Genomic DNA, 72,089 nt, shown 5'->3' on the forward strand with positions numbered 1-72,089 from the left:
GGTCAAACTCAGCCTAATATTGCCCCCTACTCTCGGGCGGGTAAGGCCATACCCCCTCCCAACCGACCACGACATAGTGGGAGACGCGGCCTCCTGGTATTCGGCACTCCGGCGCTCATGTATCCACTTGATTTCGACGTTGGGGCGTCCTCTGGTACCAAGAGGGTTTAGAGATTTTCACCCAGGGACATCTATAGCGCCCGTATGCTAGAACCAATATTTTCGGTGTCCCATCTGGCCATCCACGATATACCTGTGGAGGCTACGGCCCTGATGTCGCTAGGGCACACAATGCAAGATGCATGAGTCATACAATCTAGTTATGCATAAATCCTGCGCATATCGTGCGCTCATGTGAGATAACCTCCGCCTATCAGGGAGTCTCATAACAACCTATCCAATGGCATATGCAATAGTTAACCCCATCTCATAACAAACATGCAAATGATGCATATGTGCATGATCATGATGCTATGTAGTCACATACTCATAATCAGCATCAATATCCGGCATTGACAATCAATCACAACAATGTGGACATTTAACCAACATTGTCCCCCAAGGAATGGTGGACCCATGGCCTCACATAAGGGCCAAATATACAACACCATGGGTCCCACTCAATAGTGTAATACACACCACGATGGGCCTTTCACATGGGCCTAACATACATCACAATGAGCTCCTTCGCCTGGCCCCCAAATGCATCACAATGGGCCTCATCACCTAGGCCTCAATATACATCACATTGGGTCTTAAATATAAGCTGGATATACCTCATATTGAGCCTCAAACAGAAGTCACATGTACATCATATTGGGCCTCCAACACAGGTTCCATATACATCATAATGGGCCTCAAACATAAGCCGCATATACATCATATGACTCTCGACCATCGGCCTCGACAAACGTAATCGACCTCGACAATCGGAATCAATCAATAATCGACCTCCATGATCGGAATCGGCAATCGGCTAGGACAATCGAAATTGACAATCGGTCACGATAATCGGCTAGGATCGCTAATCGGCAATCATTCACGACAATCAGGATCGATCGATAAACGGAATCGGCAATCGACCACAACAATCGGCTTGTAAACAAGGTGGGATCTATAGATGGACGGCCGATCAACCATAATATCAAGATCGGCCCACAGCAGTGGTTATATCAAATCTGATGGCACGGGGCCATCCGTCTATGGTGAATGGGGCCCACTTATTTGGGTTAATATATATAGAGAATGGTACGAATGGGCCTAACAAGGCCTAAGGAAAGGTCATAAGGTGGACATTCAACCATCATTGCCCATCAATGTGGACATTCAACCAACACTACTCCCAAGTAGTGGTCCAAATAAAGTCAAACATAAGGTGGGCCTAAATATCCAACAAGTGGCCTCAAATAGTCATCACAGGTGGGCCTTACACATGCAACATGTGGGCCTACACATCACGGTGGGTCGATACATTGGGCCGCACCATTAGCCTAATATGCACATCACGGTGGGTCGTATCATTGGGCCGCATCAATGGGCGTCAATCCAACAAGTGGGCCGCATCAATGAGCCGCACTAATGGGCCTTATACACATCAAGTCGGGCCTCGATAACTGGGCTGAAAACATGTCACAATGGGACACGACATACGGGCTGGAAATACGTCGCAATGGGCCTCGACCCATGAGCCGAAAATACATCTCTGTGGGCCTTACCAAATGGGCCATAAACACATCCTAATGGGCCTCAAACAAATCATAACGACCATAACCATGGGCCTCAATATACATCGCAATGGCCCGCAACCCATGGGCCTCACATACATCATGTGAGCTGCAATACACGGGCCTCAGATACATCCCAATGGGCCCCAACACCTGGACCGGGTATACATCATATCGGGCCTCGAACATGGGCCATATATACATCGTAATGGGCCTCGTTGTCTGGGCCTTAAATACGTACATCACGTGGGCTCAAAATACATCATATCGGGTCTTATCAAGTGGACCCCAAATATATCAAATCGGCCTCATCAAATGAGCCCCTATAAGTATCAAGGTGGGCCTCCTCAAATGGGCCTTATAAATATCAAGGTGGGCCTCAACAAACGGCCACACAAATGGGCCCTAGGTATAACAAATGGGCCACACCCAAATTATAAGTGGTGATAATGATTTCTACCATTAAAATTCCCAAGGCCCACGATAACATTTATTTCTCATCCAATCTAATCATAAGGTCACAATGACCTGTAAGGGATTTTATGGTGGACGGTCAAATCTACTGATTTCTATAATGTGGTCCACCTAATCCTAAATCTAGATCTGTCTCATTTTTAGTCTCAAGCCTAAAATAAGCTTTCAAAATGGTTGGATGGTTTGGATGCAACACATGCATCATGGTGGGTCCCACCGTCCAGTAGTGTGGACAGTGTAGATAAAACAAATATATCAAGTGGGTCCCACGCTGCACGGATGCAGCTGACGTACAGGGGGCAGGTGCGGATGAAACGCATCCCTCATGGTTAAGCCCATCGTCCAGCTATCTATACGGTGAGGGTCAGCCATAAACATCAAGGTGCAGTCCCACATGGGGCCCACCATAATGTTTATTTACCGTCCAATCAGTTGGTAGGGCCACACGGACCCAGATGCAGAGGAAAAACAAATTTCATATCAATCCAAGGCTTCTGTTACAACCCAAAAGGGTTTCAATGGTAGACATTCATCCACACTATTCCCTGTGATGTGGGCCACCTAAGATGCAGATGAGGCTGATTTTTGGTGTGGGTCCCCCTACCCCAAGGGACCAGCAAACGCACGGTGTTGATGTGCGACATACTTCGTGGTGGGGCCTGTGGTGAGGCCCACCATTCCACCTTTAAACCAGCAACGAGGATGCTGCTTACTGCAGCGTCCAGAGGATGCTAACAGCAGCAGGACGTCCATGTGTATGTGTTTATTTTATTATTATTATTATTAATCTACGGATTCTTATATGTGGGGCCTGCATTAGACAAATCCACACCGACCACTCGTCTCCCCGGCTCGTAATAGAACTAAAGAGTCCAATATGCAATATTTTTAGCATATGGAAACATCACAGCAGGCCTTAACCATTTAAATCACCTAAATTCACTGTTTCCTGCATTATGGCCCGCCAGAGGTTTAGATCGGCTTCACATTTTGGCTCAACGGCTAAAGTGAGGTGGGAAAAAGGGTGGACGGCGTGGATTAAATCCATACATCAAGGTGGGGCCTGTATAAGCGGCCCACCCAAAAATCAAGAAAACTAACTGACATTTTATTTAAATATTATTTTTATTTATTTTTGATAGCTTGGTAGTACACACCCATGTCAGTACATGAACTCCATGTTAGCCAGCTTCACGTCCAGCGTCCAGGGACGCTGGACGGCATGGATAAACACAGTATCATGGTGGGTCCCACATATATGTGGCCCACGCTTTATCAAGGTGGGTCCCACATGAACATGGCCCACCTAATGGGTCTATTACTGTTTTCTCATCATTCATAAGGTAGGGTCCACATGACTTGGATGGTTTGGATAAGACATATATCAAGGTGGGGTCCATCCAAGTGGGCCACACATCACACAAAAATGAAAAAGAGAGAGAGAGAGAAGCATTCACCTTAGATCTTAGATTTCTTCTTCCACCAATGTGATTTAGAGCTCCAAGGGAACAAGATTCAATGGTTGGGATTGATTTTGGAGGGTTGAATTTAGGGGTGGAGAGCTTGCAAAAGGGTTGAAAATGGAGAGCTCTAATGGACGTTGGCAGCTCTCTCTTGCTAGGAAATAAGAAAGAAAGAGGGAGGGAGAGAGATAAGAGAGAGAAAAAGATGTAATAAATGCATGTCATAATGAATGTAAGGGAGGGGCTAGGGGTCTAAACTAGCTATAAGTGGCTAGGGGTCTAAACTAGCCATAGGTGGCTAGAGAATTATGAAGATGATGATGTCATGCACGCATAGGGTAGCGTGTTATGCCATAGGTGGGTCCCACAAATGCGATCAAGGTCCAAATAAAGCGCGGCCTACATCTTTTGATGTACAACTCGGATTGTCATACGAGATGTGGCGTTGGAACCGCAGTGACGATGCGGTCGCAATGACATAGGTCTTACGTCAAGCCGAGTTAAATGTCTACATTGTTGTGATTGATTGTCGATGCTGGATATTGATGCCGATTATGAGTATGTGACTGCATAGTAACATGATCATGCACATATGCATCATTTGCATGTTTGTTATGAGATGTGGTTGACCATTGTATATGCCATTGGGAAAATTGTTATGAGACTCCCTGATAGGCGGAGGTTATCTCACATGAGCGCACGATATGCATAGGATTTATGCATGACTGGATTGTATGACTCTTACATCTTGCATTGTGTGCCCTAGCGACATCAGGGCCGTAGCCTCCACAGGCATATCGTGGATGGCCAGATGGGACACCGAAAATGTTGGTTCTAGCATACGGGCGTCATAGATGTCCCTGAGTGAAAATCCTTAAACCCTCTTAGTACCAGAGGATGCCCCAACGTCGAAACTGAGTAGATACATAAGCGCCCGAGTGCCGAATACCAGAAGGCCGCGTCTCCCACTGTATCGTGGTCGGTTGGGATGGGGTATGGCCTTACCCACCCGAGAGTAAGGGGCAATATTAGGCTGAGTTTGACCAGCTCGTGAATGGGTCCTCTATCGACATGCCGGATAGGTATTGACAAACTATTGGCTAGGCGGATAGTGAGGTTTCTTACACTCACTTGGACTGTGCGGCTGGGAGAGCGGCACTGCCATTTGGAGTGTACTAAACTCCGATGATGATCCTAGAGATGAATTGTACTGATATGTGGATTTAGTGAGTAGGAGTTGCATACTCATTCATGCATTCATTCATTCACTATCCACACGGGTTGGTGGTACGCAACTATTTGTTACGTGTGCCTTCGCAATGACCAGGATTTCGGTTGGGGCGCGCGACTAACCTGAGATCAGGAGTTTACCACATTGAGTCTAACTATCCAAATTTAGGTATGAGACTGGTTTAGATAGAAGTCCTTTGTGATGGACCCCATAACCTGCGATACTATGTACTATCATCCCGACTTCACACTCCAGTATGGTCATTCATTCGCACTGCATAGTGCATGACATTCGCGGCATATGACATTTTAGGTTACTGCATTTATATGGTCTAGATACGGCTGACGCTATTCGTGAACTCATCAGGAATTGTATATTGCATCGCATCCTCGGCATCTGATATTTGGCTTTTTATGACTCCTTATTTGCATATCTGTTCTATATTGCTTACTCTGATATCTTATGATTTATGATCTTGTCAGTATTTCTGCTTACTCTGATAATTCATGATCTTGTCAGTCTTTCTGCTTATTACGATTTATGGATTACCAGTACTTCCGGTATTGTATGATGATGACATTATATTGAAAACTTGACACTTACCTTGTGCACACACCTACACCACCCTCTAAGCTTTCTATAAGCTTATGCACGATAGATGCGTGCAGATGATGATAGGTTGCAGTAGTGTTGAGCTTGGAGCGTGCAGCGATCTTCTGGAGCTTGACTTTTGAATATGTATTTTCCTTTCAGTATTGTATTCAAATATTTATATTAGTGGATATGTGATGATAATGTTGTCTTTGTAATTTGGGTATACTTGTGATTATGCTTATTACGAGTTAAATGAACATTGGCAAAAAAAAAAATCCTCCTTATAGGTGGTTAGGGGTCTAGACTAGCCATACGTGGCTAGAGAATTATGAAGATGATGATGTCATGCACGCATAGGGTGGCGTGTCATGCCATAAGTGGGTCCCACAAATGTGATCAAGGTCCAAATAAAGCGCGGCCTACATCTTTTGATGTACAACTCGGATTGTTATACGAGACGCGGCATTGGAACCGCAGCGACAATACGGTCGCAATGACATAGGTCTTACGTCAAGCCGACTTGGAATTACAGGATGACACTCAAGGTTGCGCGCAATGCTATCTACACGTCGCAGGTCACCGGAATTCGACCGGGAGAACCGTGGGAGCTTATGGAATGGTACGGGCTAGGATACGAGTCTCACAATAAATGCTCCATCACGAGCTCGGTCCAAACACAATCCGACCTAATTCCGATCTACTCCTCGACCGCCATAGGTCGGCACAAGGAGTAGGGGGCTTACTATTAGGGGAAAAATATGACAAGTTGATAAGTCAGCTTATGAAATAGACCAACTCTACTGACATGACCTGGACTCACTAGGCGACAAGCCTGACCGAGGCCCACATGTCCTGAGCCAAGAGGCGAGGTCTCCAAGGAGACCGAAACATCCTCAAGGATACTCAAAAAGCCCCTTAGTGGCCATACAATGCCGACCTAATCATGAGTCGGCCATAACTTGTATATGACCCGAGCATATTATGACCCAGCCCCAATCCGGCCTATACTTTGGGTCGGCCACAGGGTCATTGCTGGTCAGCCAATAGGTCGATTACGGATCAATAAATAGCCAATTAAGGATCGGCCATCATCAGTTGGCCATGATGGAGTTGACGCATGAACCGGCCAGTACAAGCCGTCCAGACAAGAGGATACCAATAAATTGGTCGATCATGACCAAGCATTGCATCCGATCCAGGGCCGAATCAAGGAGACGTCTCGAGATGAAAGATTGCCTTCCCGAGATCCTCGGAAGATAACATTCAATCCTGAAAATCTAGGAGATTGAAGATCTCGGGATCGGCTTGGGTAAGAAATTTAAATCTCCTGCAAATTAGAGAAATATTTCAAATTCACGAGATTACACCTCCTCTATAAATAGAGATGCCGAAAGGTGAAAGGTACATACACATTCTTACCCCTAAATCCCTATCACGTCATTAGGCCCAGAATCCAAGTCTAACTTAGGCATCGGATGGTCCCCTGTACAAGTCAAGGTCTCCCTTATCCTCTTCCTGTACAGGTATCCGAGTAGCAGAAAGGGAGTGAGCAGAGAACAACGTCAACAATATACGATCGTCGTTGAAACCCAGTGGAGAGCTTGTGAATATAGAACTGATTTCTACCACTGGTTCAGGTAAGAAAATGAGTTTCCAGTACGGGTGGATGGATTGGACCTACGATCATACCTCAAAGTAGGCCCCATAGTTAGGGGTCCCGCCCATATCAATGGTGTTTCTTCATTTAATTAAGGTTACCTTTTTATTAATAGGTGCTTGAGGACCAAATGTCCTAAAATTCACTTCAAATGCATTTTGCTTATCATGGCAAATGATGGTTCGGGCACATGTCTGGTTTTTGACGACTTAAACAACGTCTGATCCAAACACATGTCATTGCAGCAGCCGGTTCTAGCAAAACACCCGAAACACTTGATTTGATGGGGTCTTCCATGTAATACAGTACAGTAAAAGCCAAACCATTGACCCAAACACGCCCTTACCACATTCGGCGTTAGGTATCAAACTAGATGATGAAAGCTTAAAAAAAAATCCAAATATTTTGGTGAAAATCATGATTAAGCACTTTAAAAGTATTTATCAAATAATTTGAATAACGAAATATCATTGAAAATAGGCTACTTTAGTGATAAGTGCTTAAATAAAGTTTTACCAAATAGACCCTTAAACTGACCCAGCAAAATGGATGGATTAAGTACTTAAACATGCCCTTTCCCCTTCGAGTTAACCGCCTGATCAGGTTTTCCCACCCTTCCAAATAAATAACTGATAAAACTAATTCTTATGCTTTTACAAAAATTTATTAAAAAAAGAAGACTAATTGTTATTGAAGTGTGACTTGAAAATCACTCATTGTATGCATATGTCCTCCTCTACCCAGGGGCAAACCAGTAGGTCTAAGCCCGGTCAAGAGTAATTCAAGGCCGGGGCAAACTAGTGCGTCCGACAGGCTACCCGGCTTATTGCCATCCTTATTCGTCCGTATGATCTAGAGTTGGTACACGGCCTCGAATGTTGGGATTGAACCATGTTGCAACACGCTCTGCCGGGCAATAACTATTTTTTTTCTCTATTCTCAAGAAGGGCCTTTGCAGCCAAATCAGGTATGAATGCGGAGCCTCTCAAATGGCACGTGTTAGATTTCCGTTGGCTCCCTTTATCATTGGTTGGTTCAAAGGGACATGACTGCCCGGGAGGACTTTCGGTTTCAAAATTTCGTGGGAATAGGGAAAAGAGGGACCCTTCCTTTTGCTCTTCCCTCGCGATGCCTCATGCCGTACATCTTCAATTTACCAAAAAAATCCCTAAAAATGACTGTAATACCTTCTATATCCTTCCCATTGGAGAAGGAAACTCGCGTTTAGTATGGACTGGCGTGAATGCACATGTCGTCCAGCGAATGGACGCGAATATCCTGCGCCCACTCGCATGGAAGTGGGCCCTTAGGCAGAAGCTATTTGGGACTCACCAGGATCTCTCCGAGAAATCCACTACGTCCATCAATTTATATCCGAAACTCTTAAAGTAGGCCACACGACCGGATCCAACGGGGCTGTAAATGGCCACCGTTGAAACCTACCTGGGGCCCACCGGGATGTTTATATGCCATCAAAACCGTTCATAAGTTTACACCCACTGGGATGAATTGCGAACAAAAATCTTAGGCCGATTCAAGGCTTCTGTGGCCCTAAGAAGTTTTCAACGGCAGGTGTTCAATCCCTGCGTTTCTTGTGGCGTATATCATAACATGGAAACGGACTGGCTACTCCCCTGCCACCAGCCTAGTGGTCGGTGCTATGAGGCCCACCATAATGTATATGTTTATCCATGCTGCCTATTTATTTTTTATTTTTATCATGTGAGACCAAAAATAAGGTTTTTCCGAATCTCAAGCGTACCACGTTACAGGAAACAGTGTTCATGAACATGACTATTAAAAACATTTTTGGCATAAAAGTTTTGGATCAAGCTGATCTTTGATCTTTCCCTTCATCTAGGTTTGCATGACATAATCAACAATATGTATATCAAATAAATGGCACATACATCATGGTGGGGTGCACAGCACCAACCAACAGCCTAAGGATAAGCCAATCTGTTTCATCCGTTTCCCACCGCAGGAAAATGATAGTGATTCAATATCCATCATTAAAATCATCATAAAGCCCACTGTATTGTTTATTTGATATCCAATCCATTGATTAGGTCATGCAAACTCAAATGAAGTGAAGAAACAAAGACCAACATGATCCAAAATTTTTATGGCCCCTAAAAAGTTTTAATAAACGACCTTCATTCAATACTATTTCTTGTAATGTTGTCCACTTGAGATTGAGAAATACTTCATTTTTTATATCACGCCATAAAATGATCTATAAAAAATAGACAGACGGCATGAATGAAACACATACATTATGGTGGGCCCCACATAGCATTAACCGCCAGCCATTAGCTAATGGCAGGTGAGTAGCCAATCCGTTCCCGCATAACATGAGCCAACGAGACCGATGACAAACGCAAATTTCCAAATTTCTTCCCATGAAGTTCCTCCGCAAGTATGTTGGGTGAGCCAATCGAAATGTTTTTGAGAAATCCACCTTGTATATATGTTTTATTAGCTCATTTTAAAATGTGTAGTAGAAATTAGGTGTATCCGGCACTCAAGTAGGTCACAGAGAAAAAATTGGAGAAAAAAAATTCACACTGTTGAAATTTTCTTAGGCTCCACCTCATGTTTATATGTTATCTAAATTAATTATAATGCCATTCTGGTGGGATGAAGTGAAAACACTAAAAAGATAAATTGATACAAAACTTTCATGGCCATGAAAATGTTTCAACGATGCTCATTGAATGCCCACTGTTTCCTCTTATGTGGCCCACTTGAGTGTTGGGTACACCTAATTTTTAGTATAACATCATAAAATGATTAAAAAAAAAAATGAACCAGAAGGATGGATTTCTATAAAACATGTCGATGGGGCCACCTAACGTACTTGCACAGGAACTTTCTAAAAGGCTTTAGCAGTGAATCCGCGTCCGGTGGACGGTGTGGAAGTCGGACGGACACGGATTGGCTACTCCCTCGCGACCAGCCCAGTGGCTGATGGTCAGTGCTCTGTGGGCCTTACCATGATGTATGTGTTTCATCCATTCAGTTAATTCATTTTTACATATTATTTTAGGGCTTGATCCAAAAATTGAGAGGGATATCAATCTCAGGTGGATCACACCACAGGAAAACAATAGTGATTGGATATCCACCATTAAAATCCTCCTAAGGCCCATTGTACTGTTTATTTGACATCCAATCTGTTGATTACGTCATACATACCCATATGAAGGGAAAAAAGAAAGATCAACTTGATCCAAAACTTTTATGGCCTCCAAAAAGTTTTTAATGGTCTATATTCATTTAACACTGTTTCCTGTAATGTGGTCCACTTGAGATTTTGATATATCTCATTTTTTGTCTAATACCATAAAATGATCTAGAATAATAGATGGACGGAATGGATGAAACACATACATCATGGTGGGGCCCAAAGAGCACTGACCATCAGCCTTTAGATGATGGCAAGGGAGTAGCGAGTCCGTTTCCGAGGGACGCGGATTGCGTACTACCCCCGCCCGTCTCTACCTCCGAACGGGCAAGTATGTGGGCAGGCTCACCGTGGCGTATCTGTACATCCAAGCTGTTAATCTCTTTTCTCAGATTATTTTAAAGCATCAAAACAAAAATAGACAGATCCAACGATGAAGAGGACAGCACCAAATAATAAACTTAGTTGCATTAAAATGAATAAAGCATTAAATGTCCGCTGCATTAAATGCAAGATTCATCTGTAGTGTGGTTCATTTGATAGTTGTATCTGCCTCATTTTTGTTTTGATGCCTTAAAATAATATGAGAAAAGGCATAGGCGGCTTGGATGTAGATACATCATGGTGGGCCTACCCACAGATCTAACCGTTCGGAGCTCGGGACGGGCGGGGGTAGTACGCAATCCTCGTCCGTTTCCCGGACGGACAACTTGGTGGGCCCACATAGCTTCCGCTGGAGGAACTTGTAGCCGGTAACAAGGGCATTTTAGTCAATTAAAAAATTGGGGGAGCTTTAGGTAATTCTGCAATTTGGTGTTTGGGTCACTCTACCCTTGTTTTTATCTCTTTTCTACTCTCTTTGCTCCGAGAAAACGGAAGACCTTTCGCTTCCGTCTCTCCTCCTTCCAGACTCTTCTAATCTTCCGATCTAACGCCTGTAAAAACCAGATCCCCTCTCAGGCCTTCACCTTTTATTCCCTTTCTTTCCCCCCAACGAAACTAGGGTTTCCTCCTCTTTCTCTTCTTCCCGCTGCCATTTTCTACAATCTCATCTCGCCGTCCGTTTAATTCCGGATGGCGATCGGCAAATCATCGGAGGGCACGGACGATGAGTTCGTGCTGCGATCAGGAGCGCGGTCCCGCCTCAAGCGCGAGTTTGCCTTCGCGGTGCGGGCCCAAGCCGAATTCGCGGACCTGACCGGTCGGACTCGATCGATGAAGGTCTACAGCAATCTTTCTCGCGATAGAGTTTCTACGGTTTCGGGCAATAAGAAACTCAAGACCTCTGATGCTGCCGAGGCATCGAAGATTGATTCTGGGGAAAATCAGCCCAGGAATGGTTCTGGATTAGATAATGCCATCGTTGTTGAAGATATTGGTGGAATTGGATTGAATGGCGAGAATGGAGTTTCAACGGATTTGGGCAGTAAGAAACTCAGGACGTCCAATGCTGCTGAGGATCGGAATATTGATTTGAACGAAATTCAGGTCGATGATGGTTCCGGTGTTGAGGACACTAACGGATTTGGATCAAATTGTGAGGAACAAAATGGTTCAATGGAGGAGAATACTACTGCTCCGACGTCTCCTCCTCCAACAAAGAGGTTTACTCGTTCAGCATTGAAAGGTAATCCAGATCTAATGGAAATTTCGACGGAGGTGGCTGCAGCAAGTGGAAGGCCTGTCAAGTCAAGTGATGCAATGCTCCTTGATCTTAATACTTGCAAGAATGAGGCGAGTGAAACGGATGGTAAGAAAGTGGCCAATGCAGTTCAGCGGTCAAAATCAAATGACGGGAGTGAAATGGATGATAAGAAAGTGGTCAATGCAGTTCACCGGTCAAAATCGGCTCCAAAGAAGATGGAATTGAAGATGTCTAAGAAGATTGCATCGACCAAGTCCCCATCAAATGTTTCAGAGCTGCTTGCAACTGGGTTGCTTGAAGGACTTCCTGTCAAGTACAGTCTTGGCGGCAATAAGGTACTTCCCAGAGAGAGAAATGCTGAGGGAATTCAGATGAGGAGAGATTGAAGAGGTTAATTGTAGTGCCAGTGCCTTTATCCAGCACACATATTGAGATCTGGGCCACTCATTGGGTTGGTCCAAGCCTGAGCATGCCCAGGCTAAAAGATCAATCCAGCCCACACATCAGGTGGGCTGCATGTGGATCATGAATGCAGAATTTTGGTCATCCCTTTTCTAACCATCCTCTTACTTTATCATACATGTTTGGCCCATTTGAAGAATAGGCACCTGGATGATTTTTTTGGCCAGTGAATGGTCGTGGTGGAACCCAACTGATGAGTAGTAGGGATCTTGCAGACTGTGTCAGATTGGCACATGTGCCATGAATTGCCTCTCCATTCCCATGGGAATTGCAGTAGCAATTCTCTTTGGAAGTTGCCATTTTCATTTTTTTAAAATCCAAGAAATCTTTTTTTTTTTTTTTTTTTGCTGACTTGTGTTCTTGTATCATAGGAAGGACTTCAAGGAACGATAAAAGATGGCATGATCTTGTGTTTTTGTGCTTCTTGCAAGGGGTCCAAAGTGAGTGGTGTTTCTTTGATGTGGGTAAATATTTTGTAATGTTTCATGTTAAGAAAATGAGAATGAGTTCTTGACTTCTTCATGAGTCTAGGTTGTTCCGGCCAATCAATTTGAGCAGCATGCTGGTAGCCTAAGGAAACATCCATCACCACATATTTACTTCGAAAATGGTAAAACCATTCGTGATGTGTTGAATGCATGCAAAACTGTGCCTTTGGACATGTTGGAGGTAACGATCCAAAGCACCGCTCGTACACCACCTGTGGCTGTCAAAGAGGCTACCACTTGTCAGAAGTGCGAAGGTGAGCAAGATATTAGTAAGTTGGTATTGGTGAGGATTTGCATTGTTGTTTGGTGTTTACTCTGCCATTGAAGTTGAAGCATGTTGGAACATATAGTTCTGCATAATCTGATCATTTGATTTTTCAATCTCCAGAGCCATTTCATCCATCACGGGATGGGCCATCGTTGTTAATGTGCAATAAATGCCTGGAATTAGAACAACCAGAAGCAAGTCCAGCTGATGAGATGGATGATAGTGCCGGGTATGCCTTGTCTTTGATTTATCTCTCATAGTTTCTACATCTCTTTCATCCATGTATGCTGTTGGGGGATTGGGGCTCTGTTTGGATTGGCACGAGCTTCATATCTTCTTTTGGTTCTCACACACAAGCGTGCGTACATGGACACACATATTGAATGATGACTAATTTTGTTATAAAGGAAAAATGAGGGGATACAATATTTAGGGAGCAATGAAGACTAATCATAATTGGCTCTCCTTCACTCCCTCTTTTGCAAGGGAATCATTAATCTTGTTCGCATCCTTCGATGCATTTGAGAATACAACTCCCAATTGAGAGAAAACACTCCAATATTGGAGATAATAAAGTTAATCTCCAAGGAGCTGAATCCTCAGACTAGGTCCACTTAATGACACTGAAGTTAATCATCTTCAATTTCACATCTCCCAAAAAGGGTTTCGAGAAGATATTGAACCCTTGGTAGAGTGCAAGGGCCTTGCTTTGTTGGATCCTACCTCAGCATAAGGCATTGATAGTGCCAACAAAATCTAGATGAAAGACGAGAAAGATGTTGTGATGGATGAGTATCTAGATGAGGAAGGATAGACTTAAAATGAATTTGTTCAAGGGAATTTAGTAGCACCAATAGGTAATAAGATGCATCAGAAAGTGGGCTTCGATGGTTTGGCCATGTGCAATGGAGACCTAGAACTGCACCTATTAGAAGTGAGTTTGTTTAGGTTGAAGGCTCTAAAAGGTCAAGGGGAAGGCCCAAAATGATGTGGGCAATTTGGTTTTAAGAAAAGATTTGATGACCTCTGGTTTAATTGAGAACGTGGTCCTTGATAAAGTGAATGGTGGAATAGGTTTCTTGTGGCCGACCCTAATTTGTTGGGACAAGGCTTAGATGACGACGACAATGTCAACGACACGAAAGATAATAATAATTCCTTTGTTTCATTTACAACGAATTGCCTCTTTTGAGGAGTGCTTGACTATGAAACCCAAGCATTAACACTCTAGAGTCTTCTTCAAGGATGACTTGACCAAGAACTATAACTAACACTAACCATAATCATAACTCAATCTTTATCTCTTCCAATTCCCCTGGAATAGAATCCCCAATCTCAACATCCCAAAAGAATGAGCTTAATCAAGCCTCGGAGATGAGCTGATTGGATCGTGCAAATTAGTGAGTTGTGTGGTGGCCATTTAGTTTTCTTCTCTCATCTAGGCTAGGAAGGGAACTCAGTTGACTCTCTAGCTCAAGCGGGTGTGTGGCCCCTCTCTCATCTTTGGGGATTCTTAACCTCTTTTGTATTTTCACCTTGATGTCATTCTTAATAGAACTTGATGGAAAAAAGCTTGACATGCATTTTCTTGTCCAAATTGCTAATGTTTCATTTAAGATGAACAATCCTAAATTTGCGATAGATTCTACATGTGGGATAAGGCTTAGATGATAATGAGCTTCTAAATGTGGTTTATCCTATAATAATAACGTACTGTATGCAATAATTATAATGTGGTGAATACCAAAATTATAGCACACAGTAGTTGATTTTCTTAACATGCATTTTTTTTTTCTTTCTGCATCTTTATTTTCTGTTAGTAAGTTGGGATTTTCAAAGAGGAAGATGCTTTCAACATCGAATATATCTCTAAGCTCCTAACACTGAGCACTTTAATGGTGCAACATTTCATGCCAAACCTATTGGAATTTGTATGTGTAGAAGCTAGCCATTACGAAGCAAACAAAAGAAAAAGAAAAAGAAACAAATGGTTTCTTGGGCTTCAAACTGTTACCAATGGGAATTTCTTTTCAAGTGCTTCCTTGCACCTAATAATAGGAAACAGGTTGTACTTATGGAATCCATTTCCTCTAGAGACTCTTTCCAAGGTATTAAAAAATGGTTACGTAACGGGCATTACACAATGTTAACGGTTCGGGCCATTACATGTCATGGGAACATAATAGTTGGTTTGTAAGGATTTAAGAAAAGTGAAGAAGAAAAGGAGAAGATCAAGAGAGAGAGAGAGAGTTTTGAGAGAAGCTTTTGGTGTGTTAAGGCAATAACCCCCCCCACACCTTTTATCATAAGGCTGAGAATACAGAACCATACTCAGCAGGAGCATACAACACTATATATAGACACCCCCCCCCCCAGAACCATACTCAGCAGGAGCATACAACACTATATATTTAAACCCCCCCCCCCCCCCCCTAAAAAAAGACACAAACACGCTACCAAAAACAATGCCTGAAACACGTAATGAGAGGGAAAGAAGGTGATTGAACAATTCTAGGTTTTGTTAATAGAACTGACAGATAATAGACTGAGGGGAAAACTAGGAACATGTAAAATTGATGACAAATGCATAGAAGAAGAAAGCTTGATGGAACGGGTTCTAGATACAAGAGTTTGATTTTCATCAGTAATAGTAACAAAATGTGACTGATTTGGAGGAAAGATAAGAGCTAAACTGATGAGATTTACTAGTCATATGGGAAGTGGCTCTAGTGTCAATGATCCAAGGAGAGAGGAAGATGACACATGAAGAGCAATACCTGACTGGGCCATTGGGCTATAATGGCTCTGGAAGACCTCTCAAACATGAAGTCGCACCAATGGATCATAGGCCTCATGAGACAAAAGAACAGACTCACCCATGAAGGACTTCTCTACTGCAGTCGGTTGTGGAGTCTTCTTGGAGCTGGTGAGTTATTGCTAATGACAGACTTGCCGGCCCAAGATGGACGACTAATAAGATCCCAACATCTTTCAATGGAGTGATTTATGCCTTCACAATGTGTATAGGTACGAGGTCCGATACATCTGCGTCCGCGTCTACCGCAGCCACGACTACCATGGCTGTTACGATTAGTGTTATGGCCCTTGCTTTGGTTAATCGATCCCCTCTCACGTCCACGCCCTTACGCACTCCATGTTGGAGCTCTAGAACTATGGGTAAAAAACGCTAGTCCCTAGTAGCATATGTAGATTGATAAGGCGGAACGGATGTAGAGGTGGATGAGGTATCGACCCCCTGACACATAATATAGATAGCTGTTAGAGGAGGAAGATGGTCCATAACTATAATCTGCTTTTAAATACTATAATAATCAGAGTTGAGACCAGAGAGAGAAACTGCATTATTTGAGTTTCTTCACGTTGCTTCCATGCATGTTCATAATCCATGTTACAATGGGAAGGGAGAGGATGAAAAAGATCCAACTCATCCCACATACCATGAAGAGCTGAAAAGTACTCTCTGTAGGGATTTTGAATCCTGTTGAAATTTTCTGATGTTTGAGGTCAATTGAAAGATTCTGGATACATTATGTGCTTTTAAATACATATCATGAAGGGTGTCCCATATCCCTTTTGTTGAGTTAAGGAACATGACAAAATTGTGTACAGCAGGTTTCATACTAGTAAGTAGGCAAGCCACGACTTGGTAGTTTTTCTTGGCCCAAGTCTTGAAGTTTTCATCTGTAGAATTTGGTGCTTTATCCAAGAGATAAGAGTGTCTATCTCTTCCTCAAAACAACTTCACAGATTGAGCCCACTACAAGTAGTTATTACCATTTAACTTTACTATTGTGATTGAAAAGGGATGGGGTTTTGAAGATCCCAAACCAGAGCTCGAACTAATCTTGTCCTCCACATGGGCCCACAAAGACAAACTCAAAGGGTAGATCACTCAAAGAGGCATAAGGGATAGAAACAACAACCATTTCACAGAAAACTGAGATCTATATGGTGGCCTAGAGGTCCAGAAGCAGCAAGGACCAAGAGATGACTGAAACGAACATCACCAACACTTCACAAGAGAACACCGTGAGCTCTGGTGTATGTTTAAACCCACCAAGGCCCAAAACCGGCACTACCAATCCACGTTTTGGCATCACAATCCCACCAAATCCATTCCTCAGTCTAAAATAGCACATTGAGTAGATAAAGACAATGGATCCGTCTCACCATGTGAAAAAAAGCACAAAAAATAGCTACCAATTTGAGTATATTGACAAAAGTCGGAAATTTGGGGGTTTTCTACCAAATGTGAAAACTAGCTCAAACATACCTTAAATGATCTCAAAAAATTTTGTAAAAATCACCATAAACTTTTAAAATTGACATGTGTTAAATCATATCCTTCTCGATAAGAAACAAGCTATATAAACCGTACATATGCTAATGCTAGTCGTACGGATGCTAACGTTAGCAGATTCCTTAGGAACTAATCAACTCAAAGATTCATGCTCTGATACTAAGTTGGTTTGTGAGGATTTAAGAAGAGAAATGAGGAAGAAAAGGAGAAGATCAAGAGAAAGGTGTGAGAGACGATAGAGTTTTGAGAGAAAAGCTTTTTGTGTGTTAGGGTAGGAATCCCCCCACACCTTTTATTATGAGGCTAAGAATAGAGAACCATACTTCGTAGGAGCATACAACACCTACATATATGCGCACACACCCCAAAAGACACAAATATACACAACTATTTTTATAATAATAGCCCATTCTAAAAAAATTGGACCGTAAGAATCCATTATGGTTGTATGGAGTTATAAGGGTTAGTACTGATCATGTGATGGCTGTTATGGGGTCATAACAGTCTATTACGGCCTAGTGTAATGACCCAGGGCCGTTATGCACAATGTTTACATTTATCGGCCCAAAAAAATTGAGAAAGAAACAATTCTATTTTTCAGAGGAAAAAAAAGCGTTCCTGTGATGGAAACTCTTCTTCTTCTTTGTATTCTTTCTTCTTAATCTTATTTACAATCTCTCTCTCTCTCTCTCTCTCTCTCTCCCTCCCTCCCTCCCTCTCTTTCGTCTTTTAAAAAAAGCATAACAGGTAATGTGTCTTCATTTTAGCGAAGCTTTAAAAAAGGGACTTATATGATTTCTGGGGGCATACGACGCTTGTTGCACTTGCACTCATAAATGCATGTGGCATAAATTAAATCAAAGTAAATCAATTAAAATGTGGGACCCATTGTTGCTAAGTCATAGTCCCAAAGTTAGATTGTTTGAATGATCCTCCAAATCAGCGGAATGAGTCAAATGCATAGGGATTTAAATTGGCAGAATGAGTGCCATAGATTGCATGAATTTGGGTTCGATTTGGGGCATTCGAGTGGTCCTCCAAATCAGCAACACTATTCATCCGAATTCGTTTTTATTTTTTCTTGTAATTACTTAGGGGGTTTGATGTCAAATGATTAAGGATATGGACTAGTGGATAAGTGCTATATATTGCATGAATTTGGGGCCAATTTGGGGGCTTTGAGGGGTCCCCCAAATCAGCGACATTATTCATCTAAATTTAATTTCATTTTTTAAAAATTACTTGGGGGAAAATGTCAAATGCTTAGGGATATGCATTAATGGGATTAGTGCTATAGATTGCATGAATTTCGGGACGATTTCACTGACTGGTGCCTGCCCCTTTATTTGTACTACAAGGCTTTCTTAGCCATAAGATTCATTGAAGGTGGAGATAAAAATATTTTTTTTAACTTTTAGTGCATCTTGTGACTAGAAAAGCCCTGTACCGCAAATAGCAGTGCAGTTGCCTTTAGGTGATCAGTTCCCTATCAGCCAAATAGAGAATGTGAAATTGAAATTTAAGTTAGCTATATTTTATGCACATGCCAATTAGTTCATCCTTGCACGAATTTGCAAATTCTGTTACCTATGCCAGTTAGTTTGTTGTTACAGACTATTTGCAAATTTGAAGAGCATATATATTTTTGCACATGGGTTACCTCAGGTTATCAGAGCCGCCACTGATGCCGAAGTCCTCTAAGAGTATCTCAAAACATATCTCATCAGAAAAGAAGCCTGGCCAGGGGAAGTTAACTAGAAAGTACAAATTTTGTCCTTTGTTGATTTACTTATTTTCTGATGTTGTTCATTTATCATTTTGTTAGCTAGTTATTAAAGCTTTTGTTACTTTTGAATCTGCTTTCTTAAGGGATCTCCGACTCCATAAGCTGGTCTTTATGGAAGATGTGCTACCTGATGGAACTGAAGTGGCTTATTATGTGCGTGGACAGGTGCATGATGACAATGACTCATCCAGTTATTCTCATTTCCACTGGAGTTCTATATTAGTGCCTTTTGACTAATTAAGAAATTAACCATTGTTGTGCAGAGATTGCTTGAGGGTTACAAAATGGGGAATGGAATATTCTGTAGTTGTTGCAACAGTGAGGTACATCTGATTGCTTTATACATTTGAGTTCTTGAAATGTTCCACTACAGACCTTAAACTTTAAAGATTTAATGGGCAGGTCAGTCCCTCACAGTTTGAAGCTCATGCTGGTTGTGCTTCTAGGCGGAAACCGTGAGTTACTGCTTCAATTTTTGGTTCCTTAGTCCTGCACTCTCGAATATTTGGGTGACCTTTCCTTTTGTGTTTTGCCAGTTACCTACACATCTACACCTCCAATGGGGTGTCTCTTCATGAATTGTCGGTGTCCCTGTCTAAAGTTCAGAAGCTTTCTGCCAGTGACAATGATGACCTTTGCACAATATGTGCAGATTTTGGAGATCTTCTGCTTTGTGATGGATGCCCCAGGGCCTTTCACCAGGGTAAATGCTTTTCCCTCATGTTAATGATTGCTTACCTTTCTATATTGAATGCTATTCATCAACTTCTTTCTCATTTATTTTTGGTTTTATAAACTGGTAAGAGCTTATTTGTTAAATGAGGGATGATTTAGAGCTGTTGCTATTTATAGATTGGTGAACCTAGAAGTTCAAGAATTGGATATGTTTATGCCATGTTGATGATACAAAAATCCTATCAGCTGTAATCCATCCCAGACCAATGTATGTTTTATTTCCCTGCTCCAGAGTTAGAAAGTGAAAAATAAAAATAACAGACGAAACACTGTTAAACTGTAATTGATATTTGAGTTTCATAGAATTTGAATTGATAGCCATGGTTTAAAATTTAAAATGCTTTACCATATTATTTAGTTGCATCTGTCAGGATTAACTTTCTTCCAAGTTAGAATTTGAATTGACACATTTTTTTTTTTGGAAATCATTCCCGTTAGTTTCCTAGGATGCTTGGTGTCCAGAAATGGCAGATGATTTAGTTTGATACGATATCAGTAATCTTGATACTTGCCCTCGATTTGGCTACTCTAAAATTTGACTCCGCTGAGCTTACTTTATGACCTCTGTATGTGTGTGTGTGGAAGGAAAATCTGAAATAAAAACACAAGGTATCATTTGGGTTCCTTTTCAGTGCTTAAGTGTTCTGATCATTATCAGAATTTTCAATAAAGCCTTAGAACCTTCATCAGTAAAAGAGACTTAAAGTGTGGATCATCACTAGAAATTTCAGTGCCGAAGTTTTTTTGTTTTTTTTAATATCATCAGCAGAATTGGCAGTGCTCAAGTGTTCTGATTATAAATTGTTAATCGTCACTAGAATTGTTTTGACCTTAGACCCTTATTCAATAAATCCTAACATTTGAATCTAGACTTGAAACCTGAAAAATAATCTCGTACTAGACTGACTCGAACATCCAAAATTACTGAAGATTTTAAATGAAAAGTGTAAAACAGATTAATATTAGCTGACTCTTGAAAATTATTGAATTGGTGAATTGTTTGAGTCATGATTGAGTAATTTTGACTGAATTGCATCAAGTTTTTGTGATAGGATGTGGTAAGAGAGAGTTTCTTTCGACTTAAGATGGTCACTGAATCACAAAAAAGCTTGGCAAAACTTGGCTAGGTCATGTTCTTTCTTTGTACAGAACAAGTCTTCCATCTTTTTAACTCAGTTTTGCTCAAGAGCAATGTCTTATGCATACGTATTGCACATGTATCACCATCACACCCTTGCGGATGCAGAAATATTGTGGGAAACATTGGGAAATATTGGGTGTTGCAATATGAGGGAAACATTAGGGAAACTTTTGGAAAATGGTGGATTTTTAAGCAAAACTTCAGGAGATTTTAAAGACAAATGATTACAAAACCATGCCACACATTACCCCCAACAAAAAAAAAAAAAACTAGGCATAATAGTTTCCCATTGTTTATGGGGTTAAAAGTTAAAAACTATGTGCCGTTGTACAAAGCTAACTATGCTCCAAAATTCCCCATGGTTGTGCTTTTTCACCAAATTTGTGTTCTGATGTGAAACAACTCAAGTTGTTAAAACATAATAGAGAACCCCAAAAAACTCGTGCTTTAATTTTTTTTGTACTTTCACTGATTTATGCTGGTTTCAGTCTAAATATCACAATTATCACCCAAATATCAAGGAAATATTGGCAACATATCGCAAACATAAGCATGATATTTGTGAAATATTGAAATATTGCAATGTAACAACATAAAAGGTATTTTTTGTGATACCCCTTGCTTTCTATCGGTGATGTGTTATACAGACCATATCGGCCAATACCGTTGATAGATCAAACACTGCTCAAAAGTAGGTCGACTAGGGTTAGTAATGAGTCCATTTGGGGAGTTTTCTGACCTTTAATCTGCTATCTACAATGTGGGTATTTTATTATTTTATTTTTTTGGCAATTTGGTGAAATATTTTGTAGTAGATAGCAGCTATGATGATTGAGTGCCCAATAGAGGCTATTTTAAATGGCTTTGGAATAATGTTTTATCCTCGGAATGAAGGGGGCTACATACACATACACATACACATCACAAGCGTCTGCAAACAATCATTGCATTTGTAATTTAAGCAATTGGATGGCAATTCCAATGTAACCAATGTTTTAAATATCGTTATTGTGTAATGTATTGCACCCTAGGGATACGGATAAATATTGGTTATTCCATGGGATATATCGGTTGTGTCACGTAATGTATTGTTGTTGTTGGAAAACATGGGAGCATTGGGAAATTGGTTGAGTTTTTCAATGAAACTTCAGGGATTGTTGAAAAAGACATCAATATACGCTTAGAAATTAAAACATTACAAACAAAAGTGCACATAATAAGGGTTTCCTTTGTATCGGGGTCCTAATATATGCGCTTTTCAACTGAACTGATGTAAGTATATTCAAAGTCTATTCATATAATTTATAAACGTTGGAAGACAATCCGTAAGAGAATGTGTGGGCTTTTGAATCTCTATTGGCTCTAAGAGAATGCTTTGGGACGATGTTGGAAATGGATGGTTAGTTAACTTTGCTGGAAGTTGTTGAATACGCTAGGATTCAAGTGAGAATTGACAAGACGTGGGAAGGTAGGAAAAGTATCAAAGTACCCTACATAAAGTTGAACGGGGCTGCATCATTGTGAAGTATGAGGAAGAACAACTCATTGACTACCCAATCATTGGGGCCAAGTTCACCTTTAATCACTTTGGGCATTGATTAATGCTTAAATTGAAGCTGGTTAAAGGGAAGATCGATTGGGCAAAGTCTAAAGTGATGTTTGATGCTATCCAATGCTTAGATAAGAAGGAAGAGGAACATTGGCTTTCTGAAGATGAAGAAATGGAGAGATGCGGAAAATTGAGCTAGGGAGGCACCTTCTCTAGTAAGAGATCAATGGACAGAGATCACAAGCAGTGTGGTTGAAAGAAGGTGACAGAAATGCCCAGTACTTCCATGCCATAGCTAGTGCAAGGAGTACTAACATGATTAACAACCTCATGGTTAAGCTTTGTTAGAGTATAAGGGAAATAGGGAATCAATGAAGCAATTGTTAATTTCTACTCTCTCTGCTGTCCGACAAGTGCTGGCCTAGGCCTAGATTGGACAATTTACCATTTGACCACATTGATAATTAAGAAGCGGCTTGGTTAGGAAGAGCATTTGTAGAGGTGTGTCCAAGCCATTAAAAGTCTTGGAAGGGATAAAGCTCTGGGATCAGATGGATACCCTATTGTGTTCTTCCAGGTGTTCTAGGAGTAGGTAAGCATGGACATTCTTCCTCTCATAGCGGAATTCTTTGATGGAGGAAGATTATTAAAGAACACAGGAGCATCATTCATTGCCTTCATACTCAAACGTGAGGGTGTGCCAAATGCTTGAGTGACTTTCGGCCCATCAGTCTAATAGGAGGTCCATACAAATCCTTGTGAAATTCTTACTTCTAGACCAAGAAAGGTTATTGGAGGAATTATTTCGAAGAATCAAGAGGTGTTCATCTTCGGAAGGCAAATACTCGATGGGAATCTAATAACAAAAGGCTAGGGAAGTGAATATCATGTGCAAACTAGACGTGGAAAAGGCATATGACTTTATTTTGAATTTCCTTCAATACTTAATGAGTTGCATGGGCTATGGAGTTAATGAAGGGAGTGGGCTTGGTGATGTAAAAGTTTTGCTCATTTTTCAATTCTCATCAATGGATCCCCAAGGAACTTCTTCAAGAGCTGTAGGGTATCTCTGTTTCTTTTTATCATCTTGGTATAAAGCCTTAAGCAAACAATTGGCTAGGAGTGATGAGGGCCTTATCAAGTGGTGCATGATTGTGCCGACTAATCTCGAAATCATGGGAGTTACAGTTCATTGACGATACCTTTCTGTTCTATGATGGAATTGGCCCATGCAGCAAAAATTGCGGGGGATATTCAGGAGACATGTTAAGGTCAGGGGGTCTTGTCATGTTTTGCTTCTAGCTTTTGGATGACTTTCAGTGAGTTTTTATTATAGTTTTGATGACTGTGATCAAGATTAAGAAGTAATAGTGCTGGATTGCATGTTACTTGAGGGGTTTGTTAGGGGATATAGTAGGGCTGTTTACAGCAAAAAGGAAAGATATTTTATTTTTTCATTTGGATAACTGCCTTATGGGATTTTTCGCTTACATTAACCCTTGTAAGTTGTAACTTCTGTCCTCATCCAATGTTAATGTGGATCTAGTGGATTTTTAAGATATTTGGATCCCTGAAATTTCACTTATAGCTGCCGGTGTTGTTCTCTCATAATGTCAGTAATCGCTTCAACAATAGCAAAATTAATGTTGTTTTCATGTTGGTTTAAGTTATATAAAAGGATTCTTTACTGCCTGAAGAAATCAGACGGCTTTCTTTTATTAGTTGGACAATTGTCTTGTGGGATTTTGGGTTACAAATTTACAATAAACCTTTGACTTCCTTTTCTCCTTGATCTATTGGATTTTATAAGGTATTTTGATTGCTAAAATTTCAGTTGTGGCTTGTAGTTTGCACTTATGCTACATTCATAGTATAATGAGTGCTTGAAGGGCAGCACAATTAAGTTGGTTCACCTGAAGGAATGGGCAAGATTGATCTGCACCTTCAATTTGCAGTTTATCTTGTCATATTTTCTGGTGCAAATGAGGATCTGATGAGAATCTGTGATGTTTTTTGAGATGTTTAAACCAGCATCCTGGGTTGAGAACAACCTCGGGAAAGATTTTCGTGTCTGAGTGGAGGAAAGAACTTTATGTTTAACCCCTGTGAAAGTCGATAACATGGAAATTACATGGGGGGATCCGTCTCATGGAGGTTGGGTTTCACTATTTATGAAATCAGGAATTTTATGTGATGTTTGAGGTAGATTGCAATCTTATTCTCCAAAATTCAAATTTCATTGTCAATGTAGCTAGGGAAAAGTGAGTAGATTGTTTTCATGTGTTTTCCAATCTCTGTGTCGATGCATGTTTACATTTTCTCCATCGATAGTTTCTGTATTTATCAATGAAAGATCCTAGTAACACAATTATTTAATTTATTATTATTTATTATAATTTAAGTTATAGTTAGTTCTCTAAACCCAACTGTGAGTTAAGAGAGAACATTTTATGCAAACATTAAATTGTTTGGTTTGAGAAGGTTTTCGTTAAATTGGTAACCTAACCAATTATTTAGAATGCTAACTTCTACAAGAGAAATTATAAGGTACTTCCATCAGTAACATCAGCTTACTGTACTGCAAAATTTTCCCGTTGTGTCATACGTGTAGGATATCCAAGATGTGTAAATGACCGGTCTCACCATGAAGATCACCCCTCATGAAAATTAGGCTGATCGCTCATCAGGCAGGCCAAACATTGACATCAATGAATGGTGAACCACCTGACTCAACATCCAGGTATCACCTACCTGATGACTGGATCTACCTGATTTTCATGGCGGATGATCTTCTTGATGGGTTGATGATGTAGGACAACTAACAACTTGCTCTAAAAGCTCGAATTAATAGAGTAAGGTGAATTATTCCCTTTATCTCATAGCCTAGGCCCCACATCGCATGGTTTAGGACCTCGGCTACCCCACTCGAGCTCGGTGTGAAAATGCCCTTGCATTAATCACCCCCGGTGAGGAGTCTCGAACACGAGACCTCCCGCTCTGATACCACTTTGATGCAGGGCAATTTATCACTTACTCTAAAAGCTCAAACTGATAGAGCATGACAAATTAATTCCTTTATCTCATAGCCCAGGCCCCACATTGTATGGGTTAGGACCTCAGCCGAACCCCCCTCGTGGGCCCCACATCACATGCGTACCACCTCACACGAGCCACCCACCTCACATGGGCCGCCCAACCCGAGTGTCCCGGCATCCCACAGGCTACCCCAGCCCGGTGTGAAAATGCCCTTGTATTAGTTAACCTTCTTCATGGCCATACGTCCTACTCAAGTGACACCCTTGAGGGGAAAAAATGTGCTGTTAAGTAAGCTTATGGTGCTGAGGGCACTTCATGATTATTTTTCTCATTGTGGTTGTATCCAATGTAACAGTTGTAACTTCTGCTCCCCCGTTACTTTTCAGATGTGTGTTAACTTTTATGCCTTGCATGTTTTACATCAGTACTTGAAATGTAGATGACTTAATGGGGTAAGGTAACCTAAAATTTGTCTATGGGAGGGTTGTTTCTTTAACTCTCTTATGCGCACACCTAAACTACTAGTCATATATATAGATAAGTTTTAGTTCAGTGTCTTCTCAATCATTCTGATTCCTCATCTTTTTGACCTTTCTGGGCAATTATTATTTTTTCCTTCTAGTGCTATACATTGGTCAGTGTTTATTTTCTGCTTTTGGTTTTTTCCTTGTTTTTCATTTTGTATTTCCATATTTTGTAGTTCAGTAAGCCCCTTATGTAATATAGCTAGCTGTCCTTTCTGTTTATACTGTTTGTTGTATACTCTTGAACTTTGATCCCCAAAAGCATCCTTAAATGATTATGTTTGTTTGCTATTTGCATTTGCTGGCAACTGTTACTCTGATGCTGCTTTTTTATTTTGCATTTAAATTTTCCTGCTGCAGATTGTGTGGGACTGTCAACCGTTCCTCATGGTGATTGGTACTGTTCATATTGCAAAACTATGTTTGAAAGAGAAAAATTTGCAGAACGTAATGCTAATGCCTTGGCAGCTGGGAGGGTTTTAGGAGTGGATCCTATAGAACAGATATCTAAGCGATGCATTCGTATTGTCAAAACATCACAAGCTGATGTTACCGTCTGTGTTTTATGCAGGTGGGCTACTGTATGGTTGCTAACTACGATAAATTTGGTAGTCCTATGAATTGGGGTTTTAGTTTTTCTGATGTCCTTTACTATATTTCTGATATTGATCCTTTGTATCTATGTGCTATTTTTACCCGGGCACAGCATTAGGTACTGCTCAGGTATAACCATTGTTCTGAGTATCCCTGATATATTGATAATATCCCTGATATTATCGTTATTTCCTGCTTGGCAATACAGATAACGCTGGTAGTGATACTGATAACACTGGTCATATAAAAATTCTATGCATCGGCGATATATTGCTAGGTATTGCTGGTGTATCGATATCGCCAATGTATTGCTGATATTTTTGACTGTGTAGATTCCAAGTGTCGCTTGTATCACCAGTTATCGGTGAATATTTTGATAAGATCGCTAAAAAAAACTGTTTATTAAAAAAATTCCAATTTTTTTTTTTTTTAAATTTAAAAATTTGGGCGCATGGTTTTATGATGAAATGCATGTTTGTATGTGTGCGTTTGTATGCATGGATGTGTGCGCGTGCATGTGTGTGCGTGTGTGCATGCATGCATGGGTGGATGGATGGATGGATGGATCATGCATGTGTGTTTCTATGTATGCATGCATGGATGGATGGTTGGATGAATCCACCATTTATCCCATGTTTCCCCAATGTTTCCCCGAGTCAACAATACATGCTTTTAGGCCCCATTAAAGGGATACTTTTTTTAAAAAAAATAAAATTAATTCCTAAATATTCATGTAGACACCTTTTACGCTATTATTTGATTATTAAGTATGCAAATATGTGTATCTTAGCATCTCCTGGATTATCATTGAAAATGTCCACCATATTCCCCATGTTTCTCGAATGTTTCTTGAGTCAGCGTTATATGCTTTCAGACCTCTGTTAAAGAGAAAACTATTATGCTTGCATATTTATTTGCAATTATTTGATTCATAAATATGCAAGCATGTATTTTAGCTTCTTTTGAAGTTTTATTGAGAAATTCCACAATTTCCTTGTGTTTTCCCAATGTTTCCCTCAATCAGTGATACATTTCTGGGTATCAGCATTAATATCAGCGGTTATTCGGCAGATATTGATGTCTTTCTGTATCCCCAGCCAAGGATACATGTAATGATACTGATACTATGAACATTATATATTATATACTTCAAAATGAAGCACTGGAAATGGGCATGGCCTCCATTTCATAGTGTTTGGGTAACATAGGCTGTGGCAATTCATGTTCGGTTTTTGTATTCTTCGCTTACCATTTTCGGTTCCGATCCTAAATTCAGCAATGATCTGCTTCTCAGTTACTCTTTCCTTTTGATTTTAGTATATGTTTACATTTGTCCAATGTTTTGCATTCAGATGCCATGATTTCAGCAAAGCAAAATTTGGTCCACGCACAGTTCTTCTCTGTGATCAAGTATTCTTTCTGTTCATTTTATGCTCAACTTTTGTTTACTTTTCCTGAGTTACTTATTTGCCTGTTTTCATCTCACTCATGCATAGATTCTCTTGGAATAATTTCTTTTAACAGTGTGAGAAGGAATATCATGTTGGCTGTTTGAAGGAGCATAAAATGGCAGATCTAAAGGTGAAGACTTTGCATAATCTTTTACCTTGTTTTCCATTTTAAGCTGTTCAATGTGACCCAACACTTTCTTTTTTTTTGTTTTTGCTTTCTGGTTTCAACACAACAGGATTTGCCAAAAGGAAAGTGGTTCTGTTGTGAGGATTGTAGTAGGATTCATGCTGCTTTGGAGAAGTTGGTTCGTCGTGGATCAGAGAAGCTTCCAGATTCACTCTTGGATGTTATAAAGAGGAAGCATGAGGAAAAAGATTTGAATAGTGCTGATCTTGATGTACAATGGAGGGTTCTTAGTGGAAAAATTACTTCACCAGACAGCAGATTGCTGCTTTCGAAAGCTGTAGCTATCTTTCATGTAAGTTTCCATCCATAGCGGATCAATTAAGTATTTGTGCTTCCGAAAGACGCAATATTTTCTATATCTGTTGCTCTGACATGTGAATATTTGACTGTGCTGAATTAAGTACATAATATTTTCTCACCTGTTTCTCTTATATGTGAGTCTTTGGCAGTTTGAATCGTGATATTTTGGAACATCCATTGTAAGTTGTTGCGAAATTCAACCATTAGAAATATCTCTCATACTGCATCATGTGTGAGAATGAGGATTGCTTTTGCAATTTTCTGAAATGGTTACTTACAGACAGACACAACACCAATTTCTGCATTGTTCTACTCTCTTGTTAAACCATATGAGTTTAAGTTTCTATGTATCGTTGGGATGTGTAGAACAAGTTGTTAAGTTTGCCTTTCGTTTTTTACAGTAACAGAAAATGCTTGATTCTTACATCTAAGTTACCTTTGATGCCATACGTGTGGACAGAATCAGAATATTGTCTGCCCTAATATTCTTGAACAAATAGATCTGGGGATTAAATTGTTGTAATGTGTCCTTGGATAAATGGACGTGATGGCTTGGAGAGGAGCAAAAGGCTTTCTGTAGGAAAGTAATATCGGCAAATATGGATGTGGGGATAGGGTTTAAGATGGTGTTAGGCTTTTTAGATGTTTCGTCATCGGTCCATGATGTTCCCTTTTTTTTGACATTAAACAAAATGAAAACAAAAACATTATTTTTGTATGCCTGTTAAAGGCTTTGGTAACATATTATCTTTGTGGTGGGAGTTGGAGTCCTAGATGATAGGCTTTGGCTTAAGAAAAGAAAAAGAACTTTGGTGTTAGTTTGAATTTACAGGGAATCTTATGAAAGGAGAAATTGGTCATTTAGTTGATGTTTTTTGGGTAAGTCAGCTGTGTTAGAGATATGTTTCATGTTATTTCATTTTATTCTTTTTACCTGAATGAAGGATTCTTTTGACATTTGATATTTGTAACATATGGAGAGTGGTTATATTGTCTTTTTATCATTTTTTTTCCACTTTTTCAATTGGTTTAGTTGTGTAGGTACAATTAGTGATCATTTTCATCATCATAGCCTTGTCCCAACCATTTGGGGTTAGCTTCATGAGTCCTATTTCACCAATCATTTGAAAAGGAATTCTCATGATTGCTTGTTAAAAGTTCAATGACTTGATGCTTGCATGGCATCTAACCTCATCTATTGGCCAATTGGCACATAGCACCATGTGGAGTTTTGTGCAATGAGAACAATCAATCTTAGTTGCATGATCCCTGGTTGCCGCTTCCGCTTCGAATCGTGCCTTAGCTCATCCATCCTAGCTTGTTTATACTGAAAACATTTTGAAACAATCACTTGCCTGCTCTCGCACGCGAATTTGTTGCCACTTCGCGTCACACTTAGTGCAACTATATAATCAATGAGGACAAATTCTTTCAAGCTCTTGCGGAATCAGGCCAAGCAAGACAAAATGCCAAGTCTTCTCAATCTACCTTGTGTAGAATGGTGCAATCTAGTAGTTGAGTCAACGAGATCTCAACACCCGAATTGCAAAGAAATGAACATGTATACACTAGCGAGAAATATTTGATTGGAGAGGGAGAAATAACTCTAGCATCTTCTTCTGAAACTTTTGAAGGTTACTAATCATCCTCTTTTTGCAGATGTTTGTGTTCTCCTTGAGATCCTTATCTTCTGTTTTTTTGAGGGGTTAGAATGGTCTAAATTTACATCCCCAAACGAGTTCTTGTTCTAACACTTTTAGGACATTTTTGAGCCGCTTCAGCTTGGAAAAGAATCTAAATATGGGGCCTGCGCTGTAGTAGCCGGAACACGTTGTATTTCAGCCACTGCCTGTTCACCTTCCCTTACCCTTTCCCCTGCATGTGTATATGTTCATTGCTAAGTGGCCAAAACCCATAACAAGAGTTTCATTCGAGCTTCGGGATGGATTGTGCAAGGAATAACAATAAGCTATTCAGGAAGGTATGGGAGGCAATGATTGGGAACCACCGGGGAGCCGGATGATAAGCTGGAAGCTGACCTGTCTTCAACCCCAAATGAATTCTTGTTCCGACGCTTTTAGGACATTTTTGAGCCGCTTCAGCTTGGAAAAGAATCTAAATATGGGGCCTCTACTGTTAGCTGGACTATGTTGTATTTCAGTGACTACCTGTTCGTTTTGAACATCTTCGGTGCCGATAACAGTCCAATGGATAACCAATGTCTTTTGGTTTCATATGGTCAGAAGTGTTTTCAACATTTTCTTCTTACCAAATTCACTTTAACTGTGGATTGATGTTCAGGGCATCAAAAAGAGCTATGTCCCAACTGTCCACAGTTAAAGCATGCAAAAAGAGTGCTATTTTGTCCCGTCTTGGGTTCACTAGCCCCTTGTCACAACTATATGCCCCTGGATTAGGATTTGACTTTGTTGTTGAATATTGGCTCAACGTCCTTCGACCTATGGGAGGTCTTGTGATCACCTATGTTCGAAGTTAGATGATGCCCCATTACCGATTGACTATTCTTGTGGGGCACCAAATCATCTCCTAAGTCTCTTTTTAATTATCAGATTAGCTTTTATGCAAATGTGTATGCATCTAACATCTTAAATACGTTTTAGAAAGCTGATTCATTTCTTATATCCAGGTTAAGACCATTAAGATATCTTAATTTTTTTTGGTTTTCATACTCATGAAACCTTGCTCATGATGTCAAGTTATGGAATTCCTCAGTATATTCATTCACCAATTTATTCTCTTGACGTGATTGTGACATTTCAATAGAGGTCATTGGTAGAAACCTTTGTTTTAATTTCCTTTACTTCTTTTTTGAAGAATTTACTTTTTTCACACTTAATGGATTTGTTCAGCTTGGAGATTGTCTCACCATGTTAACGCATGATTGGGAAACTTCATTGCCGCTAATTTAACTCTCTGATTGTTTGCAATTTTTTTTTTTTTTTTTTTTTTTTTGTACTCGAACACTCTTTCCACTTTGCTTAGCCAATCGATAAAGTCATCAACACACAAATAGCCATGGAATTTTAGAATTTCTACCTTAATTCTGAGCTCTTAGTCACAACACAACAATCAAAGGATTTAATCATTAGTGTCCTCACAAGTCGAGATCGTCTGTTGTTTTATAGAACCTAGGTAGGGACCAATGTTGTCAAAAGCAATCGCATAATTGGATAATTCCATCAATATGGCATATGCGATGGGCACATATGCTATATGGACGGCATTATACGATCGCATGTCGCATATGTGATTATGCGATCGCTTAATGGCATATGTGATCGCATACTTTCCATATTTCCTATATATATATATATTTTAAAATTTTCAAAAAAAAAAAAAACAAAGGTTGTGCCATCGCATAGGATTGCTTATGCCATTTGACAACATTGGTAGGGACCTTCCACTTCGTGTGCATGTGCTTTAAGTTTATTCTTTGGATTTCCTCCATGTTGGAGCTCCCTAACTAGATTAGCAAGATTTCCTATCATATGTGTGAGTTGATCTACTTGCTCTGTGAGTGCCCGGATCAATTGAGTTACTTGTGTAAACTATTCTTGTGTTACCCTCTCCGAAGCTGTTTGGAGATGATGTAGAATCGAAAATCCTCATTAATGACCTGCTTGGATGCCAAAATGGTGCATCCCAGTTATCGAGTCAATGAGATCTCGACACTTAAATTGCACATAAATATGTATATACTCACAAGAAACATTTGTATAGAGGGATAAATAAATGATGCAGGACAATTAACCACTTGCTCTAAAAGCTCGAACTGATAGAGCATGGAGAATTAATCCCTTTATCTTATAGCCCAGGCCTCACATCACATGGGTTAGGACCTCGGCCGAACCCCCCTCGTGGGCCCCACATCACATGGGTACCACTTCACATGAGCCACCTGTCTCACACGGGTGGGGCCCGCCTCACATGGGCTGCCCACCTCGAGTGTGTCCCCACATCCCACAGGCTACCCCACTCAAGCCCATTGTGAAAATGCCCTTGCGTTAATAAATTTATTAATATTCATACTTCTTCTCTTTCAATATTGAAGAACTCTCACAACTTAGAAAATGTGGATTCCTAGCTTACACCACCCCCTTTTATAGACTCTAATCCGTATGTATCTTTTATGAAAATCCTCCTTGAATGGCAAAATGTCATCTTTGACATTTAGGCCCTAAATCTTGCCTCAAACAACTCTCAATCAGGACATGCTAGCCCCAATGGTGGGCCATTGGTCGGCATCGTTGAAGCAAAGAACACAATTCTTAGGTTCTTTTACCCATCTCGTTTTTTCTTCCTAACATTTCTCCTCATATTCATCATGTATTGTCCTAATCATTTTATATTTCGAAAAAACAACTCCCAATCTTTTTCTTCCTATACAAAACTCTTATGACCCGAAAGGTCTCTTGATGCTGCTATGATTGTATTTCTATATGACAGTCCTCAAAAGATCCCTATGTTGTAGTTTTTGGGTTTTTCCAATGACATCATCATGATTTTATGTTGACAATTGACATTGTCATAGGTTTGAAAAAATAGGGTCTAGGTTTGTGCAATAAACACATTAAGTGCGTCACATTTTTATTGGCAAGTTTTTAGAGGTATTAATTGAATTTTTAGGGTGCTTGAATTGGTTTTGGCAAACCCACTTTAAGGGGGAAAACATGTGGCCTGTGGGACTTTTACTGTCTAATTTGATATTAGATAATATTCATTAGATAGGATTTTAAGTAGGACTTCAATTTTTTGGGGATCTGCAAATACTTCATATTATAATTTTTTTTTTTTAATTTTTTTTTCTGGAATTTTATATGTGCTGCTACTTTAAATCTCTCTTCAGATTTTCTTTGAGGCATGGGGTACTTTACTTTTTGTTTGTTTGATTTTCCTTTTCCTTTTCCATTTCCATTCATTTTCATGTTTATCTAGTCCTAATTGCAGGAAGCTTTATCTAGTCCTAATTGCAGGAAGCTTTGGCCCAGATGCTGGCTTTGCTTCTTTCTTGGCTGGATTTTGTACTGGTAAAGTTTTACAATTGACATTCCTTAATCCAGCACCTGGATCTGTTGCTGATTCCCCTCAAACTTTGTGCAATGAAGGGGAATTTGTTGCATGCATCATCTGGGCCACGCCAATATTCACAATATTCACCTTTTATCTTAGCGTGAATCTCATTCGAACTGTCTAGGGGCCAAGATTTTTACTGGTTTGCTCGAGGTAGTCATCCTTGACCCTTGAGGATCGTGCTTATCGCTGAACGATTGGCCAATGGACCCCATTTTGAGCAAGAAACATCTAAGGTGGATTCAACGATCTGCAATTTTTGCTGTTTTGGGTTTCTTGAACCTGTTAAATGCAACAACGGAGGTTACCATAAGCACCCTAGGATCTAATTTCAAGCCCAATGGACTCCATGACACAACAAATTGTCCAAATCGTATTGAGAAACTTCCGACCCACTTTTGGGGGGATCAAATGGTGTCAAAACAATGTGAAATTAGTCTTGTTTGAAAGCTTATCAAGTTGACTTTCCAGCAAGCTAAAAAATGCGCAAATCTAACACTGTATGAGCTAAATAGGTCTTTTTTAGTGGACGATTGTAAGAAGGTAGTAGTTATTGAAAATAGCGATGTCCGTAAGCATCTCCCATCAAAATTGCTGATGTTCCCTTGTTTCATTCAAATTCATGCAATGCCCATAGGACATGTCACAACATGGATGGCCGAAGAATGCTTTTGGACAACACATGAAGACTCCACATACCCAAAATAGGAGCTAGCTTGCATTTTCTTTTCCTCTTCACTTAACTGCTTGCTTGATTGTGGTGATTTTTATTTTTATTTTTTCTTTCTGTTTTTTGGTTGAGAATTTTGCAGCATGGTGTTCATTAATTATTGGGTTTTAAAAATATTTTATGATTGGATTTCTTTGATATTTTGTTTATAAACAAAGGCTCCTCATGCTGGAGGATGGTTGGTTGATTTTGACAAAATTGTTTTTTTTCCCCCCTTTGTGAAAGATTGAGAGTGCTCTTCAATCCATTGACAGAGGGAGGGATGTTTCAGTTCCTTGATTATCCAAGTGATGCTCTCATTTATGGCTATATCTGTGAGAATATTAATGAATCTGATTTACGGTTATACTTATGAAAATATCAACATCCCTCGTTGGCGGTTATATTTTGAGAATATCAATGTTGGTGTGTAAGCTCTTGTTCTTTTGGTTTTTTGTTCTCCCTTCATTGATTTGCTCTCATAGTGCCGAAATCTGGTCCAATCCCTTGTTGATTTGTCGTGTAGTTGCAGCATTCCTTTATCCATCGGCGACCTCTATCGTTGATTCTTCAACATCATCACAGACGCCCATGCATGTCGCCTCAACGATATTAGAATTGATCCAACCATAAGAGCTGTAAGGAAGCACTTCAGAGACCCTAAAAAAAAGTTAACTAAGGGCCTCAAGAAAGTAAAATTAATGCTGCTTTTTTTGGGATCTACTAGTGATGTTGCATGATATGTGCAGATGTCCACACAGGATCCACATGTATTTGTTGCGCATTGTCACAAGATACATCGCTGTTTATTTTTTTAAGGGGGTTCTAGGCATTAATAGAATTTTTAGAAGTGTTTCAATTGGTTTGGGACAGTCTACTTTATTGAAAAACACTTGGAACTGTTGGGACTGTCTACTTTCTAAATGGAATAGGTATAGTAGTTGGGTTGTACGGGAATTGCTTTGACTGGTCAGGGATGAGATTAAATATTATTCAATGGCTGGGATTTAAGATCTCATTTCTCTTGTTTTGTATATGTTCAATCTATCTTATATAGTATCAGTCTTCAATTTAATGGTTACTCAATCTCCTGTTTGGTTTGCTTTCCTTCTCTATTCATTTTCTTTGCACAATTGTGATTTGGCTTGAGAAGTTTTGCTAACGGGATGCTTTGTTTATGCAAATCAGCCACTGCCCACTAGGTTGCTGGATCATCCTCTCTCTTTTCCTTTCTTTTCAAAATGGAACTAGTAAACCCTAATTGTTGCTCCTTAACCCTAACTGTAGTTCATTTTCTTTTCTATTCCTATTCTTTCAATTCTGTGAGCCTTCTCTCTCTCTCTCTCTATCTATCTATCCATCCATCCATCTATCTATCTCACATGCCCTTGTAAAATACAAACATCTGGTAAGGCTCCTTTGTAACTCAATTAAAATTTTCATGAATGCATATTCTGACCAACTTCTTAGTTGGCTCGATTCCATCCTAAAATGAAGTTATGGCTCCAGATCCTTGAACTATGTACTATCAAAGTTGTTCAGGATTCGTTATAGAAGACACTTTCAAATCTTTGAAGAAAACATTATGCTGCTTCTTTTGAAAGTTTAATATTTTCTGTTTATGAAAGTTGGCATTTTTAAGAACAAAAGAGAAACCTGCATGAAGGGGAAAAAGAATTCACAACATAAACGGACTTTAGTCTTGATATGATGTTGCAGATTTCATCCAAGTTAAAGGCAACTTCCACAAATTGAAATGTTTTGTGGTTAAGATCATTCCATGGGATCCATTGGGTTAGACTCTATGTTATTTATTGCGAGATAATTCCCATTGCATATTATCCTAGTACTGTGTATGGTCCTCACATTGTATTTATTGTGGTTGTAGCTTGGGTTCTTCAATAAAATTGCCTCACCTTTTAAAGTTAAAAAATAGCAATAAAATTATTGATAGGTTTTACAACAGCAATTGAACATTTGGATAATTTTAAAGGACTAATCAATTTGCTGCTATTCAACTTTCCCTATTAGACTCAGACAAGGTTGTCTTCTCACTGGTGTCTATGACACGCTCATTGTTGTCATTTTCTGTTCTGTCCTTTTCACCCCTGCATGAAGCCATATTTGGGATTTTGTCAGACTCACTGTTCATGTCACCCCTTGATCTTATGTCTTCTTTTTGTTACTTTGGTAGTACTTCATGGCCACGAGCATGGTGTTGGACCAGGTGCTTTTCAGAATCAACATTGTGCTCTTTGCCACCTTTATTACTGAACCCTTCAGACATAAAAGACTAGCACTACCAATAAGGTTGTTTAATCTCTTATGTTACTTGGGGAGACAGTACTCTGGCCGTTGGATACTATCTGCTTGGTAGTGCTTATTTTGATCTCACCGCCTTCTCATGTTATATGTTGGATTTAGTTCTTCAGCTATGAGAACTACTGTAGTGGGAAGTCTTTCTATGACTTATTGTTCTTCCTTTTATTTTATGCTTTTTTTTTTTGATGGGGACATCATGCGCACAAGCACGCCTCTCCTACGCACGTACGCAAGGAGGAGGAGGGCCCCACCATCGATCTGGATCGATGACGACGTCCAGGGAGTCTTTTAGTTAGAGGACTGTTCGTTGGAGTGGACCCGATAGTCATGTGAATCCCACCATGGGTTCTCATAATCGCGACCCATTATTCTAATTAATCTAGTATTTTGGGTTTTGCTTATTATTGTTATTTGGAATATCATGGACGGTTTAGATTGCTTTGATTAGTTGTTATTTTTTATTACTTCGTCTCCAAGTAATAGGTTGCGCACATGGTGTTGGTTTTGGTGTATAAGGTTTTATTATAAATAGGCACCCCTTGTAGTCTTTTCTTTTTTCTCATTGAAGATGAATAAAATTTCTGCGTCTTTTTTTCTGCTCTTCTGAGTTTCTGAGTTGTGGAAATCCAATTGGGTGTGAAACCCTCTCTTCTTCGAAGGGCTGACTATCGTGGTGCGAAGCTACACTCATCTTGCCCTCACATTCTACCATCCATATTTCTCCTCCTACAACCATCCCACCTGCAAATCCATCAGTATTTTGCAGACGTTTCTCTTGTACGGTAGATTTCTGGAATTTGGCCCTGCAAGAGGGCTGGAACTTCGGCGGAGCTCTATGCACAGACCATATATCGGATCGACCCAAAATTCGGGGGTTTTGGGGTCCACCCCTGGCCGACCAGACTCAAGGAGTTGCTTTCTGGGTTCGTGGACCCCACGCACGAGCGGACAGGCTCCCGTGCATGTGCGTCAGGTTAGGCCTGCTGTCCACACACGTGGACTGTCGTCAGGTCCCATCTTTCCCCTCTTTCATTCCTCTCCTACTTAATTTCCCTAACCCTAACCCTAGATTGCATTAAATTCCAATTTATTTGCATTTTTTTCCTAACCTTAGGGTTCTCCGAATTGACACCTGTGAATCCCTTGGATTGGGGAAATATTTCTGTGCCCGTGTGGATGAATTTACTTTCTTTTGAGTACTTTTTGGTCTATAACTTTGATTGATCCAGCCCTAGCATGTGTAGGCCTGGGCCTGCATAGATTTCTCTTGATTGAGTACTTGAACTTTTGTGTGGGATGTGGAATTTTGTGTAACTGTTTCTGAACTAGTGTGATCTAAAGCCTGAAAATCTTGCACATCGTACTTGAATTTCATGTCCTGCATCATTTTTGCTGACAATGCCCTTTGGAAAACAAAGGATTTGCTCTCTGCTATTTAATGATGTTTTTGTGTAGGGTTTGTTATACTTTGTTTCTTGAAAGGAATTTGATGCTTGTGCGAAATCAAGAAGAACATCAGTGGATGTGATTAATTATTCTTGTTTTGCATCATTTTGTTAGGACTGCTTTGATCCAATAGTTGATTCAGCATTAGGCCGAGACCGAGACCTAATTCCTGCCATGGTTTATGGGTGAGGAAAAATCTCTTTCTACTCATGTCATGAATAAGGGCCACTTGTTTCATTTACATTACAACCAAGTTTGTTAAATCAACTTAACTTTTCTATGGTTAATGTTTTACAGAAGGAACGTGCGAGACCAAGAATTTGGAGGGATCTATTGTGCAATATTGACTGTGAAGTAAGAATTATTTGCTTAAATGTCCAATCTGTTAGTTTCTGTAGTTAGGTTATATAATCACGAGCTTTATTCTGGATTTGGAATTGCCTATGCAGCTCATCTATCGTATCAGCTGGAATTTTGCGAATTTTTGGAAAGGAAGTTGCAGAACTACCATTAGTTGCCACAAGTAAAGAAAACCAAGGGCAGGTGAGGCTATTTAAACTGCTTTTGATAACATTAGGGTGGCCTAGGTTGCTCAGGGCATGGATTTTGAATCAAGCAGGTTGCACATATTCATAATTCTGAATATGCTCCCCCAGGCCCATACGTTTCCCATCCTAAACACCATGTTGTTCCTGTATCGTTCTTTTCCCAAATCTAACGACCTATTCCAAAGCCAACCATTCAACTCGTATAGATGCTTCTAGAAAGATCATTGTTGCTTTGCATTTGAAGTCTACAGCTGTGGTGAACTTCATCAATACAGTATTTTATGGAATAAATTTGTGATTCATGTTTTGAAGATAGACTGGCCATGTGTTTTTCTTAGTGGTCCATTGACCCAAATGCTATAGCTTGTGACTAAACAAACTTTTGAGATTTGTTTCCTTTTGAATAATATATGCATTTCCTCGTGTAGTTTTCAGAGGTCCTTTTTCATTTTAATGTCTTTTGGCTGCGATATGTTTCTGATGTAGCCAACAGGCTCCATCTCTTATATTCGAAGCCTAAAACCTTGGAGGGGTAGAAAGAATGAATTCTAAACACTTGGGTGATTTGGGAGTCATATCTATATACTAGTGTGCATTGAGCCTTCTAGGCTAAACAACCCAAGTGATTAACAAAACTAATTGTTTTGTCCTTAATGCATGAAATAGAGGGTGGTCTTTTAGCTAAATAGACTTTTTGATAGTCCCGATATGTTCTTGAATAACTGTACATAAACAAGCAAAGGTAAGTCGCCATCATCAACTTGTTTGAGTTTGCACAATATATCAAGGGGTAGGCCGTAGCCCGACTATCACAAGATTTTGGGCTATAACATTGCATTCCACAATTCTCATTAAGCCCTCTTTTTTTTGACCTGGTTCCTTACTCTTGCTCCGGTGGTAGACTCTTGGGAGTTTCAACACCTGGTCAAGGGTTTGAGTACCCATAGGTGGTGAAATTCTACTATGGCGTGAGTGTGTAGGGGGGTGTATGTGTGCATGTGTAAAAAAAAAGGCCCTTTTTTTTTTTACTCCACATGGGGATTTAATATCTTCGTTCGGGTTTCTCTATAGCCTTAATGGACCTGAAGAAGATAACCCATCTCCAATTGCTTCGAACATGGAATGGTCCCCTTCATTGCTAGAGTATGGATGTTTGATTGAGGAGCTAGAGGACATTGATGTTTGCTTGCATTATCTACTTAATTTGGGGCTCATGACGAGATAAAATATCGCGTCAAGTATTCAGGAGGAAGGGCGGGAAGAAGGAAATTATGTGATATGAAGTCTTATGTTGTTGTAATGTGAGGGGAAAGAACATGCCGTTGCTTGAGGAGGGTGAAACAACTTGGACATTTGCCCTACTATTCCTGATTAGGCCATTGCTCGCGGGGTCTTTAATTCCTAGTGTGGTCAATCAACTACAAGAAATCTCTTGCTGCTCCCCAAAATCTTGTCAAGTTATCATTCCCTTTTGGTTGACTCTGTAGAAGTTACCAGGAGCTAAGAGAGTTGTCTGAATCTCCCAAATTCTTGGGATAGTGTTCTGCCTAATTCTAGGACAATTGCAATGTTGGACAAACAATAAAGAAAACTGGTCAGTTAGGAGATAAACTTGGGTATGTTGCTAGAAGTTGAAGTCCTTGTTTGTGTTTGTGGAGGATCCAGATGGTAAACTAGTTTTTATGAGAATGCGAAGGGACATAGATAAAGTCAAAATATCTCATGTTCAATTGACAAAAGGAAGAGCACGAAAGAGGAATTTTGTACTAAAATCAGGAGAGTTGGAAAAAAACCCACTTTGTGTTCTTAATAAAGATGCTTTCATGGAATACAAGTGGTGTGGGGGTCTAAATATGAAAAGTCCATTAAGGAGTTGGTAAAAAAAATACTAAGTCTATCAGAGAGAGAGAGAGAGAGAGAGAGAGAACACAAGGTTAGAGATCGATGGCTGGTGATTGAAGGAGAAATCAGAGATGATAACAAAATCCTTTTGGTAGGACCACATGGTGAAGGCATAGTTATCGCAGCTTGAAAGAGATGATTTTGGTTTTTTTTGGGGGGGGGGGGGAGTGGAGCATGGCATATGTTTTCGATAGCGATAATATTCTCAAAGGAGGAAGGCCCTCATCCAAATACAACGTGAGACATCCTGCGGATTGATCTGAATCAACTCGTAAATCCAGAGAAGGTTGGGATAATCCTATTTCAAAAAACCTATGGGAGGTGCTTCATACTATCCTATAGAGCTACCTAAAGACGAAAGGAGAGGACTCGATATCCATTTTGATGGTGGTCATTGTGGAATTTTGGGAAAAAGCTCTGTCTCTTTCAGCTTCCTAGCCATCTCGGCAGAACGATGGTTGGACCTTGATGGCCAAAAAGAAATCTGCAAAATCCAGGAAGCTAGTTCCAACTTTCAATCCTTGTTCGTGTCTAATATTTCACTAGACTGAGATGAATACATGATTTCTAGAGTCTTCCTTAAGATGGGTGAGATTAAGGAAATAGTCATCCCCAGAAGCATGGCTCCTCTGATCCTAGAGATTTTGCATTTGTTTACTTGTGTTCCCTTGAAGTTTCATCGAAAGCCATCTCTTGCCTTCATCTAATGGAAGGCGAATCTCTGTTCAGATGTCCTGCTTTAGCCCCCTTCTAGAGCATCAATAGACTTTCTCAGGGAAAAGGCTTTTGGAATTCCTTCGAGACACGTAAGATGGACAGCCGTACCTTCAATGAGGTGTTGGAGGGACGACAATCTAGATCCTCCTCGTCTGGCGGCTCCACTTGGTCGGCGTCAAAAGATTAAATCCTCAGTAGGGTCGAAAATCTTGATGGATGAATCTCTCATTGTCCAAGCTTCGGCCTCCTATGTCCGGTCAAATGCTGACAAGGAGCTTCGCTAGTCGACGCCAAGAGATGGTTAGAAATGTCCTTCCAACTCGACGAGGGGAACTTCAGTCTAAAGCCTTTGGGAGATTTTAAGGTACTCCACAATCACGGACCTAAGGTAAGTTCGGAACCCTTTCTTAATATGAAAGCTATGAAACAAAATGGCCCAGTGACCTTCATATGTAAATGGGAGAACTTTTCTTTTTTCGGTATCATTGTTAATTGGTATCACTTCAAAGGCGTTTTGTTGGAGCTATGGCATCTTAAATTCCTCTTGGCTTTGGGGTCTTACATACGTGAAGTCTTCCAATTTGACCCAGTAGCAGAGTCTGGTTGGGAGTTGCATTTAACCATATTACATATTCGAAAGAGGAGTTTAAATCCTACAGTTTCAGAGATTCTAATAGTAATCTCTATTTGGTTGGAAATCTCATCCTCTTTGGCGACTGATTTCCAAGGAGTTGGTTAACCAGGGAGCTCTATCAAAGAAGGCAGGCGGTTTGCTGGTTACTCATGCGGAGCACTGCAATCCAGCCATCCAGTTGGGGAAGAGAGAGAGAGAGAGAGAGAGAGAGAGAGAGAGAGAGAGAGAGAGACTCTTGAGTCTTGTTTCTTTAAGTTGAATCTTGAATGTTGTAGTTATAGCTTAGCTTATAGCCTATACTTGTACACTTACAGTTGTAGATGTTTGGTTTGACATTTGAGTTAACAAAAAATAAAACATACTTGAAACTTGAAAAGAGAACGTAAATAATAGATAATGTAGAGATTGGAGAATGAAATAGAATGAGAGAGTTGTATGATTATCTTCTTGAGGGCTTCAATTTTGATTCTTGAATGATCTTTGCAAACTTCTCTTCGTAGGAGCTTGTAGAGACTAGAGATATTAGGCTTTGAATGCACGGGGGGGGGGGGGGGAGAGAGAGAGAGAGCAGAGTTTGGAATGAATAATGTTGCAAATGGGGGAATTAAGTGCCTCTTTATAGGCAAAAACAAAGAATTTGTATAAATTAATAAATAATTTGCCAATAGTTAGATTACTGACTGTAGGCCAATATACAATTGCATATTCTTGCATATGTGGCATATGTGCTCTCATATGTTATCTCTATAGCTTAAGGAGCTTTCTTAGCTAACATGCATATGTTAGATTGTGCATTGTTAACTCATGAATGTATTGATTTTTGCAACAGAGAAGGTCTAGGGGATTTGGTTTGTAAATTAGATATCAAAATAGTTTTTGATCATGTTGATTGTGGTTTCTTAGATTATATGTTGGCTAGATTTGGCTTTGGCCAGAAATGGAGGAGTTGGATTAGTGGTTGTCTATCCTCGTACTCTTTTTCAGTTCTAGTTAATGGATCCCCCAATGGATTTTTATATTTTTAAAATCTTCTAGGGTACTAAGGCAAGGTGATCCCCTTTTGCTCCTTCCTTTTTGTGATTGCTTCCAACGGCTTGTGTAGGATGCTGCGGAGAGGGGAATTAATTGGGTTGTTCAACAAAAGTAGTGTGTTCTTAATGTAGATTATCTTTAAGCAACGAAGGACCATTAAGGATTTTAAAAAAGATCTAATTGAAAATGGATGAGATAGATTCAAAGGTTGGAAATTTATTTATTTATTTTAAAAAAAAAATCTATATTCGGTTAAAGCCATTAATCATCCCCTTCTTGAGTGTATTTCCTTCCAATTTTCTTTGCTGTGAGTTTGGTTCTAATGATAATTGAAAATGAACTCAAAGTGGTGGTCATGGATGGGAGGTTGCGCTCTTGGTTCCATCAAGTTCACTTTGGCCTTCCATTATATGTGTTGGAGGTTGCCCTCCCACATCTTTTCAATCAAATGTTGCAGGACATTTAACCACTTGCTCTAAAAGCTCGAATTGTTAGAGCATGACAAATCATTCCCTTTATCTCATAGCCCAGGCCCCACATCTCATGGGTTAGGACCTCGGCTGAACCCCCATCGTGGGCACCAAATTACATATGGGTACCGCCTCACACGAGCCACCCGCCTCACATGGGTGGGGCCCGCCTCACACAAGCCGCCCACCTCGAGTGTGCCCCTGCATCCCACAAGCAACTTCACTCGAGGCCGGTGTGAAAATGCCCCTGCATTAATCACTCCCAGTGATGAGTCTCGAACACGAGACCTTCTGCTCTAATGCCAATTTGATGCAGGACAATTAACCACTTGCTCTAAAAGCTCGAACTGTTAGAGCATGGCGAATCAATCTCTTTATCTCATAGCCCAAGCCCCACATCTCATGCGTTAGGACCTCGATTGAGCCCCCTTGGTGGGCCCCAAATCACATAGGTACCGCCTCACACGAGCCACCCGCCTCACATGGGCTGCCCACCCTGAGTGTGCCCTTGCATCCCATAGGCAACCTCGCTCGAGCCTGGTGTGAAAATGCCCTTGCATTATCAAAACTACGTCACATGCAAACTCCATACACCATGGGATCTCTTCTTGCAAATGCTGTTAATACATCCTTGGTGCAAGCCTACAATAATTGGGAACTCACTTCTCTCCACTAATGGTCTTTATGTTTGTTAACACTCCCTCGTACATATCCTTAATCTTGTTAATACATCCTCTTGAAACCCCTTTATTTCCCAACACCTACATATTAGCTCTCTCGTTACCCTATCATATGCTTTTTCTGAGTCAATAAAGAGCATATGGAGATCCTTCTTCTCCCTACATTTCTCCATCTATTGTCTAAGTAGGAAAATAACTTTAGTAATAAACCTCCTTGGCATGAAACCAAATTGATTTTCTGATACATTCGTCTCATACCTTTATCTGCTTGATCACTCTATCCCAAAGTTTGTGCTTTTGTCTTTCTTAAAGCTTCATTTACTTTAGAGATCCTAATCCTACAAAAATATTTATGGATTGTGACACCATTTGAGTTTATGGTTCGTTCAATCCCTGTGCCCTCAGAGTGATTGTCATTTAACAAGTTATCCTGTGGGGAAAAAGTTATACTAGAAAGATATTGCCAAGAAATTGTTAAATTTTTGCTCAATTAACTTTGTGGAAAGTTTCTATAAAGTCCATGTAGAAAGGCTAAAATGGTAAGACGAATATTATTTTCCCCTATGGAGGTTCTTTTGTAAGAGACAAATTTCGGTTAGCATTCTTGTAGTGAATGAGTTTATTGATTTAATTTAAGGTCCTAAATATCTCATGTGCAAAGTGGATATTAAAGAACTTGCGACAGGGTTGAATGAGCTTTGGCGCTAACTGGATAAATTGCATTGAGTGTTGCATTTCATTGGCCTGCTTTTAAATCCTTATTAATGGTACCCCAAAAGGGTTCAAGCAAATCCTCTATCCCCCTTCCTCTTCTCTATCATTGTTAAAGAGTCCTCTTCGAGCTAATTAGTGCGGCCACAAGCACGGATGTCTACTCCAATTTCATTGTGTGCAACTTAGGGATTCCTATTTTGTTTTTTGCAGTTTGCTAGCTATCATGTTTCGTGAAGCCTCTTGCTTCCAATTGTGCCAATCAAGTCTGTCTTAAATTGCTTGGAGGTGACTTTTGGTTTTTGTGTTAATTTTGTTAAAGTACCATTGTGGGTGAATCTCATGAATCACATGTAGAATGATGAGTTACAATTTTTATGATTAATCTCAACCTTCCCATTGGTAGTTCCTCAATTGCAATGTGTGGGATTCTGATGATTGAGCAATTCAAGAGTAAGGTGGCATGATGGAAGAGATCCTCTCATTTCATCACCATCATTATCTAAGCCTTATACCAAGTAATTAGGGTTAGCTACATGAGTCCTTTTCTGCCATTCCTCTCTGTCAAGGGCCATGACTTCAGTTAAACCATAGGTCATCAAGTCTTTTCTTACCACCTCTGCTCGCATCCTTTTGGGCCTTCCCCTTGCCCTTTTAGAGCGTTGAACTTGTACCAACTCACATCTTCTAACTGACTCAATTCTTGTTCTACATTGAATTATAGCTCTCATTTGGAGCTCATATTAGTCAAACCAAGTTGACTCTATCCTTTTGGGCCTTCCCCTTGCCCTTTTAGAGTGTTGAACTTGTACCAACTCACATCTTCTAATTGACTCAATTCTTGTTCTACATTGAATTATAGCTCTCATTTGGAGGTCATATTAGTCAAACTAAGTTGACTCTATCTAACCCTCTCAATGTACTATTGATGCCTCTTCAATCGGCAATTGCCATAAATTCCACTGCAATTGGCATAGGGTCCCAAAGTGTTACAAAAGTTGTATAGGCATAGGGAGATTTTTGGAAAAGAACAAGGCATTGCTCGACAAATGGTGGTAGAGTTTTGGAGAAAACGCGAAGGAGTTGTGGCACATATTAACTACAGATTGAGTGATGAGAGGGTCACTTGTTATCAATACTTGTTTCTTTGTCATTTTCTCTTCTGTTTTAATCTTGTTAGTCATCTTCTCAAAAAGAGACCATAAAAGAAAAGGAAAAGGAAAAAGAAAAAAGAAAGAAGAAAGAAATCCCCTTTAAAATATCAATGAAAATGGCGAAGAAACTTGATGAATTCTGATATTTCTTGTGGCAAAGTCATATAGAAACACACGAGTATCATCTTGTGAGATGAGAAGAGGTCCAAAAATCGACATAAGAAAGGTGGTCCTAGCACCGGTTAAGTAGTTCAAAAGAATTAGTTGTTGATGGCTAGATGGGGGTGGAGGATTCAGAAAGAGGGAGAGGCTTTATGGTGACAAGCGATCGCATCAAAGTAAGATCAATTTGAAAGAAGTAGTGTTTAAAATGGCAAATAGTGTGGCGTTAACCCCTCTAAAGTGTGAGGCGTAAGCTACATATCATGTAGGGTAAGCTACATGTTACTTTTAGATTTGTAGTCAAGGTTGTGCTTGGTTCCTCCAATTCCATTATCTTGCACCAAATTAGACTAATTAATAATGAATTTAACAGAATTTCATGATATTTGCTACAACCAAACACAAGCTGAAGTAATATGAAAGGGCAATGTTACTTGCATTATTTTACTAAAAACATTGAAAGGATTAATTAATTTTAATTGAAAATAGAAAAAATGTAACAAATCATTGAAAACATTAATTGATTTTAATGTTGTAGTGAAAAATAACGTGTAATGTGAGTTACACAAGTCGTAGTGTGTAGCATAGTCAATGTAGCGTGTATTGTATGCAAATTATCATGTAGTGTTGGCTACATGCGACTTATGCTATTTTTATGAGCCATGTAGCGTTAAGGCTAAGCTACGCTATGTAGCGCAAGCTCCCACTACATATAGCATAGTTATTAAAAACATTGGAAAGAGGTTGGATCTGGGTATGGTCAATCAGGGAGGCAATTCCTTCAGAAAGTTATTTCAAGATTTTGAAGTTATTTTAGAGGCTCGGTCCAAAAAGTAAATTATATTTAAATTTTGTTTTGCGGTTAGAGGATTCGTATTTTTTAGCTAGATCTTTGGTTTAATAGGATTCCCCTTGTGTGTAGATACCCATGACTTAAATTCCATGGTGATTTGGACACCATTATTAAAGATTTCTATGAGATAGGAAAGGGAAAGACCATGCAGGTGGATTGTTTTTGTTGAAATTTGCAGGGCCATGAAATGCATATTGTGGCTGAGCTCCTTTACCTTCATAATGGGGCAAATATATTCCCTTTTAAGGAAGATGAGTGGGGGCACTATGTGCTAAAGTTCTCCTTTCGTCCAAGAATTTCCTCAAGAAGTAATGTTTGACGTCGTCCTAGAAACTCCTTATGGTGTGGGGATCTTGTGCACTACACTGGGTTGAGGTGTTTTGTTGGGTGATGACAACAAACAAGATTCTTACGACGGATACCTCCAAGAAGAAATTAGTCCCTTCGCAACATACGCTTCATGTGATGGATAGATGCAAAATTGAGCAATCATTTACATTTTCAGTCTGAATTTGCATATGCCATCTGGACTTCTTTGGGCTCTTGGAGATCTAGTGGGTTCTCATCTTTGCTTGAGATCCTAATTGATGGGCAGTTTAAAATGCCTTTAATGCCTAGAGGAAAGGTGCTATGCAGAACTCTCCTACTTGCAATGTTGTGGGGTCGTTGGAAAGAGAGGAAGATTGTTGAAGCGGCCATTTCAACCTTCAAGCAAGTTATAGTGAAAGTGAGAGTCTGTTTAATCAATTATGTCTTCAATTTTGAAGAATACAAAGGAGTTTCTAAATCGAAGATCATTAAAAATTGGTGGTTGGTCCTTGTCATGGCTTGGGTGCCTCTTCCCAAGGTCAATGCTTTGATGGGATTCTCGTGTTTAGATTCTTGTTGACTTATTTTCCATGGCAATTCAAAACACTCTTACTAAAGGTTTCTACGAGATTGTGGAATGTGGAGGGAAAGACCATTTACATTGAAATATTTAGGACCACGAATTTCATTTGGTAGTTGAGCTTCTTAACCTTCTCGGGGCCTGTTTGGAACATGGGATTAAATGGTATTGATTTGCATTAGGTGGAATTGACACCATTATTATGATTATATGTCTGGAAATGCCATGGTATTTTGAATACAATCCCACGTTTGGGATCAAAGTCTTCCTTTGGTAAAAACATTGTATTAAACCTACGTTTAGGGCACCACATAATTGTAATCAATGGATCATATTTCACAACTGATGCCGGTCACCTGTATGCATATGTAACTCGATTGTCGCGTCTAAAGGCACATATGGATGGACGGCATGGATAAAACACATGCATCAACGTGGGGCCTATAGATGTAGTGGATTTCGAAATTCACTAGAAATCCCATTGTCTCCTACTGGGACTAAATGATAGGATACATGGTCGAGTCGAGTCGGATTGTGTTAGGGCTGACCCGACTCGATCCAGTTTTGAAAAAGTCTTGACTCGAACTTGATTCGACTCAGTACCGAGTCTAGCATGCCTAACTAGATTCAAGTCTGGGTTTGGGCTGGATTGATCCGAACTGAGTCCGACCCGGTCAGAAATATTGGGTCGGATCGAGTTGGCACCAAGTCGGATGGGGCATTGGGCTAGGTTACTAACTTACCATGGCAAGGCTGCAACGGGGTCTTCTTTACATTGCAAGTTGCAACGTGCAAAAAATGCAACTAATCTCATAACACTAAATGGGAGAGAAAAGGTGAAGTGGTTGAAAAATGTAGGTTTGTTTCATACACATGATTTTGAATATTTGATCACTGAAACATAACAGATCCACTAGAGCTAGGCATTGAGTCGAGTGGGATTGAGTTAGGGTTAATCCTACCCGATCCTGTTTTGAAATCGAAAGTAAATAAACCATGTCCATAAAATGAACAAAGTAAATAAACACTGTTAAAAATGAAAAGTAAATTAACCACGTCTACATACAGACCAATAAAACTTTCATTAATTCAAATCCTTTGTATGATGAATGCCTTTGTGGCGTGTAACCTGCGTAACCTTGTCCATAATAGTAACCCCCTCCTTCGTCGCCAGAATCATCCTTTGGTTCTTTTTTTACGGCTTCAACTGCGGGAGAACTCTGGGCTGACTCTGAGCTAGAGGTGTCCAACAGATGGTTGTTTACCTTTGCTGAATTGAATGGTGGAAATGCTTCGATACTTGTTCACGACCTTACTTCCTGTACTAAAAGCAGATTCTGACGCCATGGTTGAAATTGGAATTGATAATATGTCTCATGCCATTAACGAGAACACAAGATATCGTGAATCACGAGCTTTCGACTTCCACCAGTCTAAAACATCAAATTCTTCTTTGTACTTTACAAGTGGCTCCTTGAGATAATGGTCAAGTTCTGTTTGGGTTGTATGCGCTTGAGTCTCAACTTATGCTATGAAAGACATGAAATCATCGATCATGTTTCGTTGTTCATCAACAGTAGAACTAAAACCCACTTCAGGAGTACTTGGGCCAGCGGTTGCAGTATTGTCTTTTGCGGTGCCGAAAGTTTGTTCATAGAAATTGTACAAATCATCAATTGTATCACGAATCTTATCGACCTCAGTGACACTCTTTTCACCATACAACTTATTAAAGATAAATATAACCATGAACATTTTGTATCGAGGATCAAGAACGACTGCAACAACCATTACCAGACTGCACTATGACAAATACTTATCAAACTATAACTGCATACCCATGGTCATTAATTGTAAAAAGTCCGGTCCACTACAACTTTTGTGCAGAACATCTTTTACCCTCCAAGGTTCTGGCAGAAATATTTGTTGTTAAAAATTTCTTTGTTGTGTCGTAAAAAACTGAAAGGAACTTGCGAATTAATTCAGCTTTTAACCAATCATCATTAGAAGGCAACCAGAGACACGCACTATCACGCTCCGCACAGTGAGAGAATGCATTTTTAAAAGCTATCGTTGAATCCAACATTTCAAAAGTTGAATTCCAACGTGTCATGACATCCAGTTTCATCGTTCTCTGAGATGACAAATTCAACTGTTTCACGATTTAATTCTATGTATATAATTGTGAAGGTAACCCCCGTATGTATTTCACACTCTCTTATGTTCTCGATCGTTGGCTCAATTGTTTTAAGGCCACCTTGTACAATCAAGTTTAGGATGTGGGCACAACACCTAACATGAAATATCTTTCCACTAAAATACAAGTCACCGGTGGCCATAAAATGGTTCTGCAAATTCGTTATCACGATATCATTTGCAAAGGCATTGTTTAAAGTTATTGAAGAGATTTTCTTCTCAATGCCCCACTCCACAAGATATCCGTAGATGCAATCTGAAATCATCAATCCAGTGTGACGATGTGCAAGATAACGAAAGTCTATAATTCTTTTGCAGAGCCTCCATTCGGCATCAACGTTGTGGATGGTTAGTGACATATACCCCTTTCGTTGATTGGATGTCGTCTACAAATCTGATGTCAAACTGATTCGGGAAATCAATTCTAACTGTCCTTTCAGCTTGAGCTTCTCGCTTGCATGCATCTTCATGCACACTCTCTTTATTGTTGTATGGGAGACCTTCTCATATCTGGGGTTAAGGCCTCTGGCTAATTCGACAAAAGGACTCTCTACCTTCCGAAATGGTCTTTCATTGGCAATAATAAACCTGGACATCAACTCATTCACATGGTTTCTGTTATACTTATAGATGGACAATGTACCTTACGACGGACCCACTAAAGATTGGGTAAATGAAAATGTCTGTTGCTTTGATGTCTGACTTTTCACCTTTTTATGACATTTCGAAATGTGTTTTTTTAGAATTGTGGTCAGCCCATCAACTTGTTTAGCGTATTGAACCTTGCAATACTTGAATTGTATCTTTATCGTGTCATTTTTCAGGTTTACTTCTTCAAAATCTTCCCACACTAGCGATCTTTGTTTTGCTTTTCCTGTAGTATGTGATTGTGAGGTACTAATATCAATGGACACCTCTTCATCTTTTAGACCTAATACTTCCATCTTCTAAGATCATCGGCGATGTAACTGAAAAACCGCCGGTTGTATAGAAAATTTCCTTACTAGCCATCAAATAGTTGAAAGATACTAAATCATATTAGCATTAGCACTCTAATGCCTTAAAGATTTATACTAAACCCTAAATTAGTCACCCATCCAAGGTTGGATGGATTGTAATATTTTCATATTCTCATTTAAACGCACACGCTGAAAAACCGACAACATCTCTCCATGTCTCTTTAGATAAGTTGATATTCCATTACATTCTGATGCCAAATATCTAAGCTATGTGAAGATATTTGACATGAGAAATGAAAAGGAAGAAACATATCCAGAGAGAAATGGGGAGATGGAGTGTAGATTAGGCATGAACATTTAAATACGTTATATGAAAGCATTCTATCTATTTAACCTTGAACTGTCCAAAATGAGACAATTTGAATGATTTCTATGCCACCAAAAACACACTATATCTATGTTCGGCTATATAAAAATCCTTAAATGGGCAACTAATTATCTAACTCACAATAATAAGCTGAGAAAAAAAATAATATAATCCATACATATTAAGCTAACTATTTATTGCACAATAATAAGCTAAGCAAAAAAGTAATGTAATCCATACATATTAAGCTTATCTATTGCACAATAATAAGCTAAGAAAAAAGCAATGTAATCCATACATATTAAACTAATTATCTATTGCACAATAATAAGCTAAGCAAAAAATCACAATGTAATCCATAATTCACACTAATAAACCACTAATTGTTTAATTCAAATAAATAAAATACATTACCATTTTAGGATTTGGGGTTTAGGGATTAGGTTTAGTCATTTAGGTTTTAGGGTTTGAATTTAGGGTTTATGGTTTAGGTTTTAGGCATTTAGGATTTTAGGGATTAGGACTGTTGAATTGGGTGGCCGGACTATTGAATTGAGCAGGTCGCCGAACTTTTGAATCGAGTGGCCGGACGCACCCGAGCTATCCTCCAATTTATTTATTTATTTAAAAACCCTTAAAAAATTACCTCTCAATCGGGTGGTCGGACTGTTGAATCATTGATCAAGTGGTTGCCGTTGGTCTGGGCTCGAAATATGAGAGAGAGAGGGGGGGGGGGGGAGGAGGGGATGGGTTTTTTCGGATCAGGGTTTTCAGTTGGGTGCGGGCGTGTAGCGGGTAGGGTAAAGTAAGAGGAAAAGGTATTAGGGTTTTTATTTATTTATTTATTTATTTTAAATACCCTATTCGATTCGGGTTTCAGATCGGGTCGAGTATGACCGGATCGAGTTTCGGGTCGAGTTACTGTGTAACTCGAACTTGACTCAATATGCTTTCAGATCGGGCTACAGCTACTCGATCTGAACCGACTCTGCCATTCGGTTCAGTTTTGATTGAGTCAGACGAGTCGAGTCGTCCCTTGCCCAGCTCTAGGTGTGGGTGGCAACAACAAATGAGATTCTCATGATGGATAATCTCCAAAGAAGTTGTTCTCTTTCCAACACATGCTTATATGTGGGAAAGATGTGGAATCAGTCAATCATTTATTTTTTTATTTTTTTATTGTGAGTTCACATATATGCATTTGGACTTCCATATTTAGCTTTGCGAGATCATGTATGCTCTCGTCTCTGCTTGAGATCTTAATTGATGGGTAGTGGAAGGAGTTTCTAAATCCAAGATCATTAAAAATTGGTGGCTGGTCTTTAATTTGGAAGAATTCAAAGGAGTTTCTAAATCCAAGTAAATTAAAAGCTGGTGGTTGGTCCTCGCCGGGTGCCACTTCCCAAGATCAATGCCTCGATGAGATTCCCCTTGTGTTTAGATTTCGATGGAGGGAAAGACTGTTTCCATTGATAGGACCTTGAAATTCTTTTGGTGGTTGAGCTTCTCGACCTTTTAATGTGGCAATTATCTTCCCTTCTGAGGAAGATGAGTATGTGCGCTCTGTGCTGAAGATCTCTTTTCATCTAATAATTTCCTCGAGGAGCTATGTCTATCCTCTTCCCAAAATGCCTTTGGCTAAGGTATAGGCAGTGACAACAAACAAGAATTGCACTATGCATAGTCTCCAAAGAAGAAATTGCTCTTCCCAACATGTGCTTATGTGCAGGAAAGATACAGAATCCGTCAATCACTTATTATTGTTTTTTTTTTTCATTGTGAGTTTGCATATGCCCACCTTCATCTATCTTGGGAGGGATCAAATAGGTTCTCGTCTCTGATTGCAATCCTAATGGATGGGTGGTGGAAGAAACCTTTAAGCTAGAGGAAAGGTTTTTAAGGAGAATCCTTTTCTCATTATAATGTGAGTTTGTTGGAAATAGAGCTATAATAGGATCTTTGAAGAGGCCACTTCGACATTCATGCAAGTTAATGGTGAAAGTGAAATGTGTTTGATTAATTGGCAACTCAGTTCATAAGAATTCTCGGTTGAAGAGGCCACCTCGACATGCATGCAGATTTCTATATAAAAATAATTAGACACTTCTCATTATAATGTGAGTTTGTTGGAAATAGAGCTATAATAGGATCTTTGAAGAGGCCACTTCGACATTCATGCAAGTTAAAAGTGAAAGTGAAATGTGTTTGATTAATTGGCAACTCAGTTGAAGAGGCCACCTCGACATGCATGCAGATTTCTATATAAAAATAATTAGACACTTCACCAAACTATAGAATGCTTTGTCTTCCTCTTCTTCTTTTTTTCCTCAATAGCATGAATACTTGATGCTCACTCTATGGATGCTAGTTTTCATCTAATCCTTAGGCCAATTGTATCATAGATTCCCTTGCAAATGAAGGGATCATAGATCGACCTTATGTACACGGGGCTCTTATTCATTACCTTGATGGATCTTTCATTTATTTTCCCCATCAGGCCTTTCTAATAAAGATTTTCCTTATTTATAAAAAAAAAAAAGAAAGAAAAGAGAGAAAGAAATGTACGCCAAAATAACCTTAATGCACAGCTTTGGTCGTAGTTATTGAGAACCCATTGCCTCATTGGATGAGAACAAAGCCTATAAAAGGCTAGTCAAATGGGCTGTTTGGATTTTTTTTATTGATATTAGGAGTTATTGGGGAGTTTGTTATGGTGTTTTAGGCAACTCATAGGCATTTTTAAAGCCCTTTTAAGATAAAGGGAGAATTTTAGGGAAGTACTATTTCTTTCTATAGGCACATGCCCTGATGATATTGCAAGGTTTTAGGAAGTTGGTATGTAAATTGGCTTAGATGCCTATTTTCTATAAACTTTTATGCACATTGTTAATTTGTTGGAGGGTTTAATAGCCACAGTGGGGAAGGATAATGAATGGGCATGGACCTAGTAATAAATTTACTGATTGGAAAATAGGGCATGACCGTTTTCCCCAAACTTTAAGTGGAGAAAGATTGCAGGAGGGTACGAGATCTTTAGCCTATATTTAGGATGAGATTTTAATGAAACTCGAGAAGTCAGGAAAAGGTGTCTTGGTTGAATATTAATTTTTAGGTGTGAAAACCACTTTATGTGGTAAAGTAATGCACTGTTTTGTTTTTTTTTGTCTGAGCAAGCAGTAGAAAACCACACACATTTGGTCAGAAACACGCGGGGTTTTCTTGTTGATAACCAATTTGTGCTATAAACAGGTGTAGTATGTCTACAAGCACTGTGTCACCTTCTAAAATCACTGGGATTGTTTATTTCCTTCCGTGTTAAAATTTGTTAATGACAATACAACATGTGATGGATGATTTATGCCTCAAAAATTGTATGCTGGCATTGATTGATGACATGCTGTAAGCACATTGACATAATGGACAGAGGGGACCATTGAAACTATGATGTAGTTGCAATGGGACAATTGTCTAATACTGAACTTGCGCACCACTCAAGGCTTAAGCTTCACCAAGCGTTATCTTGACTTTCAAGGTGGCTTACCTTTGGGTATTCCCATACAAGGTTTGCTCAAGACTAGTGGCTTGCCTTGAGACAAGCTCTGCTAAAGTACAACACGTATGGTGGATGGTTTGGAATGTGTTCTTCAACACAACCTATGGTACAGGAATGAAAGTGTACTACATTTCTACATATATTGAACAAAGTAAATGAATATGCTTTGAGGGGAGGATTTGCCCCAAACTTCGGATGCAGTGTTCTTCAACTCCATTTGTAAGAGAAGCTTATGTGGGCAATGGCACCATCAAGCATTTTGTAATTCCCATCTTTTCCAAAAAGGGTATGGTCTCATCATGATCCGGATCATATTTCTGCTGTAACCTTATCAGATTCGTGTAACCAGCCTTATCTTTCTTTTACTTTGCTACCTATAGTTTCCTCCTGACCATGAAATGTGACAAAGAGGCTTTTCTTTAATTTCAACTAGTAAAAAAGCGTGCACAATGGACATGAGAAAAGAAGTGTCTAATTTTTGATACCATGTTCAATGATGGGTTGAGTTGAGGATGTTCCTATAATTTTGGCAGTGTTTGAGTTGAAGCTCTTATGGAATTTTGAGCTTCATCATTTGCTCAACGCATTCGAGATTGATCAATTGGTGTGACTTTTGGCATGTGTTTTGCCTATTTAGTGGTTCCGATCATCCTACATGTACTGCTTTTGTTCTAGAAACCATCCACAGTGCGTGTTGTAGTTGTATGGAACCCACCACCTATTGAGCAATCCATACTGTTCAATCACCGTACCAAATGACTTTCGAGTTAAAAATGGGTAGTGATCTATGTTCAGCTGCCCTAGAACCTTCAACATTTACATGAACTTTCTTGATTGAAGGTGGGGAACCTTATTTCTAACAGTTATTGACTTGGGCTATGATCCTTCCAGAGCATAATAGGTTATGATGCTGAAGTATATGATGTTCCCCATCTTAACCCAAAATATGTGCATGTGCTCATTGATCCAGACCAGAAAATGACATCAACATGATAATCTCAATGGACAATTCCACACAGAACTTTCATGGATTGCTGATACTGATGAAGAAGTATGCAATTTAATATTGAAGTGAGGATCATTTGTTCATTCAGTTTTTTGGGCTATATCCAATCCTATATGTCTCATCTCTGTTCAACGTGCCAGATGGGCAAACATGGCACATCTATTGCCCTGTGACCTGCATTGTTTTCGCTACATTGTGGACATTGGAAGACCCTATATATGATCTAATACTTGATTATGTTTGTTTCATAATCAAGTACTGTTCCCTACTACAACGTCTAGGTCCTACATTATCTTCACACTAATAATCACAATGTTTTGCCACTTGCCAATACTGATGACGTTGCTCCTTTGACAGGGCTACTTTCAATCATTGTTCTCTTGCATTGAGAGGCTGTTGGGATTCCTGGAAGTGAAAAACCTTTTGCTCCCAGCTGCTGATGAGGCTGGTACTATCTGGACAAAGCGATTTGGATTTGAGAAAATAAGTCCAGATGAGGTTGGTACTATGCAAATGTGCTTGTTTTTTGTATGTTCTATGGGTTCTTCTAGTTACTGGAACCTTTTCCCCTTGCAGCTGTCCCAGTACACCAAGGACTCACGTATGATGATCTTTGAAGGGACATCTATGTTGCACAAGCAAGTTCCCAAGTGTCGGATTGTTGGTAAACCAACTGTGAGCAGCTGATAACAGTCTTCATCGATGCAACGGATGAGCATTTTTTATTATTAAAATTTTGCAGCGCCCTTACTTGAAATGTACAGAGAAGGATCTTTTGTTTTGGTGATGTACAGGAAAGAGACTTCACATACTATCCCTACAGATGTTCGCTGAAGCAGTAATGCATCTATAGCAAGAGAAGAAAAGAAAAAGAAAAGAAAGATGGATTTGGGAATATGAAATTTTGAGTAGGATTTTGTCAAAATGAAATATATATTTAAGCAATCCATTGTATCTCTATCAAATTGTGCTACTCACAATGATTCTGCATTTTTATTATTTTATTTTTTGGGTTCTCCTGTGGCATAGGGTATTCCGTCACTTTTTGCTGAATAGGGGATTTATCTTGTGAACAATTTTGGTGTGGTGTTCATTCATTTGTCATCTTATCTTCTTCTTTTTTTCCCCCCCACTTGAGAATGAGGCAACTGGTGGCACATGTGCCAACTGGCAAGCATGGAGGAGATCCAGGACATTGATCAGGTTGGACCCCCCGATAAAATCAGGCTAACTCACTCATTGGTGGGCTGCGTCTGTTTTCTATTAGACAGTTCTGCCTTTGTTCTACTCAACCATTTTTCTCATACACTTGTGGGTCACTTGATGAGTGGACTGGCCTTAATTTTGAGTTGGGTGGTATTCACTTGATATTGGACATGTGTGCCACTTGGGAATGTTGATTGCACATGCTAAATCTGCCACATGTGCTACTGTCTATGTTCAAGCAGCTTAGGTGCCACTATTAGTCTTTTAAGTGCCTTATATGTGTCGAATGTATATTCACTATAAGTGCTACATGAACATCATGCATTTTTAAGCTCTTGGTTCACATCAGCTTCTGATTGCGTGGGGGTTTGACAATCTCCAATCCGTTTAAAATCCATATTTGTCCAGATGGTCAGACTGTCTGCCGGGGTATCCTTGACTAACCGGTTAGAAAGCCGACCTGTGCCTCCCAGACGGTTTTGGAGTGGCCTGCCAGGTTCATCTCTTCGTTCTCAATTAGCCCAAAAAGAGAGTTATGGCCAAAAGGTCTAAACGCTATGGCCCGTAAGATCATGTCATCCGCGTGCTTCTAGATGGTTGGATTCCACAGTCGTGGCTTAGAAAATAAAACGACATGCCTTGGACCTTTTCTTTCTATTATTTTCTCTTCCTTCTATGATTCCATTCTGACTCTGCTGTGATAGCCATCTACCCAGGACCGGAATCTTATACGATAGTTGTAAACGCGTGCAACACCTGAGATCTGAGGGATTAGTCATGATGTTTTAGTAACGTCCCTTAAATCCATCAGTGCACCACCTCACTGTTACCTTAAGTAACAAAAATAATTTTGTATGCAAAGTTCAGATGGGCTACACAAGTACAATAGAAGTTACTTAAAAACTCCTAAATTTGATGCCCCACCTGAGTTTTAGATCAGATATTTATTGGATTAAATTCATCCTGATGGATTCATTCGATTATCATGTTCAGGTTGGACGGCCCATAAAAAACAAGTGGCCCCAGGAAGGTTTCTACAGTGGGCGTTTACTTCCCTATTGTGTGGCCCACATGAGTTTTGTATCTACATCCACTGTTCTATGTGGAATGGCCCACATAAGTTTTGTGTCAACTTCTAGTGGGTCTCTTTTTCTAAAATGAGGTGACAAAACTGATGGACGGAGGGGATTTCATACACTTCACTGTAGGCTCGCATAGTTCGGTGGAAGCACGTTCTTTCTTCCAACGGGAGGATGCCTGCCTATCCATCCACCCTACTCCCATATATCTTGCTAAACAAGAGTAAAAAAGTATCTTTTATATCCTTAGCTGAACATGATAGTTGATAGGCATGCCATATATAAACTCAAACCGGACCATCCATATTGTGGGACTAAATGTAGATAGCTAGCCAGAAAATCGTTCAAATGAATTTGGACTTTGATTAAAGGATCCTTGTTTACTGTATTAGGACCATTGACCAATTTTTGTTCAATCATCCATTAAATTTCTACGGATCAAACAGTCGGTCAACGGGTTAGTCTAATTATTTATTTAAAATCTATCATAGCATCACGATTTTGGACTGTCACTTTAAGTTGCATTCCACGTTAACAAATTTTTAGTGCTCCTCCTTTCTCCCTTCTTCTTCTTCCATTTATCGTCCAGTTGAAAACTAATAATTCCTAAGAATTTCTAGGTCATGATCATTGGCTCATTAATGTTCTTGCTATGCTCGTCTGCAATTATCCCTCCAATTGGGCCCATTTGATTTGAAGTGATTGTTGATAAAATACAAATTAAAAAGTGAACTAGCATTGGAGACATTTCTTTTTAAAAAATTTGCTTGGACTGTAAGTTACCGGACCTAGTGAATTACTTCAAACCTATCCAGCACGTTGGCCTCACCTTGAGGATCACCTGTGCAAAAGTGGGTCCTTTCCGCTCATTTGGTGAGCCACTTCATAGAAAACAATTTACAACCTCTCATAAAAACACAAGTTTGGTTCTAATGAGTGGGTAGGGTTAATTTTTAAACAAGGGGATCCTCATGGTGAGGCCAACTTACCAGATGGGTTGGATGTTGAAAGTATATGACAAATTGGAAGTTATCAACTGGGTGAACGGTAACTTATAATCCAACCAATTGCACCATGACCTTGTGTGTGTATGTTTGTGAATATACAATAGATAGATATGGGGTTCTCCATGTCACTGCTAAAGTTACTGTCCAATGTAGTGGTAAATGTCAACATGTTGAGTTACACATAACAGCCACCATACTAAAAGGTTTGCCTTGTTAACTTTTCATGAATCAAATCAACGGTTATAATTTCACAACTAGGATCACGAAATGCATATATACGTAGTGATATCAATTATAAAAACATGAACGAAAAAGGAGATTTGCACATACCTTGAACTATATTGGTGATATACGAAAACTTTCTCCTTGCTTGACCTTGAAGAAGAATGACTCTAATGTTGATCCCTCGTCCTCACATGTGCCGACGCCCTTGGCTCACCTTCTCCTCAATTCTCTCTCTTAGTAGTGCCACATGTTTTGAGCTTGGTTGGAGAATGTCAAAAGTTTCTCTTATTTATAGGTTTGGTTCCACTTTTTTATCGTAGAAACTAAATCTTGTATGGCCTCTCCTTTCTTATACGTGTTAACTTGCCGTAATGTGAAGTATCATTTTCTTATTAGTTCTTGAAACCTAGAGCCAAAGTTTTTCAAAAACCTAAGGACAAAGTGGTTGTTCGCACATGTGTGCTCACGTACGTGCATACGTGCAGACCACTGGAGACACTATTATTCTCACACTTGGTCCATATGCTACACACCTTTTAAGAAAAACTAATTTTTTACTCGAAAATCTTTTAATTTTTTAAGCCACTCTCATATGCTTAATACTCAAAGAAACCTTTATACGTAGACAATTTGAAAAATATTTCAATCACAACTTTATTTTACTAATAGTTCTTAATTCTCTATCAAATGAAATGAGTAATGTGAATATCAACATTGACATCCTTCCTTCCATAACTTATGACAATAGTAACCTCATTTGACACAATAGGAAAAATAATGGTTAATCATGACTAATTACGTACAATACCCACTATAATACTTCTATGAGAGCCTATCTATGCTATTCATTTAAATCAATGTGCATACATATGAAAAATATGAGAATAGAATCATCTATTAATGATATAATATATTGTCTATAACATAATTAGAAGCATCTCATAAGGCTCATTTTCTCTATATGCTCCATACAAGACTTTGTCCCTTTGTCAATGAATCTGCAATTATGGGATCTGTGTTTATTGTTCAATAAACACTTGGCAATTCTTAACAATCTCTTTGATAACACAATACTTGGTCATAATGTGCTTTGCACCACTTGAGTACTTGTTATTCTTAAAAAAGATTGTTGCAATGTTATCCCTACAATTTGTCAATAGTGTTAACAACTACAAGTTCTGAGATAAAATTTCGTAGCCACAACTTATGACCTCAATGAATGCTAGGAATTCAACCTCTTTGATGGAAGCAACAATAATTAATTGCTTTGCACTCTTCTATGAAATCATTCCACCAACTTGTAAGAATACATAGATAGAGGTCAACTTCATGTTATCTTGACATCCGAAATTTTTTGAATCAGAGTAATCCATTATCTTTAATAAATTGGTCTTTTTATATGTAAATTTGTAATGTTTTATTCCTTGTATGTATTGCATCACTTTCTTTGCAACTTTCTAATAATCCAAGTCGGGATCTGTAGACACCTCACCCAGGCTAATATCTTAAGAAGGCTAAGACAGTTCGAGAACCATTACCTTAATCTGCACCCAAAACCCTAACCCGCACCCCGAAACCCTAATCTGCACCCCAAAACCCTAATCTGAACCGTTAAACCCCACCTTAACCTCAGCTTAGACCCTGAACCTAGCCAAACCCGAATTCCAGTCCGAACCTAAAACCCGTCAGAATCAGGATCAGCATGAAATAAACCTAGATGAGCCAAAAACCCGAAAAGAAGACCATCAGGCGAACCAATGCACCAAACAAGGCCCACACTCTCGAGCCCAGCCCGAATGGTAGTCCGACTACCACCGCTTGCGGGACGTGTGTATCCTTCGAGCAACAGTTATCACAGCATCCGAAAGTCAACTTTCTTTCAGAATTACCCCTCTAGCCAATCCCATTTACCCTTTTACAAATTCCAAGAGTCAATGGGAGCGCGCCATGTGGTGTTTCTCTCTCCTCCACCACTCACAAGCTGCCACATCAGCTTTTGCCCCTCATAAACCCTACAATTACCATAAAACCATTGGAGAAGGCTATAAATAGCCCTCTCCTCTTCTCATTTCAACAACAACAACTTCACTTTCCAAGTGAGAGAGAGAGAGCTCCCAAGCTTCCAAGATCAGATTTTTCTAGTAATCTCTTAGCCTCCTCCTAACCTTCTCAATCCCAAGTCTAGCCTGGATTGATCATGGTGCAATCCATGTCTTAGCCCACTCAAGTTCAAGCAAAAGATCTTTCCATTTTGAGAGTGAAGGTGAGGGAGAGCTCCCAAGCCTCCAAGATCAAATTTTTCTTGCAATCTCTTAGCCTCCTCCTAACCTTCTCAATCCCTAGTCTAGCCCGGATTGATCATGGTGCAATCCATGTCTTACCCCATTTAAGTTCAAGCCAAAGATCTTTTCATTTTATATACAAGCATTCATCATGACATCTATTCCCTTCTCAACCTCATTGCTTCTCTAGATCTCTAGTGAACGTATGATCTGTGACTTGCTGTACATCGGATCCTGTCACATCAGAAATTTCTAGTGATCTAGTCTTCTTTTCTCTATCTTTTACATAAGCATTATCACATCCTCCTTCTAGACACATGCATCGTTGGACGTATGCTCCGTGGTTTGTCGAAATCTCGGATCTTGACGCATCAGAAATCCCCGTGCGCCTAGTCCTACTTTGATTACATCATTCATCCCTTGAGATTTCCTTACCACATCTAGTAGAGACATTACATTCGTACGGGTAGAGAGGGTGCCTAACACCTTCCCTCTTGTAACTGAGGTCCCTTACTCAAAATCTTTAAAATTACAGATCCGGAGTCAATTTAAAGTGAGAGGGTCTTCAGATTCTCTAACTTTACATATTCTGTAGGTTCTAGCCGACTGTGGGATTTTGAGTTAAGTGGCTAGTGGCGACTCCAAGTCTACATTGCACCACCAATTCACATCAGTTAAAGCACCTCACCGAAAATCATAAATTTATGTGGGCGCCGATTTCCAGCGTTCACAGAATGGTGACTCCATTGGGGATATGCTAGAGTGCATTAGCTGAGACCCGACTCAAAAGTGTGTGGCACTTTAATCTCAAGGGACATCATCATTGCACTCATACAAAAAAATAAATAAATCAGTCTTTGGCTTACACTTGTTTTGAGCATCAATCCGAGCTATGACTACTTGATCCTGAGCAGCTTGGTCACCCATGAAGAAGAGCCGGCAGATCCGTCTGGAACATCAACCTTAAAACCAACACCTGTACTAGCACCGACACCGGCATCGACATCTCCAACAGATTTGCCAGTCACAACAGCCTTGAATGAGATGTCTCAGAACTTGAAGGGATTACATGAGTTACTACTTCGCTTGGTACCAAGCGCCATATCAAACACACAGGCAACCCGGCCTAGTGTGCAAAACAGTTCAATCCCTCAAACTCCTTTCGCCTTCTCTCTTATTCCTCCAGCAAATCCTGCCCTCCCTCTCCCAGAAGAGTCAGCACAAGATTAACAACTACCAACAAATGGGAGCAACACTCCCACACATCATTACTCAACACATCACAACAATCAACTCACAACACAGGTTCCCCTTAACGGGAATCACAGACAAGAACTGGCGGATGCCCATGAAGGGGGTCAGTTTCGAGTCCAACTCACTCCCCCTAACGGGAGTAACATTCCGGAATTGGCAAATACCCCAAGCGGGAGCCATTTCTGAACATCACACCCTCCTCCGAAAGGGATCGACGTTCAATTCCAGCTACCTCCCGTCACCGGGAGTCCATCTTCTTTCCAATAACCCAACATTCCCGGAAACCAAAGGGTCGAAGAGGTCGACCCTTATGAGGAAGAAGCAGTGCAAGCCTTGCAACAAGGGGCAAGATATCCACAACATAACAAGTCAGAGATCGAGGAGCTGTGGGAAGAGCTGCAAATGGTGCAAAATCAGTTACAAAGGCAGCAAGGAGTGGATCATTCGTCCACCAAATTCAAGGATCCGTGTCCCTTTCCAGATGCTCGGGTGCCTCCAAACTTTGAGGTACCCAAATTCAAAAGATATGACGGTAGTGGGTGCCCCACAGCACATCTAAAAGCATTTTGTGGGAAACTCAATGTGATAGTAGTGAACGATGGAGCTTTGATACGGCTCTTTCAGAAATCTCTTAAGGGCGATGTTTTGGATTGGTACACATTGCTGGATAGCCATCAGATTAGGACCTGGGAGAGTCTCTCCTAGGCATTCATTGATAGATTTTCATACAATCTAAACATGACTTCAAGGAGGGTAGATCTGCCTGCCTTGAGACAAAAGAGTGATGAATCATTGTCAGCATATGTAGGACGATGGCAGGCTATGATAGCCCGAATGATAAACCCCATCGATGACGAAGAACAGATATCCATGATTGTTCATTTAACAAACCCAAACATTTCAGGATGTCTAATCTCGTACCCATATGTGAATTTCTCCCAGCTCATTCGAGCTGGAGAACAAGTGGAAGCTGGGATCAGAGCCAGAACCATTTCCCCATGGCCACATCAGGCCCCCTTAATCAAAAGAAACAAAGTCAAGGGGAAACCTGTTAGATATGAGAATGGAAACAATACTGCTCCTGCGTAACGCACTACAGAGGTCAACAATATCGTTGCCAACACCCAAGGAAACCAGTACGTTCCACAATCAGAGCCACAGCAAGACCAGCAATACCAGCCACAGGAAGACAGGCAGTACCAGCCATAACCAAATAGGCAGTACCAACCACAGCAAGCCCAACAGGGATATTAGGCAAAACCGCCTCAACAACAACAGCAATAGTCTAAGGGTAACGCGCAAAACCCATACAAACAGGCAATGCTAGGCAGGAAGTTCACCCATTTTAGCACAAACATACAGTTAGGTCTTGACAATGTTGATGTAAAAGTAACTCCTGACACCACTCCAACCTTGACTTCTGCCAAATCCCCTGCCAGCAGGTTACAATAAAAACCAATATTGTATGTATCACCAGGCTCCTGGTCATTTAATAGACCGCTGTTTCGCCTTGAAACATGTGGTCCAAGATTTGATCGAGAGCCAAAAGATTGCAATCACCCCGTAGGCTGGCAGTACCACTCAAGCTAGCATTCTCCAGAATCCCCTGCCATCGCATCCAGCAGGACCCAACACATCAGGCACCTCTACCGTCAACAACATCAAGAAGAAGTATCCCACATACTTCCCCCCATATCATTTCATACAAACAATTATGCCCGATACAGTAAATCGGACATGGGGATACCAATAGGCGCCTTCGCCTGCTACAGATGTTCCTTGAAGCAGCACCAACAACACCACTCCTCATCCTCGAAGTAGTACCAACAGTACAAACCTCCCCTCCTCCAAAGGGCATCAACAACACCCACCAGGTCACATTCTCAGCCCATCACTCTCCAAGGGGCACATCTAGCTCCATCCCCGACATATCCTGAACCCCTCATCCTTCCAATAGGCTTTCCCGATTTAGCCTCGCTAACCTTACAAGGGGCACCCCCAGTCCAACCTCTAAGTTTCCTCTTACCTCACCAACTGGCACATGCCTAGAGGATCCCTCCTTCACAAAGTACACATCAAGAGGAGGAAAATCCCACTGTCAAACCCCATCAAGATTCAGTCACACTCCAAGAGAAATCATCAAGTCCACCACAAACGGTTCCGGTAAAGAATCCGCAGCCACGAGATCCGGTGATATACCTAGAAGGGAGGACGATTCCCTCCTATAACACGAAGGCAGTCCCATGACACTATCCAGAGTGCACCGAAGTGGGCAATAATGGTAGGTATTTTAGGAGAGATAATCAGAATCCGAAAGAAACTAGGGAAACTTTGTCGGGAACAACCCACAAAGCTGATGCTGCCTACGACATAGCAGCTTAGCTTAAATCCATTCCTGCACAAATCTCCATCTGGGAACTTTTGTGCACGTTAAGATCGCATCGAGAAATCTTTACGAAAACCCCGAACGATGCACACACCTTTCTTGACGTACCTTCTGAAATGGTGGCAAGCATGATCAGACAACTCCTCGCATCGCGAGCCATCACTTTCTCTAATGATGAGTTGCCACCTGAAGGTCGCAAACATGGACGCTCACTAAATATAGCTATCCGTTACAAGAATTTCAAAGTCCCACTCATACTTATAGACAACGGATCTAGCTTGAACATTTTCCCTTTAAGGACTGCCCAACGTTTGGGGATAGAACCATCTTCCTTCCGGCCCAGTACCATGAGTGTCAGAGCCTTCGATAACTCCCGAAGGCAGGTGGAGGCCGAATAGACATTGAGTTGTAAATCGGAACAGATATGACTCTTGTCACATTTCAGATCATTGACATTCTTGCCTCATTTAACCTTCGGTTAGGACGGCCATGGCTCCATGCTGTTGGAGCCATCACATCCACTCTCCATCAAAGGGTTAAATTTCCTTCGAAAAATTGGATCATCTCAGTGTTGGCCGAACAGGAAATCATTCTACTGATGACGGTCAATATCCCAGAAACTGACATTCCAGTGATTGACGTCTAGCATGCGGAGGGTGACATATCATATCATAGTTTTGAGTTTAAAGTTGTGAACTCCATCGCCAACCCCTACCCACTCGTAGTCGAATATGTCCTCCCTCCTGCCGAACAACTAATCCTGAACTACCGTACTGAGTTCCATGAGAAAGGTATGATAATAAAGTCAGCTCATGCCAACGTGTAAAGGTAGGGACTGGGGTATCGACCAACACCGGAAGATTAGGTCGCAAGGTCAAAAAAGAGGCAACCGTTCAAGTGCACACCCATTGAATTTGTTAAAGCCGGAACATTCTACAGTGACACGATGATCTCTCTCTCGAATCACCTCCAGCGACTCAAACTTACAGAACATTTCAACCAAGAATCCATTTAGCCACCAATACTGTGGGATAAGATCCTCAGGGCATCAAAAGCACACCCAATGTTAGGGGCAGAACCCCTGAACCTATCACATGAGGCTAAGGGCACGGAGGCAGGGCCACCCGTAAAGAACCCGGGACCAGGAGTGCCCATTACAAGTCACACAGGCAAGAACGGGGATGCACCCATCCCCATTAACAGTCAAGGGGAAACACCCCCACCAGTAATTCAGTAACACAAGGGGCAGAAGCATCCCATCCATTGGATCGACAAAGGGAAGTGGCCTTCCCTTGACTGGACGGATGTCGAGATCCCACCACAATGTGGACCCGATGAGCTCCAACTTCCAAGAGAAGAGACTAGATTAGACTCCGACTCTTAACCTGGTCCAGCAGACATCATGGTCATCGGGACAGATGACCCACAGGTATAAACAGAACAAAGTAGCAGGATCGAAAGGGGGAAAGAACCAGGCTGGACAGCTATCCCCTTGACGATCGAATCGGCCGGTAAGCCACCCATGGATGCCGGCCTAAAAAAAAGCACCAATGTAAATAGCAGTTGGTACCTCGAATCAGGACATGATCAATCATGGTTTGCAACACTATCCTGTTCGGGATCCTTTGGTGACACAAAAAATCAAAAACCTTCAAAATACAAAAACAATAGATATTTCAAAAAACACAAAAACATCAAATATTTTTCAAAATCACAAAACATCAGAAAATCTTTAAAAATCCAAAAAAAAAAGAGAAAAGCTTGAAAAAATCACTGTGCCAAACACTCCACTCACAGCTTCAGAGTTTGAAGTTGACTCATACGATTTCGAACTAGAGTTGGACTTCGAGCTCATGGGTTTGGATGAAGCCCAAGATGAGGGAAATGGTGATATAGCTCTCGAACTCGAGGATTCCCTCGAATGGTTCGAAACAAAGGCCAACGTTGTGGCAGACGACTTTGAAGTTGTGAACTTGGGATCACAGGAACTTCCTAGAGAGGTACGCATCGGTAGATCACTGTCTCCGAAATACAAGCAGAGGATGGTGAAATTCTTGAGACCGAGGTTGTCCAACTTTGCCTTCTCTTATGAAGATATGCCATGGCTCGATGAAGATTTGGTGGTGCACCACTTACCAACGAAGCCAGACATGAAGCCTATCAAGTAGAAGCTACGAAGAATGAAGCCAAAATGGGCCCTGAAAATCCCTGATGAAGTCATCAAGCAATACAACGCGGAGTTCCTGGTAGTCTCCAACTACCCGGAATGGCTAGCAAACATTGTACTAGTTCCAAAGAAGGATGACAAAGTCAGGATGTGCATCGACTTTAGGGACCTCAACAAAGCAAGTCTTAAAGACGATTTCCCTCTGCCTCACATTGACACGCTGGTAGATAATATGGCTAGACACAAGATCTTCTCCTTCATAGATGGATTTTCTGTCTACAATCAGATCAAGATGGCCGTTAAAGATCATGAGAAGATTTCTTTCATCACACCATAGGGAACCTTCTGTTATCGGGTTATGCCCTTTGGGTTGAAGAATGCAGGAGCTACATATTAGCGAGCCATGACTGCCTTGTTCCATGACATGATAAACAAGGAAATGGAAGTCTATGTGGATGACATGATCGTCAAATCTCGCATAATCGAAGGACATTTTGAAGACCTCAAGAAGCTCTTTGATAGGCTAGAAAAGTTCAAGCTCCGCCTTAACCCCCAAAAGCGTGTCTTCAGTACAACCGGAGGCAAGCTGTTAGGCTTCATCGTCAGTGAAGATGACATCTGAGTGGACGAGACCAAGACCAAAGCAATCATCGAGATGCTGCCGCCCAGTACCGAAAAAGAGATTCGGGGTTTCCTCGGAAGGATCTAGTACATCAGCCGATTCATCGCATAGCTCACGCCTATCTATGAGCTAATATTCAAGCTCTTAAGGAAGAACTCGCCAAAGGAATGGAATGACAACTGCCAAGTTGTAACACCCCGTACTTTTCTGTACTCGGGTGTTACCATGAGAACCCGACTTAGTATAAATACAATCCCGATTTATGTGAACATTCACACTCTGGCCTAAATCCTACCGTTGAGATAGTGGAGCAACTACGAGGTTCGAGATCTACCGTCCAACTGATATGTAGGGGAATCTAATTTTAGGTGATCATCAGATCTAGAGCTATGGATCTACCTCAAGTTAGATGGATGGGTTATCTTAAGTTGATACCCTAAAAATTCATTCTAACGTGATGTAATTGTACATGTATACTATAATACAGAGTAATGTAATAATTATTCGTACATTACACGAATTATTCAATCATGTATGTTATTTAAACTATATATAGAATAAATTGTACGCCCACACATCATTATATAATTGATGTATATTTACATTTTTAATTTTATACTATTGTAGTATATATATAAAATATATATTACTTAATATTAATTTTACTATATTATACGTGCATGTATAATCACAAAAATGCCTCGTAAATGTTAGTGATTGTACATAAATACTTACTTATAACTATTAATGTATTGTACTAAACAAATATAGAAATATATTTTTATTATATAATCTAAGACATTATTTACTAATATCATTATAACGAATGTATAAGGATATTACATAAATTAACTATAGCACACTTAGAATATTCTTAATGATAATTATGATATATATATATATACATATATATATATATATATATATATATATATATATATATATAAAATATTACCAATTAAACTTTATTAATTAATAAACGATTATTATTATAAAATATAATATGTTAGTAATTATATTCAAATATAAAATAATGTAATATATATGTATGTATACATATTTATATATGAGGTGGCACTTATATAATTGGGTTGTGAACCTAATTGGCCCACTAGATAGGTGAATGGTCCTGATCGCGGGTGTGGACCTCAGATCACCGTAAATCGATGGTGGTTGGCACTTATGGGCCACAATTTAGATGATATGGCCCACCTAAGCCATGGACTTGCCTCATTCTTTGGACTAGGCCCTAATGTGGGCTGAAAAAATGGATGAACGGTGTGGATCAGATCACAGACATCAATGTGGACCACACATGAGGAGTGTGTGTACACAATTGGGGCGCAGCCGAAGTGCAACGAGACAGTCACGTGGTCAAACCGCGTCTGACGCGAAACATCCCAAAAACAGGTGGTTTTTCTCCAGCATTCCCGCCCACGCGTTTTTAAAAGAGCCGTTCCAATGCGTTGATCCGTGGCCCACTTCCGTGATTGGATCGACCAATCCAAATCGTCCATATTGTAGACGACGTAGAGAGGATAAATCCCCACCCAGTTTCATCCGTTGAATCGCAGCCGTCTGCACACAATCCAGCCACAAGTCAGGTTAACAAACACATGTATTTCTAAAAACGGAAAGAAATCCGTTTCCTTACCTTTCCAGCTGGACAAATCCGTGTGAAGGACTCTCCCTTCATCTCAGCCGTTCACCACCGTGCAAACCCAGCCCTCAAAAATAGGGTGTTCCTTAGCTGCAATCTGGGATTTTCTCACGCCACCGCTGTTGAAAGCCAATCACCTAAGAGCGTTAATCACCATCCATATTGTGGCCCCCACAGTGACCATGGGACCCATCCACACCGTCCATGTGCTGCTGATCATTGGATCAGCCACTCGATGGCGACTTGCCATTGACGGGGCGGTCATGTTCCTCGTATGACTGAAAAAAACCCATCACCTTAAGTGGGCCCCATTTTCAGATCAGAAACGTCCAGCATGTGGCCCATATCACTCGAGTATCATCAATACCAGATGATGGTGTTCATGGAAGCAGGATGTGTGCGGCATTTAGGATCTCTAATCATGTATAACTGTCAAACCGGGATTAGTTGCGTTCGAAAATGATTAGGGAAATCTTATAAAGGGTCCCCGTTATGGCAACCCATTTCAAAAAAAAAAAAGGGAAAGAAAGAAAACGAGAAAAGGGAGGGAGTGCTGCCGCGTCTGGCTGCTGCTGCGCTCGCCATTGCCGCACCTGCTCGAGTGGGGCGGACTCAGTCTAGGCGCCTCTGTAAGCAGCAGAAGGAGAGGAGGAGAAATCTGAGAAGAAGAGAGGAAGGAAGGAAAGGAAGAGGAAGAAAGAGAAGAAGGAAAAGAGAAAGGAAGAAAAACAGAAAGAAAAGAAGGAAGAAACAGGGAGAAGGAGAACGGAAGAGAGAGAGAGAGAGAAGGTGGTGCGGCTGTGCTGCCGCACCCGTCTGAGTCGGGTCAGGTCGCAGGTCGAGTCGGGGATCCTTCCCTGACCTGAAAGGAAGAAGAAGGAAGTGGAGAGAAGGAGAGCGGGAGAAGAAGGCAAAGAAAGGAAGAAAAGAGAGAGAAGCCGTGACTCGGTAAGAACCGAGTCGCTCTGCTGAAACCGAACCTGACTGGGCCAAGACGGGCCTGGACCTGTTTCAGGTTGGATTTTGCTGAAGTCCCAGCTGGGAGTGAAAGAAGGAAGAAAGGAAGAAAAAGAGAGAAAAAGCAAGAAGAAGAAGAAGAAAAGAGAGAGAGTTGGCAGTTGAGTCAACTCACTGCCGAGTTGACTTGGTTGAAATCGAGTCCAGCCGAGTCAAGTGGGCTTGGGGCTGGTCTAAACCTTGCTGGACACTCCAGCATGGGGTGAGAGTGAAGAAGGATGGGTGGTTGTTGCACCTATCGAGTCGACTCGGGTTGGGACCGAGTTAACTCACTGGATGCTGAGTTAGGCCGCACTTATCTCCCGCCGAGGTACAAACTCTCTACCCTCTTGCATTGCGAGTTAGATTCGATTACTTAGTTAAATGTTGTAATTAGAAAGACTCGTATTTCTCAAAATCCTAACCTTGAGTTAAATATGGGTAAAAGTCCACTATATAACTTAGTTCTTATAAACAAAAATTTGATTATCAAATAGTAGTATTTTATTTAATTATAGATCATAGAACCTATTATCATGACTAGATTCATTATGAATAGTTATGATTGTTATCATTAGCAAATATTATCATCACCCTTATGAGATTAGTGTAATTCTTATAAGATGATGATTATCATTAGCCGTTATCATTTTACTGTTAGTAAATATTCTATTTTATTTTCTCTACTATTTAATAGATTAGTCATTATAAGAACATTAGGTATTGTTGTTACATATATATTTAAATATAAATTTGCGAATCATCATTATTAATATTGATGGATTAATACTCCTATTATGAATATCAATCGATCCATTATACAATAATGGTAATATTAACAATATTAATAATGATTTAGTATTCAAATCTTAGAATCTAATCATCGAAGTGAACTTTAAGATAAAACTTAGGTAATCCAAACCTTAGGTTAAGACCTTAACCCTAAATAGTGTGTAGGCTTGGGTCTAATTTTACAACTTTGCAATT

The 72,089-nt window shown here is 40.2% G+C and overlaps 1 protein-coding gene across 2 annotated transcripts; it reads left to right on the top strand.

The window, feature by feature from the left end:
* Positions 1-11,149: 11,149 nt before the first annotated feature.
* LOC131225332 (uncharacterized) lies at positions 11,150-57,294 on the top strand. 2 transcript variants are annotated; one of them, XM_058220854.1, is made up of 18 exons: positions 11,150-12,310; positions 12,809-12,877; positions 12,969-13,194; positions 13,314-13,422; positions 19,180-19,275; positions 19,384-19,465; positions 19,564-19,623; positions 19,703-19,755; positions 19,837-20,003; positions 26,646-26,856; positions 28,232-28,289; positions 28,404-28,460; positions 28,567-28,809; positions 38,500-38,570; positions 38,683-38,739; positions 38,835-38,928; positions 56,576-56,716; positions 56,795-57,294. In XM_058220854.1, the coding sequence occupies exons 1-18, from the start codon at positions 11,405-11,407 to the stop codon at positions 56,903-56,905; spliced, it is 2,811 nt and encodes a 936-aa protein (XP_058076837.1). In that variant the 5' UTR covers positions 11,150-11,404; the 3' UTR covers positions 56,906-57,294. The 2 variants fall into 2 exon arrangements, with proteins under 2 accessions (XP_058076837.1, XP_058076838.1); XM_058220855.1 differs by having other exon boundaries at positions 11,151-12,310; positions 12,969-13,179.
* The last annotated feature ends 14,795 nt before the right edge of the window (positions 57,295-72,089 follow it).

Source organism: Magnolia sinica, chromosome 14 (assembly GCF_029962835.1).
Source record: "Magnolia sinica isolate HGM2019 chromosome 14, MsV1, whole genome shotgun sequence".
Lineage (NCBI taxonomy): Eukaryota > Viridiplantae > Streptophyta > Magnoliopsida > Magnoliales > Magnoliaceae > Magnolia > Magnolia sinica.

Bases quoted from the DNA above. Each gene is read 5' to 3' on its own strand.
- LOC131225332 (XM_058220854.1), top strand. From the start codon at position 11,405: ATGGCGATCGGCAAATCATCGGAGGGCACGGACGATGAGTTCGTGCTG. The intron at 12,311-12,808 runs GTACTTCCCAGA...CTTGTATCATAG, and splicing joins ACAGTCTTGGCGGCAATAAG to GAAGGACTTCAAGGAACGAT. The intron at 28,290-28,403 runs GTATTCTTTCTG...TTCTTTTAACAG, and splicing joins CAGTTCTTCTCTGTGATCAA to TGTGAGAAGGAATATCATGT.